The following is a 72089-nucleotide window of genomic DNA, read 5'->3' on the forward strand; positions in this document are numbered from 1 at the left end:
TTTGTTTTTGACCTAGGGAAAGTTAAAAAATGGGCCTCATTTTACTGTCGGCACACCTCTCAACTGTCATGGAAAAGTCCCAATTTTGACAGCTCAGCCCGCAGTCCTGGGTTTGTCCCGACTTTCTCTTTGATCTCCTGCACTAGACAGCCAGAAAAAAGATACAACTTTTTAAAATTTAATTGGCTTTTGGCAGAGAACCCAGAATACATGGCAGGTGCACTTAGATATTTTTGAAACAATTTAAGATAAGCAAAGAAGCAATTTACAACAATTTCAGATCAGCAGGTCTCTTGGAGAAACTGTGACTTGCAGCTTAAAGAGCAATTCACCTTCATTAGCAAAACTGTAATAGCACATACAAAAACATAGAAATGTGCTCAAACTTTCATAACTTGCCAAATTTTGTAAAGTGAACATGGTAATTGGGGGTGTGATCACAAATATAGGCGTGGCACATTTTCACCGTGCAGCAAATTTTTTTGTCCCTCTTTCTATTTCCAAAATGCCGGAAGGTCAGCTGACCCTTCTGCCGGGTTGGGTTGTACCTCAGTAATAATGTGTATTTGTTTTGGATGGCTAGAGACTTGAGGGCGCCTAAACTAGACATAGGGTTGGAATGAGTACTATTTACCAATGACAACATAAGGCCCCCCTGTAGGATATGAAGGTGCCGGTTTGGTTTTCGGAAGAGCTAACCTCAGTCTGAAATTTAGCCTCTGTGATGCCTTAAATTATTTGTTTGCTTTTACTTTCTCACTAGTTGTCCCTTGTTCCACTCTGATATGTCAGGATGTGCATATTTCGAAATAACCCCATTTTTTGACATTTTTTACTCATTTGTGATTTATTTTTTTATGCATTAAACATTTGATACCCATGTCAGCCTTTAGGGGTCAGTATACCTCTAATGGTGAAATATTTCATTCCAGAGCTGAAGGAAAACTGTGAATAGAGTCTGACTCAAGGTCCCAGATCAAGTGTAGCCCCTCTATCTCTCTAGCCTGTTCCTCCATAAAATCCAATACGCTCATTGTAACACCGGCTAACTTTCAGCCACATCTCTGCAGTTTATCGCTGAATCAATACGTATCTTCCCATTTTTGCCAGCGTGAGGGATTTAAATGAAGGTCACTCTTCCTTCAACGGGACAATTTAAATGTAATGATGACACATTGGATAATAATGAGACTCTACCTGTGCCTGGGGGGGGGATAAAGGAAACTTTCACCAGTTTGCTTTGTGCATTTGTTTGGCCATAATACAGTATTGTTCTCTGAAAGAGAGCAACATGATCTTAATACAGATTCATTGGGTGGGTTTATCAAGCAGGACACAGGGATTGGTATTAAAGTATACCTCCCAGTGGTCTTGATTTAGCCAGTATAGTTCAATATTATCACAGACCCCCAGATGGGCATGATTTACCTATTGTCTAAGCATAATGGTGCATGATAGTGTTTACACTATATAACTAAAAGTATCCAAACACTCAACAATGTTATGTGCTCAGTTGGATGGATGACTTGGAACCCCAACTGTGATCCAGGCCTGAAGCCCAACATCAGTGCCCAACCTCACTACTGCTCTTGTAGCTGAATGGAATAAACTTCCAGCAACAATGTTCCAACATCTAGGAGTTATTTATTGAAGTCCAATTTTTTCTCATTGGCCCTTTAAAGGGGAAAAACACAATTTTTTAGTGTTAAAAAACCTAGAATTTTTCAGGATTTATTATACCTCAAACGTGTTAAAAGTCAGAATAAAAAAGTACTCTAACTTAGACCTGCCGAATTCATGTAGAAGTCAAATATATCCTGATCTGCACTGGGTTTCGGGCAATAATCCGAAGAGTTTGTGGTTTTTGGGCGTCAACTACAAAAAAGTCACAGTTTTCTGTGACAAATCTGAAAAATTTGTACAATTCAATTATTTTAAACAATTTTATTGTGTTTTTTTCCTCCACACAAGACATTTTCTTTAAAATGTATTGATAAATAAGGGAAAATATCAGTGTGGATTTGGTTGGAGTAGTTTTCAAAAATCGGAGTTTGATAAATGACCCCTCTAGTTTTTAAAAACCTCAGGGCAGTTATAGCAGCAAGAGGGGGGGCACAACTGCATATTAATTCCCTTTGTTTGGGAAGATATTGGGGGGGCAGTTCCAATACTTTTGGTCGTATAGGGATTATTTATCAAAATCAGATTTTTTCTGATTTCTTAAGTAAAAAAAGTCTGACCAAACTAGAACCACGATTTGACTGTATTTATCAGTAAAAAAACTCGATAAAATCAATTTGGGAAAAAAACTTTGCAAAAAATACATGAATTTTTCAGGTTTTATGGTCCGGAAAACCCAATTTTTGAGGATTTTTGGACGAAACTCAGCGCAGACAATAATATCTTCAAATTTGAAATGGGGCCTTTGCCATTGATTTCTACAAGACCCCGACAGCTTAGAGATGGAGTATTTTTGGATTCTGACTTTTAGCAACCTAGGAGTATAATAAATCCCTAAAAATTCAGGGGGTTTTTTTCCACTAAAAATTTTATAGTAAAAAAAAATTGAATTTTTCGAGTTTTTGCCATTCGGATTTTAATAAATAACCCCCATATTGTATGATTAATAAATGAAATAATTAGAAACTTTTGACCATTCACTTTTGCATTTTCTTCTGTTATAGTAAGACTTGGACTTGACAACTAACTGGTAAAAAGGGTTAAATGATCAATATCTTTAATATTGTCCCAGGTTTCCCGTTATAAAAAATAACAGTTTGTCAACGATGGTATCCCTTTGAGAGTGACCTTGCTTAAATATAATATAACTGGGGATTAAGGAACATTTCTTTTTTCGCCAACAATATCTCTTTTTCCTGTGATCTGAAACAAATATATAAGCTTTGATATATTGTCATAGAAACAAATCCGGCAGTGTCAGGGACCAAATCCGACACGCTGTGCTAGAACACCGCGCTTTCACCTAATCTGAGGTGTCGGTACAGACTAGGTCATCTTTTTCATATAATCTTCACACTGAGCTTTCCGCCAGGTGCCAGAAAGGAATAATAAAAGTATGAAAATAAATATATTTTTTTTCTTGTACCTAGAATTTCCAAACTTTCATTCACAGTGGTGCATTTATAGTATGCATAAAATCCTTAGAAGACTTTTTCAAAGGTCTAAAGCATATTGCCCTTGTGTGAAAGCTTTTGTGTTGATCGAGAGGAGTGCTCCTTCCCTCTCTTATCAAAGAACTGCTGCTGCCGGCAAGGAATAAGGAAAATTCTGTTAAAATTAGGGCTTAGGAAGGAGCCTGTGAAGATTGGGACTAGTGAAACAGCTCCAAATATATTCTGTGAATGTATAATATGTCATATATTGGTCCTATTGATTAATGGTAAAAAAACCCAAAAACCTACATAACCCCCTTTGATTAGGATTTTGGGCTGTGGGATGGTGGGCAGGGAATGGGGGATTGAAAGACAAGACTATTATCCTATACATGTAACACTGATGGTTATATTTACTAGAGACGCACCGAATCCAGGATTCGGTTCGGGATTTGGCCTTTATCAGCAGGATTCAGATTTGGCAGAATCCTTGTGCTTGGCCGAACCAAATCGAATCTAATTTGCATATGTAAATTAGGGGTAGGGAGGGACATTTTTTGCAAATTAGGATTCGGTTCAGTTTTCGGCAGACTTTCTCACAAAGTATTCAGAGATTCAGCCGAATCCCAAAAAGTGCATTCGGTGCATTCCTAATATTCACACTGTTTTATGTAACACTAGTAATTTGACAACTTCCAGTAGAGCATGGGCTACATAAGACTCTTTTACTCCAATGGGTCTTTGTTGAAGTGTCTAATGTAACACTCACATGCAGTATTTGGTAGAACACATTATTAATTAGGCTCCAGTGGTTCTTTACCATGAACACTTGATCACTTTGGTCACTACACTTTGTAAATATCTTCTTTAATACCAATACCTCAATTTACTTCCTGAACTTCCACTTATTGTACTAGGTGGAGTCAGTGGAGTAACTAGATATTACGGGGGCCCCACAGCAAATAGTTTTTCAGGCCCCCGAAATGTCTAGATGTTGACCTATTTTACCAATTTTTATTGAAATTGCTTAGGAATTAGGGCCTCATAGGGCCCCTATACCTCCCTGGCAGCCGCGTCTGCTTCCTCTGTAGTTACGCCCCTGGGTGGACTTCAAAGAGCCAAGAGCCAAGAACAACGGGCTCCCTCCTGTTTTATAGATGTCAGGGATGAGGCAGAACACTGTGAAAATTTGTTAATCCAGGAGTTACATGTTGGAATAGTTCTTCATGCCACTTTATTTCCGGATGGTGTCAGGTCAGTTTAGTCATGACTCTTCTTCTACTAGATGCTTAGGAATGGTCAGGCTGTATTTATGCTGACTGATGTCAGATTGAGATTGACAGTTCCAGTTCCACCAGTGTCGGACTGGTGTGCCCAGGGCCCTTCGGGGGCCTCCACTCCATGGGTCCAGCATCCCAGCCACAGAAGCCCCCATACCCCTTATACCTCACTACTGCAACCGCCACCCAACTAATACCTCCTTTCCAAACCACTCTTCCCAATGCATACTTCCTCCCACTGCCATATATGACCTCTTCCTTGCTGCTGGCTGCCTGTAGCCACCACAATCTAATCTCCCTGCAAGGCAGGCAGCAAGTCTTGGGTTACAGGACCCAAAAGGGCTAGGACCTACCAGGTTTTCCTCCTGTGTCCTGCCAAGCCAATCTAATGCTGTGTTCTGCTGCATCTTGTGCAAGCTAGTATGAAACCTATGACTTAAATGTCACCAAGTATTTGGTTAAACCCCCATACCTAATGACAAGGTTACAGATATATGAAAATATTGTTAGATATTATGAGCCAATTAGAAATAGCCCCAATAATATCTAGGTCAGGAAATAAATCTTCACCCCAAACCCTAGCCCAGCTGACTTTCAAGTTGGGCTTCCAGGATGATTTTAGTTTAGACCCTCTCAGCCCCTGGTTCGGGAGTACTGGATAGAAAATCTGATTTTAATGTCTATTCTTTACAAAACTGAGCCTACATGAGAAAAAAACAGTGATTGAATTGTTCTCAGTCTTACCTTAGGAACAATGATAAGAGCATAACAGTAGGAAAATGTCATCATTAGTCGTAGATCTTGGCGGATATCTGAAATTCAGGCACATCTCCCTTATGGTGGATATAATGGAAAGTTAGAAGACTTTTCATAAGGGGCCAAGGAACGTCACATTTCATACGCATGGCTGGCAAAACTTATTAACATGTGGAAATTGCATTTGGGATATTGCTGGCACCCTGCCTGATTTAAAGATGTATAAGATTGGTGACATGCGAGCGGTGATTAAGCACATTAACCCATTTGCTTCCCGCATGGCGTATAACACAGATTAAAAGGGATGGCATCTGAGAGATCATTCTGCAAACAGTTACAACCAGTTGGGCCCCACTGAATTTGTCAAATTTTGATCTTGCGTCCCCATGAGTTCTTGTATGGTGTTGTAATCATTTTGTAAAATAGCAATTTAGAGACTACAATAATATATTTTTTTCTCTCCAAAAACAGCCTATTACTCATTTGCCGTAAAAAGCTTAAATGGTCTTGAGCACAAATCCCAAATAAAATGAAATATATTTTCTCCTGTCAGGGGCGTTACTACATAGGAAGCAGCCTGTGGCTGCAGAGGGGCCCAGGAGGTATTGAGGCCCCATGAGGCCCTAATTCAGATAAAATTTCAATAAATATTGGTTATACCGGTCAACCTTATGAAAAATAATTTGCTGTGGGGCCAAGTAATATCTAGTAATGACACTAGACATCTCCTGTGGTATATGTCTTTGCATTAAAATACACTCGATGGAGCTGGGAATTTTGATGTTAATTAGAACAGATTAAATGCAATCCTTTTGTAAGCTCTTGGGGCCCCTGAAGTAGGAAAATCATTATGAAGCTTCTCAGAAGAGGGCTGTCGCTGAACATTTCCCTCCAGGTTTTCGTAGTGGTTAGTGGCAAACCCATCCTGTGGTTTATATTGAATTATTGGGGCAGCTTCTAGTTACTTCATTTTTGTAGTTGGGGAAGGACAAGGTGCTCCAGAATAAATTGTAAATGACTCACGAGTAGTAAAAGTGGTCCGGGTGCTCCAGCCCCAGACCCCTAGCTTTAGGTTGCAGTTCAGAAAAGAAGAAAATAGGGCCAACCGGCACTCAACGGATCCACGGGACCAGAGGAATTAAATTAAAAGAATATTTTATGTATACAAAGTTAAGAGTATATATAAATCTGCATTTCCATCCACCCTACGCGTTTCGCGCCCATTTAGGGCGCTTAAGCTGGCCATAGACGCAAAGATCTGATCGTACGAATCCAGGATTCGTACGATTTTCGAACTGTGTGTGGAGAGTCCCGACTTGGGCTCTGATGTTCATCACAGGATAGGAGCATTTATACAGAAAACAACCAATCAAAAAAATCATAGAGAAAATAGTGCAAAAAACATTTCGCTTAACGTGTAGAGATATGCAGAGAGGAAATATAGTAGGAAAGATGTATAATATTGTAAAAACCAGCAATACATATGTATATGTATACACATATGCACATGCATACATATGTGTAAACACATCTCCATTCTATCAGAATTAGTATATGTTGTTGGATTGTAATGAATATAAAGAGAATGTAAACAGCTTTTCAAGAATAATATGTTACATCAAATTCGGAATTCATACGGCAGAGTATTCTAGTTTTAAGATTAAAGATCCAATACACTTCTCTTCGAGACCAAATTTTTCACTTCTCATGACCCCAAGATACCAAGAGGCCCGAAGTTGCCTCACGAGGAAACTTCGGGCGACTTCGGAATATGAAGCGCCACGTGTGCCATGTCGCAGGCGACTTTTCATTATAGCTGGCGCTCGACAGAGGGAAGGTGTTCGTGGAGATAATCACCGCAAAGATGAGGCGATTAGTCGCCAGGCGACTAAATCTCGCTGAATCGTCAGGCGTGCCCTTACCATAACAGTCAAGCCTTTTCAAAGTAGCTCCTGTCATTTCTCCTCTAGCCATAATAAGGGTCAAAATGGTTTGCTGGAGTCCAAGTGGATCTCTCAGTGGCCCTAGCAAGCCCAAGCAAAAACATTAGCCATTTTTTGTTTCCATCATAGGCCTACACAAGAGCTACTACACTTAGCACTGTCTACAGTGGCATAACTAGGGATGCACCGAATCCGCTTTTTTGGATTCGGCCGAACCCCCAAATCCTTCGCAAAAAAATTGGCCAAATACCGAACCCCAAATCCTTTGCATTTGCAAATTAGTTGTGGGAAGGGGAAAACATTTTTTCCTTTCTTGTTTTATGACAAAAAGTCATGTGATTTCCCTCCCTGCCCTTAATTTGCATATGCAAACTAGGCGTCAGATTCGGTTCGGCCAGGCAGAAGGATTCGGCCGAATCCGATCCTGGCTGAATCCCGAACCGAACCCTGGATTCGGTGCATCCCCAGGTGTAATTAATGGGGTGCAATTGCTCCCAGTCCCATACCCCTTTGGAGCTACATCAGTTATGCCATTGAATGTCTACATTGACCCTTAATGTCAGTTCTCTGGTGGGTCCTCTGTACTGGCCCAAAAAATCAGCAGGACTATAACAGTAATAATCCAGGTATCTAAAATTGTCCACAGAAACTTGCTATCTTAGATCTTTATAGGTCCTGTTTTGAGTGTCAGTGGCACTACACATGCTCAGTGAGCTCTGGGCAGCTGGTAAGAAGCTACGCTTAGGGCTCATTGCAAATCATCAAGCAGAACATAAGGTTTGTTTGCCAAAGAACCTCATGCTACAGGACTGATTATTAATCAATTCTGATGCATATTTAAAATATACGTAACGCTATAACCCAGAGCATGTGCTTTGAATCAGCAGAAAATAAGATGGGGAGCTACTGGGGCATCTTCTGTGGCACAGATCTTCCCTGCTAAAGGGCTGTGGTGCCTTGGACTGGTACAGAAGCCCAATATGCAGCATTTCTATCCTAGTTCTTTTGTTAAGCTTTACTTCTCCTTTAGGGCTAGTCCACACGGGGAGATAGCGACGCGTTTGCGGTCGCGGCGACAAAGCGCCGCGACAGTCGCCGCGACCGGCGCAGGCGACAGTTTTGTATGGGCGCCTATGTAAAAACGCCTGTGCTAACCACACGAGGCGATGCGCTTTTCAACAGTCGCCTGAAAAAGCCTGGCGAGGCATTTTCAGGCGACTGTTGAAAAGCGCATCGCCTCGTGTGGTTAGCACAGGCGCTTTGTCGCCGCGACCGCAAACGCGTCGCTATCTCCCCGTGTGGAATAGCCCTTAAGGACACTTTCAATTACGCAGTTCGGATCTGCAAATTGCTGTACATCATACAAATCAATTGTACCTTCATCTTCAGTTTTACTCGAAATAAGCCCATTTTAGAAATGAAGAACACCAACTCTAGGGAGAATTTTTTCTAGTCAGACTTTTTAAAGGTGAAAACACCACATTTTCTGAGAAAAAAAACTTGATTTGTTTGTGATTTATTAAAGTCCGATGGTGTTAAAAGTCAGAATAAAAAAGTACTCCAACTCAGACCTGCAGAGATCGTGTAGAAAGTCAATGGCAAACGTCCCGAAGATTCTGATTAGCGATGAGTTTCCGGAAAAGTTGCGGTATTCATGGGTCAAATTTGAAAAATTTGCCTTATTCAGGTGGCAAATTGGAAAAAGTTGTGGATTCAGATTTTTTTACAATCTTATCGAGTCTTTTCCAGCACAATCATTGTTTGGGGAACATATTATGATGAATAGGGGGAAAAGTCTGTGTGGATTTGGTCAGAGTGGCTTTCCAAAAATAGTGAGATAAATTTGGATTTTGATAAATAGCCCCCTAGATGTGCAGCATTGTAGAAACTACTTCAGAAAGCCGGCACTTTGATTATTTGCTGCAAGCAATAAAATAGAGATAATCGGGTTGCTATTGTGCAGGATATTCTGGCGCTGTTTCAACTTCAAACATCCCCGTCTCTTCTTAACATAACATTCTCAGTCAAGTGAGTCTCGCCATCCAGTGATTCAATTTTATTTCATTTTCCCAGAAGGATGCCGGCTCCAATATCAGTGCACAGTTCTATTAAACCAGTAATTGAGCATTTCAGAAACCAGATGTAGAAATATAGATAACACCGCTCCGGTTCTCTCTGTTCACTAATACAAATTTGCTTTGCTAGAGACAACAATTAACCTGCTATCATTTGCAGGGAATGGAAGAAACAACGGCCGGGAGAAAATGGGCAAAATCAAGAAACAGAAAAAAGGAACCCATAAGCACAGGAGTGTAAAATCCCTCTTTGTTTTGGATTGAACTGTTTTCATATAGAATGACGTCTCTTGCTTTTGGCAATGGTCTTTGTTTCTGCTGTAGTAAGACTTTTATACAAACCAGCAGGTAGCATTTATAGTTAGTACTAGGCATGTAGCAAGGAATTAATGTTAGGGGAGTTCTGGCTCATCATATGGGGATAGGGGGTGTAACTGATATTCTTATAAATGGATCAGTTGTCAAACTTGTGGCAAAAGCTCACAAAATAGGCAGAAACCAGAAACTGATGCATCTGGATCTGTGCCATCCTCATCTCTTGTACTATGGCAAAGGTATACTGTATGGTTCCAGCTCCCCTACCCATTGCTGAGTGTTCAGTAGAGTTGGGTGCTGGTCAGCTAAGGGTGCAAGCGACTCCACCTTTCTTAGCAGAAATTTCTTGCTGGTACGATAGAGGGTAGATCCATTCGAGGGCAGAAAAAGGAAAGGGAGATCAGGCTCAATCCAGCAACAATTTGGAGTCAGGCCATGAAAGTACAGCATTTCTTGTATTAAGAGTGGTTGGGTTGCACATGGATATCCCCTGGCACATCTACTAGCTTGCATGTCAATCAGATGCACAGGTTAGCCAATGTCAAGGGCAACAAGGTGCAGGCTTTACTTTGCATTTGTGCCAATAGACCAGGGATCCCCAACCTTTAGAACCCGTGAGCAACATTCAGAAGTACAAGGAGTTGGGGAGCAACACAAGCATGAAAAATGTTCTTTGGGTTCCAAATAAGTGCTGTGATTGGCCATTTCGTATGCCCTATGTGGATTGCCAGCCTACATTGAGGCTCTGTTTGGCAGTACACCTGGTTTTTATACAACCAAAACTTGTAAACCAAAACTTATTTAAAAATAAACACCTGCTTTGAGGCCAGTAGGAGCAACATCCAAGTGGTTGGAGAGCAACATGTTACTCACAATCTACTGGTTGGGGATCACTGCAATAGACTGTGCTGACATTAATCATTACAGCACCAGCCAGTCCAGGATAGAAGTGCAGTTCAGCAACCAAATGACATGCCAGGTAAATAAAATATTGTTGAATATATACATGTTTTAATGTGGCCACTCAGACATAATATGGTGCCTCTTCCAATCATTGGATCTCAATTAGGGACTTGTGCCTGCTACAGACACGTGCCATTCCCAACCGTAGCTGCTTGCAATCATGGTTTTTGTCGCAATGACCTTCACTGTGTGACACCATTATTGGGTCTCTTTATTTACATGGGAAATGACAGGTTTTAGGAAATGTGCCAGATCCCTGTCAGCTCCAGACAAAAGGGACATTTGAACTCCACGACAGAGATTCTCTTTTCATTCCATCTGCGTCCCCTGATTTCCATATGTTGGCAGCATTGTGCGTTGGGTCGCATGTCCTTTACCCTTCAATATTCACCAATCGTTCAGTCATCCTCCCAAGGCGGTCTCTTTTCAAGGGTATTAATCGGGATGGGTAATAGCACAGAGGAAGAGAGAACAGGACTCCATAAATGTCACCCTGTAAATGTCTCTCTGTAATTATCAATTTACTGGCTTTTCCTGCTCTCAAGGGGCAGCCACAAAGCAAGCCGCTCTCAGCACTAGCCATGCCATTTCATACCAGCGCTACGGTAAAATATCCTGTATAGTCTGTCACATAATACCATTTCTACATTAACTACTGTACAACAGAGGTGACTTGTAGTATAAATAATACTGTTCAGTAATAGGGATGTAGCGAACGTCGGAAAAAAAGTTCGCGAACATATTCGCGAACTTGCGCAAAAATGCGAGCGGTTCGCGAACGGTTCGCGAACCCCATAGACTTCAATGGGAAGGCGAACTTTAACATCTAGAAAAGACATTTCTGGCCAGAAAAATGATTTTAAAGTTGTTTAAAGGGTGCAACGACCTGGACAGTGGCATGCCAGAGGGGGATCAAGGGCAAAAATGTATCTGAAAAATCTGCCTGTGTGTGCTTGGAAGAGATAGTGTAGGGGGAGAGCTGTTAGTGATTTCAGGGACAGATGATAGTAAGTTTGCTGGCTAGTAATCTGCTTGATACTGCTCTGTATTGGAGGGACAGAAGTCTGCAGGGATTTGAGGGACATTTTAGCTTAGGTAGCTTTGCTGGCTAGTAATCTACTGTTCTCTTTAAACAACTGCCATACGTTGACCTTGTAGGCATTGTTTGCCCAGTTTTTTTGGACGCAGCCACTGAAGCACAGTTGCCAGAAAAAATATGCCATATAAATGCTGAAAATAGTCATTTTTCGCCATACGTTGACCTTGTAGACATTGTTTGCCCAGTTTTTTTGGACGCAGCCACTGAAGCACAGTTGCCAGAAAAAATATGCCATATAAATGCTGAAAATAGTAATTTTTCGCCATACGTTGACCTTGTAGACATTGTTTGCCCAGTTTTTTTGGTTGCAGCCACTGAAGCACAGTTGCCAGAAAAAATATGTCACGTAAATGCTGAAAATAGTCATTTTTTGCCATATACGTTGAGTCAACGTATGGCAAAAAATGACTATTTTCAGCATTTATATGGCATATTTTTTCTGGCCTCTGTGCTTCAGTGGCTGTGGCCAAAAAAACTGGGCAAACAATGCCTACAAGGTCAACGTCGTTGACCTTGTAGGCATTGTTTGCCCAGTTTTTTTGGCCACAGCCACTGAAGCACAGAGGCCAGAAAAAATATGCCATATAAATGCTGAAAATAGTCATTTTTTTGGTCGCAGCCACTGAAGCACAGTTGCCAGAAAAATTATGCCATATAAATGCTGAAAATATAAATTTTTTTGGTTGCAGCCACTGAAGCACAGAGGCCAGAAAAATTATGCCATATAAATGCAGAAAATATGCATTTTTTGGTCGCAGCCACTGAAGCACAGTTGACAGAAAAATTATGCCATATAAATGCTGAAAATATAAATTTTTTTGGTTGCAGCCACTGAAGCACAGAGGCCAGAAAAATTATGCCATATAAATGCAGAAAATATGCATTTTTTTGGTTGCAGCCACTGAAGCACAGAGGCCAGAAAAAATTAAACCAGTAGGGTTTGCACCCTAGTTTGTAACGGTGGCGGAGGGAGGAGGAGGACGCTAAAGGACAGCTGTGTGTGGAGTCATGAGGCTTGAAGAGAAGGACAGCTGCATAGAAGTCAGAACAAGTCTTCCGGCGTGCAGTAACCCTCCGAGATCCACCCCTCATTCATTTTAATAAAGGTCAGGTAATCGACACTTTTGTGACCTAGGCGAGTTCTCTTCTCAGTTACAATCCCTCCTGCTGCACTGAAGGTCCTTTCTGAGAGCACACTTGAGGCTGGGCAAGACAAGAGGTTCATGGCAAATTGTGACAGCTCTGGCCACAGATCAAGCCTGCGCACCCAGTAGTCCAGGGGTTCATCGCTCCTCAGAGTGTCGATATCTGCAGTTAATGCCAGGTAGTCCGCTACCTGCCGGTCGAGGCGTTCTTTGAGGGTGGATCCAGAAGGGTTGTGGCGCTGCCTTGGACAGAAAAACATTTGCATGTCTGACGTTACAGACTGGCCAAAGGGCTTTGTCCTTGCAGGTGTGCTCGTGGCAGGATTACTGGCACCTCTGCCCCTGGAATGTTGATGAGTTCCTGAAGTGACATCACCCTTAAAAGCATTGTACAACATGTTTTGCAGGCTGGTTTGTAAATGCCGCATCTTTTCGGACTTGTGGTATGTTGGTAACATTTCTGACACTTTATGCTTGTACCGAGGGTCTAGTAGCGTTGCGACCCAGTACAGGTCCTTCTCCTTAAGCCTCTTGATACGGGGGTCCTTCAACAGGCATGACAGCATGAAAGACCCCATTCTCACAAGGTTGGATGCAGAGCTATCCATCTCCGCTTCCTCATTATCAAGGACTGCATCATCCACGGTCTCCTCCCCCCAGCCACGTACAAGACCAGGGGTCCCCAAAAGGTCACCACTAGCCCCCTGGGAAGCCTGCTCCTGTTGGTCCTCCTCCTCCTCCTCCACAAAGCCACCTTCCTCCTCTGACTCCACTTCTGGCACCTCTCCCTGCGTTGCAGCAGGTGCCTGGGTTCGTTCTGGTGATTCCGACCAGAAATCGTGCGCTTCCAGCTCCTCGTCACGCTGGTCTACAGCCTCATCTGTCACTCGTCGCACGGCACGCTCCAGGAAGAAAGCGAAGGGTATTAGGTCGCTGATGGTGCCTTCGGTGCGACTGACCATATTTGTCACCTCTTCAAAAGGTCGCATGAGCCTGCAGGCATCGCGCATAAGCACCCAGTAACGGGGGAAAAAAATCCCCAGCTGTGCAGATCCAGTCCTACCACCCAGTTCAAAAAGGTACTCGTTGACGGCCCTTTGTTGTTGCAGCAGACGTTCCAACATAAGGAGCGTTGAATTCCAGCGAGTCTGGCTGTCAGAAATCAAACGCCTGACTGGCATGTTGTAGCGCTGCTGAATGTCAGCAAGGCGTGCCATGGCTGTGTAGGAACGTCTGAAATGGGCCGACACCTTTCTGGACTGGGTGAGAACGTCCTGGAATCCTGGGTACTTGGAGACAAAACGTTGGACTATTAAATTTAACACATGTGCCATGCAGGGCACATGTGTTAAATTGCCTAGTCTCAACGCTGCCAACAGATTGCTTCCATTGTCACACACCACTTTTCCGATCTGCAGTTGGTGTGGGGTCAGCCACCGATCGGCCTGTGACTGCAGAGATGACAGGAGTACAGATCCGGTATGGTTTTTGCTTTCCAGGCACGTCATCCCCAAGACAGCGTGACAACGGCGTACCTGGCACGTCGAATAGCCTAGGGGGAGCTGGGGTGCACAGGTGTGGAGGAGGAGAAGGAGGACCCAGCAGCAGAGTAAGAAGAAGAAGAAGACGAGGTAGAGAGCGATGGAGGAGTAGAGGTGGTGGCAGAACCGCGTGCAATCCGTGGCGGTGACACCAACTCCACTGTTGTTGTTGAGCTACCCATTCCCTGCTTCCCAGCCATACCAAGTTCACCCAGTGGGCAGTGTAGGTGACATACCTGCCCTGACCATGCTTGGAGGACCATGCGTCAGTAGTCATATGGACCTTTGGCCCAACACTAAGTGACAGAGATGCGGTAACTTGGCTCTGCACATGTTGGTACAGGTGTGGTATTCCCTTTTTAGAAAAAAAATTGCGGCTGGGTACCTTCCACTGCGGTGTCCCAATTGCTACAAATTTGCGGAAGGCCTCAGAGTCCACCAGCTGGTATGGTAAAAGCTGGCGGGCTAAGAGTGCAGACAAGCCAGCTGTCAGACGCCGGGCAAGGGGGTGACAGTCAGACATTGGCTTCTTACGCTCAAACATGGCCTTCACAGAAACTTGGCTGGTGGCAGATGACTGGGAATGGGAACAGGTGGTCAAGGTGGAAGGCGGAGTGGAGGGTGGTTCAGACGGGTCAAGGAGAGCAGAGGTAGAGCAGTAAGATGCTGGACCAGAAGGAGTGTGGCTTTTAGTTTGCCTGTTGCCTTTGAGGTGTTGCTCCCAAAGTGCTTTGTGCTTGCCGCTCATGTGCCTTCGCATAGAAGTTGTACCTATGTGGCTGTTGGGCTTACCAAGGCTCAGTTTCTGACTGCACTCATTGCAAATTACAATGCTTTTGTCAGAGGCACACACATTAAAAAAATCCCACACTGCTGACTTTTTGGAAGTGTGCGATCTGGCGGTAACAGTAGAAGTTGGCGGAGTTGGCGGTATTGGCGGCAATGGCGGGTGCGTTGGCCGGCTGAACACAGGTGCCGATACATGTTGTTGCCCTACTGATCCCTGCGGGCTGTCCTCCCTGCTTCTTCTAAGTCTTATTCTCCTACTGCCTCTCTGACTCTCCGTCTCTCCATCTGAACTACCCTCCTCTTGCTCTCTTCTACTAGGCACCCACAAAACATCAATCTCCTCATCATCATTCTCCTCAGATGCATCAATTTCTTCTGACACATCACAGAAGGAAGCAGCAGCGGGGACCTCCTCCTCATCACTCATTATGTCCATCTCTATCGTGTTCTCTGCCAGAATTAAATCTGGTGTAAGGTCCTCATCTCCTTCATCTTCTTCTGGCAATAATGGTTGCGCATTACTCAGTTCAAGAAACTCATTGGAAAATAACTCCTCTGACCCCAGTGAAGAAGGGGCACCGGTGGTGGAGGAAGTGTTACGTGGGGTGGCCATAGCAGTGGAGGATGAGGAGGATGTTGTGGTAAAGTTAGAAACGGTAGAGGATGGGGTGTGCTGTGTAAGCCAGTCAACTACCTCTTCAGCATTTTGGGAGTTCAGGGTCATTGGCTTTTTAAAACTGGGCAATTTGCTAGGGCCACAGGATTGCATAGCAGCACGGCCCCTAGCACGGCCTCTGCGTGGCGGCCTGCCTTTGCCTGGCATTATTTTTAAAAAACAACAACAACAACAAAAACTCAGTTGGTTTTTCTGGAAACGATAATACACACAGCTAGATGGCGGGTTGAAGAAAACACTGTGCAAATAATGCCTACAAAGTCAACGTATACACTACTACAGCGGTGGATACGGATTACGTAAAATATATGAATGCTGCTTGAAAAAAGTAACTCAAGTGGTTTTTCTAGAGACGATAATATTATCAATATTTAGACAAAATGTGAACAAGGTCACACAGCTCGATGGCGGGTTGAAGAAAACAGTGTGCAAATAATGCCTACAAGGTCAACGTATACACTACTACAGCGGTGGATACGGATTACGTAAAATATATGAATGCTGCTTGAAAAAAAGTAACTCAAGTGGTTTTTCTAGAGACGATAATATTATCAATATTTAGACAAAATGTGAACAAGGTCACACAGCTCGATGGCGGGTTGAAGAAAACAGTGTGCAAATAATGCCTACAAGGTCAACGTATACACTACTACAGCGGTGGATACGGATTACGTAAAATATATGAATGCTGCTTGAAAAAAAGTAACTCAAGTGGTTTTTCTAGAGACGATAATATTATCAATATTTAGACAAAACGTGAACAAGCTCACACAGCTCGATGGCGGGTTGAAGAAAACAGTGTGCAAATAATGCCTACAAGGCCAACGTATACACTACTACAGCGGTGGATACGGATTACGTAAAATATATGAATGCTGCTTGAAAAAAGTGACTCCGGTGTTTTTTCTGGAGACGGTAATATTATGGATATTTAGACAGAATGGGAACAAGGTCACACAGCTCGATGGCGGGTTGAAGAAAACAGTGTGCAAATAATGCCTACAAGGCCAACGTATACACTACTACAGCGGTGGATACGGATTACGTAAAATATATGAATGCTGCTTGAAAAAAGTGACTCCGGTGTTTTTTCTGGAGACGGTAATATTATGGATATTTAGACAGAATGGGAACAAGGTCACACAGCTCGATGGCGGGTTGAAGAAAACAGTGTGCAAATAATGCCTACAAGGCCAACGTATACACTACTACAGCGGTGGATACGGATTACGTAAAATATATGAATGCTGCTTGAAAAAAGTGACTCCGGTGTTTTTTCTGGAGACGGTAATATTATGGATATTTAGACAGAATGGGAACAAGGTCACACAGCTCGATGGCGGGTTGAAGAAAACAGTGTGCAAATAATGCCTACAAGGCCAACGTATACACTACTACAGCGGTGGATACGGATTACGTAAAATATATGAATGCTGCTTGAAAAAAGTGACTCCGGTGTTTTTTCTGGAGACGGTAATATTATGGATATTTAGACAGAATGGGAACAAGGTCACACAGCTCGATGGCGGGTTGAAGAAAACAGTGTGCAAATAATGCCTACAAGGCCAACGTATACACTACTACAGCGGTGGATACGGATTACGTAAAATATATGAATGCTGCTTGAAAAAAGTGACTCCGGTGTTTTTTCTGGAGACGGTAATATTATGGATATTTAGACAGAATGGGAACAAGGTCACACAGCTCGATGGCGGGTTGAAGAAAACAGTGTGCAAATAATGCCTACAAGGCCAACGTATACACTACTACAGCGGTGGATACGGATTACGTAAAATATATGAATGCTGCTTGAAAAAAGTGACTCCGGTGTTTTTTCTGGAGACGGTAATATTATGGATATTTAGACAGAATGGGAACAAGGTCACACAGCTCGATGGCGGGTTGAAGAAAACAGTGTGCAAATAATGCCTACAAGGCCAACGTATACACTACTACAGCGGTGGATACGGATTACGTAAAATATATTATGGCTGCTTGAAAAAAGTGACTCCGGTGTTTTTTCTGGAGACGGTAATATTATGGATATTTAGACAGAATGGGAACAAGGTCACACAGCTCGATGGCGGGTTGAAGAAAACAGTGTGCAAATAATGCCTACAAGGCCAACGTATACACTACTACAGCGGTGGATACGGATTACGTAAAATATATTATGGCTGCTTGAAAAAAGTGACTCCGGTGTTTTTTCTGGAGACGGTAATATTATGGATATTTAGACAGAATGGGAACAAGGTCACACAGCTCGATGGCGGGTTGAAGAAAACAGTGTGCAAATAATGCCTACAAGGCCAACGTATACACTACTACAGCGGTGGATACGGATTACGTAAAATATGTGAATGCTGCTTGAAAAAAGTGACTCCGGTGTTTTTTCTGGAGACGGTAATATTATGGATATTTAGACAGAATGGGAACAAGGTCACACAGCTCGATGGCGGGTTGAAGAAAACAGTGTGCAAATAATGCCTACAAGGCCAACGTATACACTACTACAGCGGTGGATACGGATTACGTAAAATATATGAATGCTGCTTGAAAAAAGTGACTCCGGTGTTTTTTCTGGAGACGGTAATATTATGGATATTTAGACAGAATGGGAACAAGGTCACACAGCTCGATGGCGGGTTGAAGAAAACAGTGTGCAAATAATGCCTACAGGGCAAATAATGCCTAAAAGGTCAACTTATACACTACTACAGCGGTAGTAAAATAAAAAAAAGTAAAATAAAAAAAAAATGAATATTAAAAAAAAAAATTAAAGTTGGTGCTGCTGAACTACTAGGAGCAGCAGATTAGCACACCAGTCCCACTCCCCAACACTGCTAGACTAATAGCACTGGGCTCTTATAGTAGTAGTAGTAGTAGTAGTAGTAAAACAACAAAAAATAAATAAAAGCAGTCCTTACAAGGACTACTGTTATTGCAGCAGTCAGCAGATGAGATCAGAAGCAGGACAGCTGCCCACTGCAGCTACATACAGAGCACTGCAGTAGAAGGTAGATTACTAGCCAGCAAAGCTACCTAAGCTAAAATGTCCCTCAAACCCCTGCAGACTTCTGTCCCTCCAATAACAGAGCAGTATCAAAACGATTACTAGCCAGCAAACTTTCAACTGTCCCTGAAATCACTAACAGGCAGCAGCTCTCTCCCTACACTATCTCTTCAGCACACACAGGCAGAGTGAAAAAACGCTGCAGGGCTTCGGTTTTTATAGGGAAGGGGAGTGGTCCAGGGGAGAGCTTCCTGATTGGCTGCCATGTACCTGCTGGTCTGGGGTGAGAGGGCAAAAAAAAGCGCCAACAATGACGAACCCAAAATGGCGAACGTCGCGCGACGTTCGCGAACTTCCGGCGAGCGCGAACACCCGATGTTCGCGCGAACAAGTTCGCCGGCGAACAGTTCGCGACATCTCTATTCAGTAAGCTGTGACCTAGTATAACTGAGTGATATCACAGAGAAGCGTTTATAGGGATACGTTTTCCAAGCTATTCATGGCATCTGTATTATACTGTAATTGCAAACTGTATACAGATAGGGGATCCTTTACCCAGAAACCCGTTATCCAGAAATTACGGAATGCCCATCTCTCATAGACTCCATTTTATCCAAATAATCCAAATTTGTAAAAATTATTTCCTTTTTCTCTGTAATCAGAGTAATAAACAGTCGCTTGTACTTGATTCCAACTAAGATATAATTAATCCTTATTGGAAGCAGAACCAGCCTATTGGGTTTATTTAATGTTTACATGATTTTCTAGTAGACTTAAGGTATGAAGATCCAAATTACGGAAAGGTTCGTTATCCAGAAAACCCCAGGTCCCAAGTATTCTGGATAACAGGCCCCATACCTGTGTGTGTGTGTGTATATGTGTATATATCTATATCTATCTATCTATCTATCTATCTATCTATCTATCTATCTATCTATCTATCTATCTATCTATCTATCTATCTAGAAATAAAAGAGTCCTCTGCACTCAACCCAGTATCAATATATTTAAGACAGAGACATTTTGTGCATACTGCTACTGAAAAATGCCTTACCCTTTAAACAAAACAGGGATTGTTTGTCCATATATTGCAATATATTTAAGCTGGCCAACTACGTCAAAGTCATCCCATATCTGGCCAGTCCTACGCTCAACTTTCATCTGATTTATTAAGAATTCAATTGCTTCATTATACATTTTGCAATATATAGACAAACAATCCCTATTTTGTTTAAAGGGTAAGGCATTTTTCAGTAGCAGTATGCACAAAATGTCTGTCTTAAATATATTGATAATGGGTTGAGTGCAGAGGACTCTTGTATTTGTCTATATGTATTTTGAGGTCTCAGCCTCATTGCACCCCCGCCTAATGGTTTTAAAAATTAGTGGTGAACACAACTTTCCCTTGTTTGTTATATATATATATATAACACTATGTAATGTATTTAACACCAAAAGCTATATAACAGATATATATGCTATTTTTTCACACCTGTATAAATATCTCATAGTGCTATTACTCCTACATGCAAGGCCTCATATCCTAGACTTAAATAAGCTATTACCTATACAGTAAGTGATTTTACTATTTTTTACTATAAGCTTATTTTAAATAGTATGCTAATAAATCTTGGAATTATTGCCCTGCACATTAGAGATAGCTATTGCAACCTGACCAGCCTATGACACTATTTCCTTCACCTTGGGTCCCTGTATGTTGCAGGACTACAATTCCCAGCATCCTTCATCAGTATCCCCAGGATAAAATAAACAGAGCACTATGCTTATATATATATATATATATATAAATATATATATATATATATATATATATATATATATATATGTTAATACAGGTATGGGACCTGTTTTCCAGAATACTTTGAGTTCCTGGATAATGGATCTTTCCGTAATTTGGATCTCCATACGTTAAGTCTACTAAATAATAATTTAAACATGAAATAAACCCAGTAGGCTTGCTTTTGCTCCTTTGTGAATGATATATTCATCCAAATCCAGTACAAGGTACTGTTTCTTTTATTATTACAAAGAAAAATATAAATTTTTAATTCACTGGAGTCTATGGGAGATGGCCTTCCCATAATTCAGAGCTTTTTGGATAATGGGTTAACAGTTAATGGATCCCATACCTGTAAATAGCCCCAACATACTCATCAGTGTTATACAGAGGTTGTTTAACATTCACTCCCAGGCAAACACATAACTATGTGAAGACTGCCAGATCTTTAACTCATTAAATACACCTCATTGAGGGCTGCAAAGATTTCAACACTGCCCTGTTCCTTCCATCATTCACAGCAACCCTCAACGACTTTTTCCTAATATGGAGTAATGCCATCACCCCAAGCAGGTATGAGAATAACCTCCCTGTACCTCTTCACACAGTAAACGCATGTTGCATTCTGGCTGCTCTGAAACCAGTGCAGTGTGCAGGTGTATCCCAGTGAATTGCTAATTACACTGAATGTGTTTGGTTTTTGGAAGGTTAAACCTGCCTTTTTGGAAAGTATACAAAATACTCTCAGCTCTCGCCTTGTTTCTCTGTAACCCCCGACACGATCACATTTAACGGTACAATGCCGTCACCTAATTGTAATGACAATGTTACTTCTTTCCTTCTTTTGGGTGTAATTTCACTTTAACATGTCAGGGACAGGAACAGTCATCTATAAGAAGCAGGTACACCTGGCCTTGTCTCTGATGGAACCTCTCCAGGATGATGCTGAGAAGGGGAACGTGTAACACCAACCCTCTGCCCATGCAGCTTTATGTTAAAGGTAATTATTTACAGATTGTTACTTTTTAACTCTTGAAACATTTCCAGACTCCTTTACTCAACTGCTCACAGGGCAATGGTCTGTGTCAGGCACCCTCATACTTTATACGCCTTGCAATCATTGAGTTGCACATTACAGATTCAAATTGATCTTTTTGCCTAAAGATTCTGCGGTGTCCTCCTGTCAGGCCCAGCACATACAGCAACAGACGTGAGAAAAGCAATAAACTAATTAGGGTCATCGATTGATATGAAAATATCTGCACTAATTGCAGGAGCAAGCTTGCCAGTGGGTCGGCTTACTCCCATTCAACAGCCGTTGTGACTAGTGATGGGCGAATCTGTAGTGATTTGCGAAACGCATTGAAGTCAACAGGCTCCTTAATTCAGAGCTTTCTGAATAACTGGTTTCCAGATAACAGATTCCCTACCGGTAATTTAAAACCATGCAGGGTAACAAAGCGTACAGGGATAATTATCTTCTCAAAAATTCTTTGCTTGTATTTATCTAGTGCCACTGCAGTAAAACTGTTTCTATATAAGAAGAAATAAGAAGAGGTCAGTGTGTGTACTGTGCTGAGACTCGCAGGTGACACTGCAAAGGGTTAAAATCTGCTGAATTCCAATTACTTTCTCTGTTGATGGGCTACATCTCTTCATCTATATTTTATCCCCTGTCCATGCTAATTTAGAAATAGAAAACTTAGTAACTGAAAATCTGTGTGATTAACAGAAGAAGATTTAATTAGAAACACTGGGCGGAGATGTAGTGATTATAAAATGTATCATTTAATCTCCTCCATGTAACATGTTGTTAATTAAATTTCACTATCATTCATTTTATTCCTGCCAAATCGTTTCTGCTCTTGCTAAGGAGGAATTGATCAATTAACCTATGACGATCTATTAACATATACCTGTATCTCACTTCTGTGAAAGGTGTTATTTGCAGTCTCTACCTTGCCTAAGCAACCATTGTCTCTATGGCTTGCTGGTCTCCTGTTTTGTTCTAATCTTATTACAAAAGAGATCCCATAAAGCTTTGGCAGCATAGGTATTCTCCTGTACTAAGCACAATTCAGCAGGAACAGCCCCCTAAGTTTGCTCATAGCCATTACAGAGAGATCTCATAAAACTATGGCAGCATAGGAATTCCTCAGTACTAAGCACAATTCAGCAGGAACTGCCCCCTAAGTTTGCTCATAGCCATTACAGAGAGATCCCATAAAACTATGGCAGCATAGGTATTTCCCCTGTACTAAGCACAATTCAGCAGGAACAGCCCCCTTAGGTTTGCTCATAGCCTGTTGTGATACAAATGTGACATGGCAGCAGGCACGGACTGGCAATCTGTGGGTTCTGGCAAATGCCAGAGGGGCTGCTATAAGGTCCCATAGAAAGTCAGTATTTAGTGGGCTGTTAGGGCCTCTATGTGGGATGATTGGGCCTCTGTGTACCTGAAATGCCAGGGCCTATTTTAATTCTCAGTCCGGAGCAGGCCATGTATGAATGTGATCAAGTGTATCAAATATGCCTCCTTAGTGTGTCTCTCTCTCTCTCTCTCTCTCTCTCTCTCTCTCTCTCTCTCTCTCTCTCTCTCTCTCTCTCTCCCCCCCCCCCCCCCCATGGGCCTGTGAAAAAGTGATTGCCCCCCTTATTAAAAAATAACTTAACTGTGGTTTATCACACCTGAGTTCAATTTCAAAGGTTATAAAGCCATTATCCACAAATGGCAAAAACATGGAACAGTGGTGAACCTTCCCAGGAGTGGCCGACCAAAATGACCCCAAGAGCGCAGAGACAACTCATCCGAGAGGCCACAAAAGACCCCAGGACAACATCTAAAGAACTGCAGGCCTCAATTAAGGTCAGTGTTCACGACTCCACCATAAGAAAGAGACTGGGCAAAAACGGCCTGCATGGCATATTTCCAAGGCGCAAACCACTTTTAAGCAAAAAGAACATTAAGGCTCGTCTCAATTTTGCTAAAAAACATCTCAATGATTGCCAAGACTTTTGGGAAAATACCTTGTGGACCGACGAGACAAAAGTAACACAGCATTTCAGAAAAAGAACATCATACCAACAGTAAAATATGGTGGTGGTAGTGTGATGGTCTGGGGTTGTTTTGCTGCTTCAGGACCTGGAAGACTTGCTGTGATAGATGGAACCATGAATTCTAGTCTACCAAAAAATCCTGAAGGAGAATGTCCGGCCATCTGTTCGTCAACTCAAGCTGAAGCGATCTTGGGTGCTGCAGCAGGACAATGACCCAAAACACACCAGCAAATCCACCTCTGAATGGCTGAAGAAAAACAAAATGAAGACTTTGGAGTGGCCTAGTCAAAGTCCTGACCTGAATCCTATTGAGATGTTGTGGCATGACCTTAAAAAGGCAGTTCATGCTAGAAAACCCTCAAATAAAGCTTTAGATTAGATATAAGAGCCCCCTATATGCATGAATCCAAACATAATCTCCTCATGTAAACTCACCCCTTGCTGCACCTCTAGACCCGAATCCAACTCCTCACAATGAATAATGTAAAATCAACCTATAAAAAATGTAATTTCAGCACATTCCTATGCTCTGTTCATTTGGAGAATGGGTAATTGTCCGTACAACAGCATGTTATATTTGTTCAATGTTTCTTGCTTGTAATAGCCAGATAAATTTACATTGGCATTGAGTATTGAAGAGCAAGCAAGGGGAACCCAGGCACCCAAGTTATAAACTCTTTATTCCCATTACAGCACTTGTATATTCAGTGAAACGATACAGGCAGGCTTGTCTGGCTTTTAAAGGCAAAGTTAACTCTGTGGCGGATCCCGGGGGCCAAGGCATAGCTTTTGGGGTCTGTAGTGTATAAGTTCCCCCTTCCCAGCAGGCTGGGTTGGTGTACTGGGCCTCCCCAATGAAAAGCCACGGACTAAACTCTCCATTTTCCCGATGAATAGTCTTCATACTTGTGCTAGCAGTGTTTTTAGTATTGTTGTGGACTGGTTATAAGCAAAGGTAGGCGGCTGTTCCTGCTAAACTATGCTTAGTACAGGGAATACATATACATATGTTTTATGTTATATCTCTGTACAGGCTATGAGCAAACTTAGAGGGCTGTTCCTGCTCTTAGTACGTTTTTTTTTATAGTATCTATATCTAACTGTAAACCTGTGGGAATTGATTTGGAATTGTCAGTCCCCCCCCACCCCCAATTTTCTCTCTCTGTCCAGCCATTCTGTTTGCTGACCATTCCAGTATTTCATGAAATGCCCCAACAAAAAGCCATGCCCAACTCCAGTGCTTGCTGCTAGCATATTAAGAAATGGCAAATTAAAGCGAGAAATTAGGGCCGAAATAAGAGGGCCCCTTCTAATAAATGTGTCAAGTCTTTTGTACTATAGACATTGTAATTAGATTGTGAGCTCTACAAACTAGGGCCCAAGTGTGGCTGGGGGATTCTGTGAATAGATATATAATTTTTAGGAGAGCCTACATGTGTTTTCAGTGCAATCTCTTAACAGCGAATGAGTAGGACAGGGCTTTGCCGTGAGCTCCTCGCTGAGATTGCATAGGTGGGAATAAATTTCAGATGCCGTGCAGTAGGTTAAATGCAACTATCTCATTCCAGCCGCTGGCTCTTCTCATTATTGCTCTGGTGTAATTGTCAACCCTTTAACCCCGTGACTGCAGGCGTGTGAAATCCCACTTCTAATTAGCAGGCAGCTGCTTAAATAGTGCTTTCTTTTCATTTTACAGAATTGGCTTGAAAAGCCTTGGACTTGTACCATGTGTGGGTCACAATATTTATTTTCTCCCTATTTTATTGTTATTGTAGCAAAAAACAGGGCCTGGTCTCGTTCTATCCATGGGATCAGGCTGCTCTGAGTAATTCTCTGAGGTGTGAGATTCACCCCTTTGCTGCCATCATTTATCTGGAAAGTGCTGGATACCAGTCTCCGCTTTGTCACTAAAGTTAGAAGTGTGACAGTATAGCTGCTGGCTGTGTTATATGCTGATAATTAGCACCTTAATGTATATAAAATCATTTATACATCTCCATACTCTGTCGCCCCCTCCACTGATTCACTTTCACAGTTCATTCAAAGAGCTATGTCGGCTAAGGAACCCCTATCCCCCCAGGATGTGTCCCCACCAGAGACAAATTGTGGCAAAAATTCATACAGTGGGTTTTATGCCATGCTTGTATTGAACTGGCCATAGATACAAAGTTGTACAAAAGGAAGGTATGTATGATATTCGGACCGTGTGATTCGTTCCAACGTTTTTGTGCCATGACGATTGATCGTTTAGATCAGACAGGTTAGAAAGTTTTTGTCCAATAACAATAAGATCTCTGCATGTATTGCATGTCTGACCATATCAATGAGCGACTGCCACTTCTATCTGTCGGACATAACCTTCGTACTATTGCTGCCTGTCAATTCATGGCCAGAACATCATCTGATGTATTTAATCTGAATGGTTTGTAGGTCAGAAGATTGCAACGGATAGATTTTCGGACAAAAAGATAAATCTGCACATCTATGGCCAGTTTTGACACTAACTGTATACAGAAGAGACCCCCAACTGTTTTTTTTTTTTTTTTACCCGTGAGTCAAATTCAAATCTTAAAGAAGTTGCAGAGCAATATTCTTGGGGTGCCAAATAAGGGCTGTGATTGGCCTACAGGAGGCTGTTTTTTGGCAGTACACCTGTTTTTAATTCAACTAAAACTTGCCTTCAAGCCTGGAATTCTAAAATAAGCACCTGCTTTGAGGCCACTGGGGCAACATCCAAGGGGTTTGTGAGCACATGTTGCTTGTGAGCCACTTGTTGGAGATCACGGGTATAAAGGGTTGGACTGGACTGACCGGACACCGGGAAAATACCCAATGGGCCCCAGCCTTCTTAGGCCCTGGCCCTTAATGTCACAAGGGGACTCTAAAGATCAGTGGCATAACTAGAGGTTACTGTGTCCTATAGCAAATAAAATGTAGGGCCCCAAACAATCGGTGTGTTGACTTACTTAACTTAACTTGGCTAAAGTGCTCATTAATTAGGGCTTTACTGCCCCCCTAAACTCATGGGCCCCCTTCAACTCCTCTGTAGTTACACCCCTGCTTAAAGGCCAGGGTCCCAGTGGGCCCCAGAAACCCAGTCCAACACTGACTGTATAGAAAGAAACATTTTCTAGGTTTTATAGCTCTTTAGCTGCTTTACTGAAAATCCTGCAAAAACATCATCTTTTATATTCTTTCCAACTTGAATTTTTCTTTTATCCCTGCCAAAGTATGTGCCTGGGATCCCACCATGCATATAGAATTCTTTTTATAAAAAGCCTTTTTTTCTTATCCTGAGCACATTCCTCTTGGCAGAACGCAGAATGGATGTGAGTCGAAGATGCATGTTTCACTTTAATGGTACATCTTAACAGCTTCATTTTCCTCTTCCTTGGGCTTACACTGAGAGACGGACACAATTGAAGCGAATGATCGTATAAAAGCCTTTGGTGCTTGTTTCGAGGCAAACGTGCTACACTTTGCCTGGAGAGCGTCTGCGTCACCACTTTAGAAAAGTTCTAGGGTACCGCATTGTATTTCTGGAGGGGCTGGGACTGTATTGCAGACCCTTTCAGTTCTTAAAGGAGGACTACATTTTGTAAACCAAAAAAGTGGCACAGGTATAAAGGTCCAATATACAGCAATGTCATTTGCTATAGTTGCCTATTTTGTTTACTAACCTATTTTTTAATCACGTCTGGGCAGCTCTGTGTATTTATGGCAGAATATATATACAGGTATGGGACCTGTTATCCAGAATGCTCAGGACCTAGGGTTTTCTGTAAAATTTGGATCTTCATAGGTTACGGCTACTAGAATATTATGTAGACATTAAATAAACCCACACGCATGTTCTATAGAATGCATCAGCAAATCTTTCCTGCTGTGTATTGGCTATATAGGTGTGGGATCAGGCACGCTTCAGGGGCTGCTGCCGGCCGAGGCAGCAGCCCCAATGCTGCCCCCCCTGCTCCGCTCTTCTAACTTCCAGCGTTGGAGCGGGTGGAGGAGGGACCGCATCGCTAGTGCAGTGAGCGATATTGTGCTCGCTGCACTAGAAGAGCCGAATTTCTGTTTTAAAAAACGGAAATTCGTCTCTTAGTTACCAGAGGCAGCTTTTTGCCGACCCTTGGTAACTGGCCGCTCCGTGCTGCCTGAGGCAAGATTCTCACCTTGCCTCATGGCCGGAGCGGCCCTGTGTGGGATCTGTTATCCAGAATGCTCGGGACCTTTAGAAAATGAAATAAACCCAATAGACTGGGGTTGCCTCCAATAAGGATGAATTATATCTTAGTTGGAATCAAGTACGAGCTGCTGTTTTATTATAACAGTGAAAAAGTAAATCAGTTTTAAAAACTTGTGTTATTTGATTATAATGGAGTCTATGGGAGATGACCTTTCTGTAATTCAGAGCTTTCTAGATAAGGGATCCCATACCTATGAATCTGTATTATAACTATAGTAAAAAGGCAGCGCAGCACCCAGACCCATGTTTGATGGAAAAAAGCCTCAGGGACCGGTAACTAGGGACAGGGGCATTTCTGCCATGAGGCAAAGTGAGTACCTTGCCTCAGGCATCATCTCTCCAGAAATTACAAGGGGCGGCAAAAAGCTGCTCCATGTAACTTTAAGGGCCGAATTTCCGTTTTTATAACCGGAAATTCGGCTTTTCTAGCGCAGATAGCGCAATTTCGCTCTCTGTACTAGCGATGCAGAATTTTAGACGCTGCATCAGGCGGCAAAACAGCCTAGAGCGCGCCTGACTAGGGGTCAGTTGAACATTAGACGCTGCATCAGGCGGCAAAACAGCCTAGAGCGCGCCTGACTAGGGGTCAGTTGAACAAGTGATGTTTAAAAAAATAATTTATTTATCTTGTACGAATAAGGTGGACTTGGCATTCACAAAACCTAAATTGAGGTACAGGCATGGGACCTGTTATCCAGAATGCTCAGGACCTGGGGTCTTCCAGATAACAGATCTTTCTATAACTTGGATCTTCATACCTTCAAGTCTACTAGAAAATCATGTAAACATTAAATAAACCCAATAGGCTGGTTTTGCTTCCAATAAGGAATAATTATATCTTAGCACAAGCTCCTGTTTTATTATTACACAGAAAAAAGAATTATACTTTTTTTAAAATTTGGATTACATGGATAAAATGGAAATGGCCTTTCTGTAATTTGGAGCTTTCTGGATAATGAGTTTCCAGATAATGGCCCCTATACCTGTACTGGATATTCAGTACTTTATACCGCAGTGAGTGTGCAGAGAAAGCTTTGCGTGTTTCTCTAACAAACCTGTGATATAAATCACTAGCAACAATACACTTGCGATTGAGACCGTTTATCTTGATTTGAAACAATGGCAATTTATTGCAAAGCTGATGTCAGGGGGCACAAACGACAAGACTAATGGAGTCTATTGTATCTTGGGCATATTGTACAGACCAGTAGCTGAAAGCCGAATCGGATTTATGCAGCATTTTGGTGGGCAGAACCTGGACAAGGAAACATTATTGTCTCTGAGAGTTTGCAATCTAACCGAAAGCTCCAAGAATAAAAGCATCAAGGTAGGCAATTTAGTTTTCACGCTCGCTGTTGAACTGTGCGGAGACCTCGCTGTCTCCCAGGAGACATCAGAAATAAGTGGAAAATCTTTAGTAACCTATTTTGGGCGCATAAGTGAAATGACACGTGTGTAGTATGCTAGTCAGCATTTTATTGCATCCCCTCAGGGCAGGGGTGTCCAAACTTTTAACAACGAGGGCCAGATTTGATGAGGTGAAAATGTGTGGGGGCCGACCAGTTTAGCCTGACATTCTTTGACTCGAACCATTAAGTTTATTTTCATGAAGCTGCTGGATCCAGGCAAAATTAAATGTGAAGCTACTATGATATGTTAGTGCCCTACTGCACTGATCTCCTTCTTTCCCCATAGCCAGCAGGCCCGGACTGGCAATCTATGGGTTCTGCAAATACCAGAGGGGCTGCTATATGGTTCCATAGAAAGTTACCAAATAGTGGGCTGGTAGGGGGCTATTTGGGCTGGTAGGGGGATGTTTGGGCCTCTGTATACTTGGAATGGCATGGCCTATTTTGACTCCCAGTCCAGGCCTGATAGCCAGCCCCCACCCACTCTCTGTAATCTTGTAATTTTTTATTCAACTGTTCATTCTCTCTCCGTTACACACTCACCTTCTGTAACTCCCCCTCCCTCTCAGAAACCAGGCATGAAAAAAAAGCTACACTACTAAAAAACCCTTTCTATCCCCTGGCTCAAACCCCCCCCCCCTCGATAGTTTTACAACTCTAGTCTCTGTTACTCACAAGCTCCTCTCCTTCTGGAGCTGCCAGCTCCCCCCTCCCTCTCAGAAACTAAAGGTGGACTGGACTCCTTGACTGTGACTTACTTCCCTGCTGCCGCACATTCATTTCTATGTGATCAGAGACACTTGTTAGATAAGCAGGATCAAGCTGCAGCAGCACATTTTCAACACTTCTCACGTGTCTCAGTGATCACATAGAAATGAATGTGCAGCAGCAGCAGGGAAGTAAGTCACAGTCAAGGAGTCCACCTTTAGTTTCTGAGAGGGAGGGGGGAGTGACAGAAGTTTAGCGTGTAACGGAGAGAGAACGGAGAGCTTTAAAAACTCACGGAGGCTGGCTGCTGCAGTGGGAATGGGGAGAAGGTGGAATCCCAGTCGGCAGCAGTATTCTCAAGTGCAGCAGGTGCGCGTGTGACCTGCTGCGACGTTCTGCTCCTCTTCCGGCTCCCTCTCTGGTACTGCAGCCGACTTCCTCTTCACCGCTGGCCACTTCCACTGCACCGACTGGGGAGGGGGGTGGTGTGAAATGCTGCGGCCTGCGGGCCAATTAAAAATGAGTCGCGGGCCGCAGTTGGCCCGCGGGCCGTAGTTTGGACACCCCTGCCTCAGGGCCTGGTAACTTGTGACTATTTGGCACAGAGAAACTTTGTTATCGAGATCAACGGAATTATTACAGTTTGGAAACTGCTCAATTTCAGTGATTATTTTCTCCGCATGGCACATTCCCCAGTCCTTGGCATTTTTACAACAGCACCCTTAACTCATACCCCCCAACTGTCCCATTTTTAGAGGGACAGTCCATCTTTTGACAGCTCAACCTGCAGTCCCTCATTTGTACTGGAAAGTCCAGTTTTTCTCTGCACTAAACAGCTAGAAAAAGAAACACACTTAATTGGCTTTTTGTATCAATTTCTAGATAAGGAAATAAGTAAATGTAACAATATAAGGTAACAGGTCCCTTGGGAAATGACTCACAGCTTAAAGGGCAATTCAACTTCATTAGCGAAACTAATAACTGAAAAAAACACACAAATATCTTCAAACTTTCATAATCTGTCAAATTTTGTAAAATGAACATGATAATAAGGGGGTGTGGCAACAAAAATGTCACCGCGCTACGCACGCCAACTCCCCCCTCTTTTTATTTCCAAAATGTCGGGAGGTATGCTTAACTTATTTATTTCTACTAGGCCAAGGGTTGCCACCTTTTTCCCCCCAGCTGGCCAGTGACATTGGGGGCGTGGTGGGGGTGGACCTGATCAGTGATTGGCTGATCACCGTGTCATTCACCTCAATGTCCTGTCCAAATTTCCTAATTTTGGAAATCCGGACAGGATTTTTTTCACCCAGGCAGCTCTTCCGGGTGATATCCGCACAGGTGGCAACCCTGACTAGGCCACTAATTTAGTCAAACAATTATTCTTTAACAAGTTTCCCACTCAAGATTTTGTTTTATAGACTTACAAGAACGTTTCTCTTGCTCGCCATTTGTATGCACATGTTCTTTAGAATGCCTTGGCAAATCTTGTCTGCTGTGGATTGGATATATAGGTGTGGGACCTGTTATCCAGAACGGCAGCGGGCCTATGGGCACCCACTATGTAAATCCGGCCCTGGTTCTACTAAAAAGTTGTTTAAACATTTAGGGTTTTTTTTTTTATCAAAATCTGAAATTTCTGATAATTTTCTGAAAAATAATCCGACCAAATCCACACAGGTTTTCTCCTCTTATTTATAAATACATTTTCCTGAAAAATTCCCGTGCTTTTTTTTTTTTTTTTTTTTTGGATTATAGCAGAAAACTACGAAATCTATGGATTATTGCCTAAAACCCAACACAGATCAGGATATCTTCTGGACTTCTACCATTGTTTTCTACATGAACTCGTCAGGTCTGAGTTGGAGTACTTTTTTATTCTGACTTCTGACTTTCCACGAAAAAATGTTTTTTTCACCAATAAGGTAAATTCAGACTTTGATAAATAACCCCATAAATAAATCCAATAGGCTGGTTCTGCTTCCAATAAGTATTAAAATAGATCTTAAGTTTGGATCAAGTACAAGGTAATTTTTTATTATTTCATAGAAAAAGAGAATTGTTTAAAAATTTGGATTATTTGGATAAAATTTAGTCTATGGGAGATGGCCTTTCCATAATTAGGAGGTTTCTGGGTAATGGATCCCATATTTGTACTGTATATTATCCCCTTAAATGTGTCACTTTTATATCTTTATGATGCAGTCCTTAGTTTGTAGCTGAGACGCACCGTAAAGGAGAACTAAACCCCCCTTATGTGAAAAGCTCCATCCACTACACTCCATAGTGTCCCCTCAGGGGCGTAACTACAGAGGAAGCAGACCCTGCAGCTGCAGAGGGGCCCATGAGGTACAGGGGGGCCCACGAGATCTAATTAATGAGCTATTTCAATATATATTGGTAAGACAAGACAACCTCTGCATATTTTGGAGGCCCTAAAACTAAATTTGCTGTGGGGCCCAGTATTAACACCTAGTTATGCCACTGTGCCTTCTTCCTCCCCACATAGTGCAGTAGTGAAAAATGTGTCCCTTTTTGTGAATCCAACGTATCTGTGCAGAGTAGCGCAGCAGAAGGCTGCCATCTTCCGCATTGATGTTTTATTTCATGAAGGGGCCGCCGACCTTGAGCTATTTGGAGCATGCACAGTTGGAGCCAGTCTGGTGCCAACTGTGCATGTGCTGGGAATGGCTGAAGAGGAAAAAAGAGGATTCAAAGAAAACTGAAGATGCTGAATATGGTGCCCTTGAGCTCCAAAGTGCTACTCTGCATAGAAACGAGTAAGGAACTCTGCAGAGTTAATCAGCTGTAAAGATAAAACTATCTCACTGTGATAAGATGTAAACCTCCTCTAGAGTATGAGATGGAATCTAGCACTCCATTCCTCCCCATAATTGTAGCTTGGCACGTTGCTTAGCTGGGGGATTTCTAAAAAAAACACCTCATTCACCCACTGCTGAAAATGATTAAAACAACACCTTTTGTGAAGTGACATATTGGAAAGGAATTAATCAGAAGATGTTAACACAAGGAAAGGTGATTTTAAGGGCCGACCAAATGTCATGTGGAGGTTATAAATTATTTTATGCATTTCGGAGATCTGCTTGTTCCGCTCAGAACAAACAATTGCCTGGCTAGAGGGCAGCAAGGGCCACGAATACATTCATCACATGACAATACTTGATTTTCTTGTTCCAGTTTAACTTTTGACTCTGCATATACTCTACCTGGCCATGCAGATCTACTTGAAATTATTTTTATAACCTTCGATAAACAGTGTAGTGTTTCTTTTTGTAAACAACCTGCTAGGAACGGCATTAAATAAATATCCCGGCCCCTGCCTGTCCAACACCTTATTTGCAAATCAAGGATATTCATAAGAAATTGGCTTCTGGATAGGTCTGGTAAGGGCAGCCCTAGGCCAGCCACCCATTCATGCACTGGGACCAGGGCCGCGTATGAAAATTTGAAAAGAATAATCTCAATCTTAGCCATTAACCTGTTCCTGCTCCTGGCTATTCTGTGATCAGGCTGTGAATTAGATATTCACTCTAATAAGTCGTCCGAATACTGCACAAGCTCTGCCTCTGCTGTCAGTGGCACTGTACCCCAAGTGTAATCAAAGGCACTAAGTTTGCCAGGTGCATTTACCCATAACAACCAATAAGATGTTTGCCTTTAAACAGATGACTAGTAAATGCTTCCTGATGATTGGTTGCTATCGGTTACTGTGTGCCTTTTATTAAATAACCCTTTATGACTTTAATCAGGCCGTTTAAGGTGAGAAAGTGTTAAAGCAGAACTAAAGGATAAAGGTTACATTCTGTAATGGCTTACACTAGGAGTTAAGCTGGCCATAGACGTAAAGATCCGATCGTACGAATCAACGTACGATCGGACTTTCCTATCTCCCGACCCTCCACTAACCATTCAGATCAAAGTCTTTACCATTTCGATCAAATAAGAACAGATCACCCAATGTTCTGCCCCTGACAGCAATCGTACGATACTTATGTCTGACAACACTAGTGACAGTCTCCCTCTGAAAATCGTACGATCGGCAATACACGCAGAGATATTATTGGCAGGCGACAGAAATTTCGTAACCTGTCCGATCGACCAAACGACCGATCTCCGACGGACGAAAAATGTCGGGACTCTCCACACATGGTCCGAAAATCGTACGTGGTTATGGAGACTCGAGATATAGAACAGGAATACAATAATGATAACAATTGGAGTGTCTTATTTACATTTTACCAGAGTGAAAGTAAAAATAAAAGTAAAGTAACAAAAACAAGTTCTAAATCTAACAACCTGACAACACTCAGTGAATATTAAGCACCAGTGATACAATAATTCTGTAAGGAATGTGAAAAAAAAATGGACAAATAGGTTTTAGCCACTACAGGAAAGACTATTTCTTGAGCCAGTCGAGGATTCGAAATTTTAAGTTAGAATCTGTTTGATCCCAAAATATTGACCAAGTTTCTGTAAATATACATATGTGACGATCGGATCTTTGCGTCTATGGCCAGCTTAAGAGATAAGCGGAGGGTAGTTATGAGAACAACCAAAAGCTCCACAAAGCAGAAGGGCTTGTATGGTGTCACCTACCAGAGTAATGGCAGCTGATAGACCCTGGGATAGAGAAATACAAATAGTATTTCCTTGCACTCTTGGGACTGGAAACCTGTTGGTATTAGTACTAGTGCTGGCTTGAATTAACGCTCTACTGCACTACTGCATAATAAAATTGCAAGGGCTTGCCCTGCTACTACAATTCCTGTGTGCCGGTGAAATTCTTCTTACCCTTGTTGTGAGGCTGCCGATTCCTCTATCACTGGGCACCAGGATAAGAACCTTTGGGAGTGTGTGGTGTGCGGCTTCTCCATATTCTATTGAATTAACGCTCTGCACGTGCCTAATAACATTAGGGACTAACTAGTTTGAATACTGTTAGGTAATTGTATTGCACCAAATTGAAATAATTCGGGGAGATTGTCGCCCGGTGACTAATCGTTTCTTCTTCGGGCAACTAATCTCCCCGAAAAGCCTTCCTCCTGGCTAGAATCAAAATCGTCGCCGGGATGGCACTCTGAGTACTACGTTTTCTGAAGACGCTTGAAGTGCAACGAAGCACTCAGAGTGCCATTCTGCCGGCAATTTAGATTCTAGCTGGCGGGAAAGCATTTTGGGGAGATTAATCGCCCGAAGAAGAGGCGATTAGTCACCGGGCGAATAAATCTCCCCAAATCTTTGCGTCTGTCTCTGCCCTAAAGGGTTGTGGTTACCTTGGGCTGATACAGAAGCCCAAAATGAAAGGTGTAGCTTGTCTATACTAATTCTTTTTTTAAACTTTCGATCTCCTGTAAACAAAGCTTACATTGTCTCCCCAGTAGGTTAACTGGTCTGCCTTACAGTCCACTGAGCTGAACAATCTCAAGCTTGTCCATTAACCTACTCCAGCTCCAGGCGTTTCTGGGGAACTTCATCAGGCTGTAAATTAAATATGCTCTCTAATAAGTTCTCCAAGTACTCTGTGAGCTCTACATTTGCTATCAACCACAACGTCTGTTCTGAGCCGTAACACCTTCCCTCTCTACGGACACGTTGTACTGAATGCAAAAAGTCTTAGTTAACCGTGCAATGATTTTGTAGTTGCCTAATTATGTATGAGCCTGAGAGATTTATGCATGTGAACCTGACTGACCACGACTGCTGTAGCTGAATATTGCATGCCAGTACTGAGTTCCTTACAACAGCAGGAGCATAAGAGTGAAGGGAACCAATGAAGCATTTAAATGCTCTCTGCTATGCAGCTCCTGGAAGAAGTAATGTTCTGTTTCATAGCATTTTTTGGGCTTTCCTCAAATAGATTTTGAATAAAGCTCTAGAGAGTGGGGCTGTAATTTCCAACAATCTGCTTGTAATTCTAAGGCGTGATAATGTAACCAAAATTCACCATTTAATACAGCTGACATCATTTCAACCCTGGATGAAAGTTTGTTTATCACCGGATAGTCAAAAAACTAGAAAAGCATCAAAGGGCCAATATGCCCTCCTTTTAACATGAGTTCAATTAATATGGCTTAGGTGGGAAACACATGGGGCCCATCCTTTGTATTGATAAAGAGGTTAAGAGATGCATGGTGAAAATGGGGTTGAGAAGAGAACCCTTGCCATAATGTGTTTTTTTGTGTTTTTTTTAGGGTGCTGTAGTCCCATGCGATTACATCACACTGATAGTTGGACTACAAGTGAACCCTGATCCCAAGTTCACACTGCAAGTCTCTGTATCAAGAGTAGATTGGACTGTGATCAGTGGAGCAGAGGTAGGTAGCATCATGGCATAAGAATGAGGAAGCTGAACTACAAGTTTAAACCACGGCCAGAACTTTGGCAAGAAAATATCGCAAGGACGGGCAGAAATCTAGAGGAAGAATAAGCAATAGCAAGGCATTAGAATGTGATCTATAGGCAGGCTCTGTACCTTTTTAGAAGGTTATGAGCATATTGGGGTTTGTGGCCCCCACGTTATTTTTACATTTTTTTTTTCATTCCTTTAATCACTCCATAAACAAGTGCAGTGTTTTTCCAATTGTGTGTCTGAGTCTTCATCTGGTATGATGATACTGTATGTAGTCCTGGAGCTGGGGTTCTTGTTAGGAGCAGGGGTATATCTACAGAGGAAGCAGACCCTGCATCTGCAGGGGAGCCCAGGAGGTATAGGGGCCCCATGAGGCCCAATTTTTAAAAAATATTAGTAAAACAGGTCAACCTTTAGCTTTGGTAGTGTGAAAAATAATTTGTAATATCTGGTTACTCCACTGGTTAGGAACAACCAGGTAGTTAATTTCTAGGCATCTGCTTTACTCCCGAGCCCAAATGCTGAAAACAAGGAACTTAATGGAGGAATAATAATAGAATTCCAGAGAGATCTGCATATAAAATATTGAACTCTAGCACATTACCAAGGAAGGCAGAGCTCAGATGCCTTATGAATAAGTAATAGATTCCACAGTAACTCTATGCTCGCCATTGCCCCACATTCCCTCTGCTTGGTCTAAGCATTATTATATGTTTGGGGTTTTCCAGAAAGCAAAAGAACCATTTATAGAAAAAAATTCCAAGACTACTTCTCAGGTTGTTGCTCTGCAATGTAATTAGTTTCTCCCAGCTCTTGTAATCTGTCACATTAAATCTGTTCGCTCATTTGTCTCCCAACAGTAACTTGTCCATTTTACACTCCTTGCACTCGGCTTGAGGAATGCGGCTTGGCACCGAACTACGCCTGTTTAAAATTTCATAGACTTTCATTAATGAAGGCCTGTTAGTAAAAGCGTCTGCTCAACCACCTCCTTCCCCAGTGCACTGTTATTTAACTTTTTAGTGAGTGTGTCCAGGGTGATTACATTAATGGTGCATACATAATATTACTAATGATCCCTACTGACACGACTCTATGGCAAATATCAACATCGAAATCAGCACTTTATTACTTCCTTCTCAATCCTTTGTAGGTGAGAAGGGAATTATAGGTCATGTACAAGCTGCCGAGTGACATGAAAAAGCTGGTGTGTGTTTGTAATTAAACAGAATTGGGTTTAGTACAGAGGAATACATATGTTGGTACAGTTATATTTATGACTCGTTTAGACAGTGTATATAGGCGAAGGCTGATTTATGTGTTCAGAAGGTTATTAAAACACATTTTCTACTTATTCCTTAATCAATCAGGTCCAGTTCCACTTGTAATACCCCAGGACACACATCAGGATAAATACAGGGCCAATTCCATGTATAATACCCCAGGACACACAGCGAATCCCCTTTGTATTATACCCCAAAACCCATGCAGGATAAATACAGTGCCAATTCTATGTATAATTCTACCAAAAGCACGGCAGGATAGATACAGCGTTAATTCCAAGTATAACACCCCAGAACCCACAGCAGGATAAATACAGTGGCAATTCCATATATAATACCAAAACCCACGGCAGGATAAATACAGGGCCAATGCCATGTATAATACCCATAACCCACGGCAGGATAAATACAGTGCCAATTCTATGGATAATACCCCAGAACACCCGTCAGGATAAATACAGGGCCAATTCCATGGATAATACCTCCGAACACATGTCAAGATAAATACAATGCCAATTCCATTGATATTACCCCAGAACACATGTCAATATAAATACAGGGCCAATTCCATGTATAATACCCAGAACACACGGCAGGATAAATACAGTGCCAATTCCATGTACAATACCCAGAATCCACAGCAGGATAAATACAGTGAAAATTCTATATATAATACCCAAAAATGCAAGGCAGGATAAATACAGTGCCAATTCCATGTATAATATCCCAGAACACATGTCAAGATAAATACAGACCCAAGTCCATGTATAATACCCAGTACACATGGCAGGTTAAATACAGTGCCAATCCCATGTATAATACCCAGAACCCACGGCAGGATAAATACAGTGCCAATTCCATGTATAATACCCAGAACCCACGGAAGGATAAATACAGTGCCAATTCCACGTATAATACCCAGAACCCATGACAGGAAAAATACAGTGCCAATTCCATGTATAATACGGAGAGCCCATGGCAGGATAAATACAGTGCCAATTCTATGTATAATTCTACCAAAAACACGGCAGGATAGATGCATCGTAAATTCCAAGTATAACACCCCAGAACCCACAGCAGGATAAATACAGTACCATTTCCATATATAATACCCATAACCCACGGCAGGATAAATACAGTGCCAATTCTATGGATAATACCCCAGAACACCCGTCAGGATAAATACAGGGCCAATTCCATGGATAATACCTCCGAACACATGTCAGGATAAATACAATGCCAATTCCATTGATATTACCCCAGAACACATGTCAAGATAAATACAGTGCCAATTCCATGTATAACACCCCAGAACACACGACAGGATAAATACAGTACCAATTCCATATATAATACCCATAACCCACGACAGGATAAATACAGTGCCAATTCTAAGGATAATACCCCAGAACACCCGTCAGGATAAATACAGGGCCAATTCCATGGATAATACCTCCGAACACATGTCAGGATAAATACAATGCCAATTCCATTGATATTACCCCAGAACACATGTCAAGATAAATACAGTGCCAATTCCATGTATAATACCGAGAGCCCATGGCAGGATAAATACAGTGCCAATTCCATATATAATACCCCAGAACACACGACAGGATAAGTACAGTGCCAATTCCATGTATAACACCCCAGAACCCACGGCAGGATAAATACAGTGCCAATTCCATATATAATACCCAGAACCCATGGCAGGATAAATACAGTGCCAATTCCATGTATAATACCCCAGAACACACTGAAAGATAAATACAGTGCCAATTCCATGTAGATTACCCCAGAACAAACAACGGGATAAATACAGTGCCAATTCCATGTATATTACCCCAGAACACAAGGCAAGTTAAACGGAGTGCATATATAATAGCCTTCAGAATGCATGGCAGGATAAATGCAGTTTCAATTTCACATATAACACTGTCAACCTGTTTGCTGTAGGACATGTATTGCTGTTAGTTTGGGGAGGCTAAGCCTCTCTGATCCTTCATAAAAATCCCCCCTTGCTACAATGTATGTCTAACCCCCCCCCCCTTGTAATGGTGTTCTAACACAATAGGAGGACTATACACTGAGCAAAGAAAGTTGGTGACCAGCCATCCTGAGATAGTGATAGTTCATATATGAGTTACATGACCATCCTATGATCCAAACTCATCTCTTAGCAGGAGCGAATTGCTTTTTTACAAATGCTTATGAATTTATTGTCTTATAACAGAAATCAGCCCAGCAGATGTATATCTTATCTGTAGCATGTCGGCTAATTCAGAATGTCAGAAAGCAAGGTCCTCGACTTAAGTAACTCAATAAATTCTCCTTGTAGCTCTGTAATTACATGTACCTTGCAATAATCAGCCAGGTCTCTGTTCCCCTCTTTCAAGAAGTGTTTTTATTGTCGGTTCAATTAGCTTAAATGAAGGAGGACCTGCTCAGTTACAGACTGCGCAAATTATGCTTGATTGCTATAATTAAAGTGGTGCAGAATAGTACATATTGTGATATAAGGTAATTGCATGCAAATAACCCACAAAGCATTAGGGCAAACTATCTTCTACTGTTTCTGCTTCTTTTTATTCTACCTCCTCTAATTGGAAAATGTAAAAATGGTATTAACCCAATGCTGCTTATAGCCGGCTTTGCTGCAGAAAAACCTTGAAAATGGTTATGTCATTGCTCGTAGAACCAATAGAAATGTATAGAATCACAGGGTGGACATTCTGTTCCTAAACATAGGCACATTTCTCCCTACTATACCTGCTATCCCACATCCAAACTCGCTTCCAAGAGACTATTATCCCACTGTTACTATAGGCACCATCTCACCCTACTATACCTGCTATCCTACAGCCACACTCCCTTCCCAGAGACTATTATCCCACTGTTACTATAGGCACCATCTCTCCCTACTATACTTGCTATCCCACATCCAAACTCCCTTCCCAGAGACTGTTATCCCACTGTTACTATAGGCACCATCTCACCTTACTATACCTGCTATCCCTCAGACACACTCCCTTCCCAGAGACTATTATCCCACTGTTACTATAGGCACCATCTCTCCCTACTATACCTGCTATCCCATAGCCACAGTCCCTTCCCAGAGATTATTATCCCACTGTTACTATAGGCACCATCTCTCCCTACTATACCTGCTATCCCACAGCCACACTCCCTTCCCAGAGACTATTACCCCACTGTTACTATAGGCACCATCTCTCCCTACTATACCTGCTATCCTACAGTCACACTCCCTTCCCAGAGACTATTATCCCACTGTTACTATAGGCACCATCTCTCCCTACTATACCTGCTATCCCACAGACACACCCCCTTCCCAGGAACTATTATCCCACTGTTACTATAGGCACCATCTCTCCCCACTATACTTGCTATCCCACAGCCACACTCCCTCCCACTGCTATACTGCATATACATTCTCTTACCAGACACTATATCCCCCTCCCCCGCTACTAAAGGCACAATTTCAACTTATAAACTATTATCAACTAGTACAAAGGGCACCAGTTATTAACAAGACCCTTATGAAAAATGGGTTGGTGTGTATTTATTGAAATCCCAAACCTTGAATTGTTCAGTTCTATAGTTCATAGGATATTGCCCAGTTTCTATTTAGTTATTTCAGCACTTTGTAGACTCTTTTTTTTTTTTTTTTTTTGCAAAATAAGACTCTCCTTACAAAAACTAGATACACGTACTTAAGCTTATTTTTCTTTTGTATTCAATTTGTAGAACTTTCCTGGGTAGTATTAATTTTTGCACTTGGTTTATAAAAAAAGCCAGTGCATCCTGCAGTGCATTCCAGTTGCCTAATGATATATAGAGACATTTGAACCACAGGATATCTTTATGATACCTTAGGTAGTAGTAGAAATTATTGATGATGAGGTTAGGAGACATGGTGTCCACTATTTCACCTTCTAAATATAAAGTACCTCCTACATAATGGTGGTTATTTCATTGTAAAGGATAGTTATCATAATAGATATCTTTGTATGATGGGATTGTTAGACACCAGTGTGGCACCTTGTGCAGCACATTTGTATGGGGCCCAATACTGCTTTATTATAGGCTCTTTGTAGTTTGCATGTGTTCTGCTGTAGGAGGAGTCAAGCAGGAACATTAGACCCAAAATGATCACGATCATCAGCAAATATTGTCAGATTGAGTGCATACAGAATTCAGTTGAATTTAGTTATGGAATCATTTCTTTGTAGGCAATGACATCCCCAAAGCTACATAAATTCAGGTGCTAAGGGAACTTTGACTTTGGACCAGCCAGTCATTGTCTATAGATCAAAACTTACTGGTCTGTCCTTGTGATCATCACAGGGTGATGGAAGGGAAAATTTCAAGACCTGAACATCCATCAGCTTTGGTTACAAGATCTGCTGGAAGAGCGATGGTCTTTAAAAGACTTTACTCCAGTGCAGTGATATTTCCTTCCCTAAAGGTCTATGACTTAACTGTGAGCAGGCCTCTCTGTGGTACAAACAAGGCTTGCAAATCATCGATGGGATTAGGTGTCGCAAAGGAGAATGATTAACAGTTAAAGAAAATTATTTTCAGAGGCAGGCCAGCTGGTAACAGCAGGAGAAACAGAGACGGGTTTATAATATATGGTCTTTCTTATATGCCATTGCCATCACTTATGTCACAACGCTACAAGAGTATGGTTTCCACCGAGTCCTTATTATTTTTTTACCAAACTCGGTTATAGTCAGTGATTTCCCAAGGCAACAGTCAATGACATATTTGAAATGACACATGGGTATTTATTTGATTGGCATTATGCGTGTTCAGCTCTGTGGTGTGGCACTTCTCAAAATAGTTTACAGGGTTTGTGCTAATTTTCTGTACAAAACGCATGTCACTGGCCTGTGTTATTTCAGCAGGTCTGTCTGTCCAATGGACTGTTGTTTTGCTTCTCCCTTGTTTAACATTTATGGGTCATAGCCGTATGAGCACCCTAAACCCCTCTCGAATACTCCTTATTGACTCATCTTTCTTTCTTAAAACATTGTTTTGTTTTTTTTTTAATTTTTTTTAGGTAAACCTAAGCTGACTTTTTTTTTTTTTTTTTAAAGAATATTAAAAGGTTATTAATATAAAAATATATAACCGCATCCTAAGCTCAGAAAGGCTTGACTGGACCAGTCATGGTAGTGCTGGAACCAATGCAATTAAGATTTAACACCTCTCTAGCATTGGCTTACATGAGTGACAAACCTAATTTTCTACATGATTTGCAATGACCCCAAAGCTTTGCTTTTCAACAGCTGCCTGCCCAGAACACACTGAGCATGTGCAGTGCCACTGACAAAATCCAAGATGGGAAGGTTGTATGCCAATTTTGAAGACCAGGATCATTACTTTTATAGAGACCTTGATCCTTTAGGCTGGTGCAAGTTTAGTTTATAAAATTATATTTGTAGCCATATTTGTTTTATACAGCAACCTATTTCTCTGTCTCTGGTTAGAGTACAGCTCATAGCATCCCAACAGAAAGTGAATAGGCTTAATGTCATGTTTTAGACAAGAGCAACATCTGTGGAAGTATCACATAGCCCAAAAGAAGAGACCATTCATTAGGCAGATACTTCACATATTGTACAGTGTTTGAATTGATGTCAGATAAATATAGACCAGGAATGACAAGGTAAGACCTGTTTATATAATTCCAGGCTTGTCATGGCTATTTTATATAAACTGGGTTTGTACACTTGGGGATTTGCTATAGTTCTCGAAAGGATGTTGAAAACTGAAAAACAAATATAGTAATTAAATTAGTATTTCTAATGTGTCAAAGTCTTTGTTGGGCTTTTTCTCTTTGCTGTCACAATCAAGCTAAGCCGTGATAGATAATATAATGCCAGGCAAGAGCAATATGAACATAACTTCTATGTCTAATTATTCTTTCTGTATATTTTGAGAAGAAAGAATGATCATTAATAACAAACTGCCGGTGAGAGAACCTTAATATGGAGCTTGTATTAATTAAGGCACAACCTGTGCCATAAGGAACGGGACCTTTCTGACCAAGAAAATACAATGGGTTCCTCCGTTAAGTGCAGGTTGTAATAAGGCCACTTTCTGTTTGCTTTTAGTTTGCGGTTTTTAATTGTTTGGACCCAAATGAGGTATGTGGATAGCTGGGTAGGACACTGGGGAAAAGAAATGGTGGTCCCCCATCAGCCCAGACCCACTCCCTACAGGAAGCCTTTGCAGCGGTTTCCAACCACCCTTCCTGTGCCCTGATGTGGCCACAAGCAGAAGTAGGTAGGCATTAGGGAGGCCTAAGGAGGGTTGCGGCTTGGGAAGGGGGTTCCTAAGGGCCTCCCAGTCCAACACTGGTGCCTAGTAATAGAGAGGATACTTTTTTTCTGAAGGATTTTTACTATGACTCAAAAGAATTATAGTTACATAACCACAAAGAAATGTCTTTGTAAACTTCTTTGGTCAAATTTGTTTATTTTTTGCTTCAAAAAAAAAAAGTCTAGGCTACCATGAAAAGTGACTCTTATTTCAGGCCCTGATAAAATATTTATTCCACACTGAATGCGGATGGAAAATAATGAAATAAAAGTGTTGTCATCGTTCTACATCCGGCATTTACTGTAACAGATTCCTGGAGAGAGCTCATCATAAATGATATATAGTTTTCATTTATTGCCGGATCTAATTATTCCGTGTGCCTCTCTACATGTGATTCAGTAAGACTAAAAATAATAGGATGGGGGGAAATGAGAGAAGCCAAATATGGCATGCCAATTGTGCTATATTAACCTTTAAAAAGAGAGAGGAAATATGGGGCTTATATGTTCCATGTACTTGTATTCCTTAACTGTAGTCCGGCAAAAGCAATCCTATAAACTCATCTAATGCCTTCTTATATATAGGAACCTTGTTATGTTTTGGGTAGCCAAGGATGAGTAGAGTATAACTGTTTTATTAGCAGGCTCTCATGCAACCATTACACAACAGTAAACTGGCAAGCAACCAAGCACAGGGATTGGATCCTTTACGTACCTGACCAGTTTCAGGGCAGGTGCAACAAGCGGATCTTTTGCAAAGTATTTCAAGAAAATATCCTTTGGTAGTAAAGGTATGGGATCCGTTATCCAGAAATCAGTTATCCAGAAAGCTCCGAATTACAGAAAGGCAGTCTCCCATAGACTCCATTATAATCAAATAATCCAAAATGTTAAAATGAATTTCCTTTGTCTCTGTAATAATAAAACAGTACCTTGCACTTGATCCCAACTAAGATATAATTAATCCTCATTGGAAGCAAAACCAGCCTATTGGGTTTATTTAATGTTTACATGATCTTCTAATAGACTTAAGGTATGAAGATCAAAATTACGGAAAGATACGTTATCCGGAAAACCACAGGTCCCAAGCATTCTGGATAACAGGTCCCATACCTGTATAGAAACAGCTGAACCTGTATCAAGCATCAGGTTAATGGAGTGTCCCTTGTCAGCAGAAGCAGTACTGACACTGACAGTGCATATAAACTTGTCTGGAATAAATGTACCAGCTTTATCCACACTTAATACTGTAACATTTGTCGTAGTGACTTCATGAACATCTTTAGCAGAACGACGGCAGATCTTAGCAAAATGTCCTACTTTTGTGCATTTGCGGCACCGTTTAGCTTTTGCAGGACATGTAACATGATTTGCAGTGTGTTGTGTTGAACCACAGCGAAAGCAGTATTTTTTTTTTTATTTGTTTTTGCTGTACGGTTTTGCAGTGTAGGTGAATCCCTTTCCTTAGCACTGTATTTTGCTTGTGACTGTGCAATCTATACACAATCTATACATTCCTAGCAGTTCCCTGACTGAGAGTTTTAGCCTCTGTCACTGCTGTTTCAATTTGGCTAGCAACTGTAATAGCCTTTGCAAGGGTTAAATCCTGCTCTAGGAGCAGTCTCTCTCTAATGCGAGGTGAGTTTGTTTTTTCCACTATTTGGTCCCTTACCATTTCATCTGTTAGATTCCCAAACTCACAGGTAACAACCAGCTCTCTCAAAGCTGCTACAAATTGTTCTGTGGATTCGCTATTACGTTGTCCAAGTTGGCAGAATTTATATCTTTCAGCAACCACATTTACTCTTGGCACGAAAAAGTTCTTTATAGCAGTAAGAGCAGTTTCATAAGTGTCATCAGGTAATGGTAATGTATAGAATATACGCTGTCCCTCTGCTCCCAGGCAGTGAATAAGTAAAGCACGCTTTCTAGCAGCAGAAATCTCCCCTTGGTCAGCAGCAATAATGTAACTTTCAAACATACGGATCCCAGCAGTAAAATGTATGGTAGGCTCACCAGGGTTTGGAAGAAAGGTGCAGGCTGCTGCAGAGGTAGAAGATCCATCTCGTCCTCAATCTGTTATGTTTTGGGTAGCCGAGGATGAGTAGAGTATTACAGTGCTTTATTAGCAGGCTCTCATGCAGCTATTACACAACAGTAACTTTCACTTTTAAGCTGTCGAGAAGTATGCACAGTATGTCTGGTCACAGTGACATCTACAGGCCATTTGTATAAACACCACAAAACTTTTATATAATTGAGGCCTTATCAAGGTTTCTTGGCCCCACCATGATATGTTTTAACCCCCCCTATGGGGTAGATCACCTCATATACATATGTCTGAATTTAAAGGCCCCAGTGAACCACAAAACAGCCTCTTGTGGTGCTCAATTTGTGATTAAAGAGGGCAAAGTTATACTGTGATGATACCCATTAAAAAATACAGATGGAGTAAAGGCGACATCTGGTTCATCTTCATTATCAGACCATTTTCCATTGATGTGAATTTGTTCCATGGCGTGTTCTAGAGATGAGACAAAGCGGACTCTATTGGCCAGTGTTGCTCATAGTAGGTGATGTAATTTTGATGTGCTTAGTAAAACTCAACTAGATATTTAGGGGATTATAGGATAATGTTAATTTTGGAAGGGATCCTCCTTTTTCTTTCCAGCTTGGTTTGTCGGCAGCCTCGAGACAATTACATATAATAGAAAGAAGTGCTGGCTAAGAAGGGGTGAGTCTCTGCAATATGTTTATGATTATGCCCAAGAGTCTATGCAGTACATGAATGGTAGTGAAGAATAATTAACAATTGGTAAACAAAAAGGAAATAAAAGAGGCACTAGCTCTTAATACAGCTATCCCGGGGAGGCATTTAGAAGGCTTGTTTTGACTGGTTATGAACTTCATGATCCATGATCTCAATCATTAACTTTTAGCCAAAAAAGTAGTGTTTTCTGTCCAGGGTTAAATAAATCTGCAATGAGTTGTGAAATGAAATGTAACCCTCTCTCTCTGGACTAACCATCGAAAGGCAACTTTTCCCTTCTATTTATGGGCCTTAAGGGAAGGTGTCCCAGAAATAGCCTAATGCTACTAGGCAAAGAAATTGGGTATTAAAACCAAAAATGATGATATCCATGTCCAAACCATACTGGTAGATTGCACAAGAGGGTAAGGATCAGGTATGCAAACCCTATAATAACAAATAGTGGTCAGAAGATGCAGGAGCAGTATCCAAAGAACATTTTTGCAGAAGGTGTATATATTATGGTTTCATATATCCAACTGTTAAATTTGTTTATGGGAAGGTAGTGGCTGCTCACACTCCCTGTGACTAAATGAAGGTACACATTGAATTAGGTCTGATATTTTCAAGTTTCCCTTCAAGACTTGGAGGGGAAATGGCTGCTCTAAAGAAAGTTTATGCAGCTGCTAATGTATGTATTTTATGTTTTAGGGCTGCTGGTTGTGGGTACTTTATAAAGGCATAGTATACCACAATTTCATTCCATACTTAAGTTAATTTCCCATAAAATACTTGCAATCTGTTGCATCAAAACTTTGGTCTAATGCTCTTTTTTCCCTTTCTTTTTTTTCAATTTATAAAAGAATGACACTTGGACTGAGCAGTAGACCCTTTTGGCAAAGCAGATTCAATTTTTATAAGAGTTGGCAGTTATCCGAAGTGAGACACGCTTGCAATATGACGGCTCTACAGGCTGTCTTAATAAAGAGAAACCAATCGTGTAATGACAAAATGTCATCTTTATTCATTCTCCTGCCGTCTATTAGATTTCTTATGGATTGAAACATTCGAATAATCTAGGCATAGCTGATCTGTGACTTGGGGAGCTCATACATTAATTTAACACTGGGGATCAATAAATGCAGCTTGCATGAGATGAAGCTAATTGAGGTGGATGAATTAATGCCAATATCCTACAACAAAAACCTAGAATATGAGCATGACTTTACAGAAATCCCTCATAACTGGAAATTTGAGGGCATTCTCTCTGTGTCACAATTTTGCTGCACACCGGTTTTGAAGAGAAAATGTGGAGGCAGAAATTATAATTGGACTTCTGTCTACTAGCTTTGGTTGTGTTGAGTCATTTCCATTCCTGACCTATCTTCTGGTTTAGTTACTTTCTTTCATACTGTAATGTTCCTCACTTAAGGTTATTAGTTTTGGGTTGAAAAGTGTTTTTTTTTTTTCATGCTGCAATTAAAGTTGAGGTGTGCATAGGGTGCATGCTATGGCCTTCCAACCTTGTTTCCTCGATGATGAGGGATCTCACATACTTCGTAGAGGTTTAGGTGCTGCCTTTCGAAAAATCAAATCAGAGGTATTGTCTGGCCTGAGGTATAATTGCCCACCTGTCCCATAGCCTTAAAGTTCGTTGTAGAGAAGTCATGATGAGTGAAATTTTTCGCCAGGTTTCGCTGCTAAAAAGACACCCTTGTCCTGGATACAAATGTTACAGCTCTAAGGGCAGGACTGTATTTAATACAGAGGGGGGTTGTGGGAGCTCTACCTAATGCTAAGTAAAAATATATTGAAGTATAAGAGAAGTGCTACTGACTAGGCCAAATTGGTCAGTGCACATTCCCTGGGCCCCTGTCCAAATAATTCAGTATATATGCAAGTGCATGTGCTCACAAAGACAGGGATTTTTTAGTTACAGAGTTATGATCATAAAGTTGATAAGCCACCATACCACGTCAAGGTGAACCCCACATGGTGGTCCCTAACTTGTTTACCTCTGGTCATAGTATCAAGGATCTTGTGCCTCTCTGCATAGTAGCATTAGTTGAAGTAAAAGTCTGCTGAACCTTGGTTTCAGAGTGATTGCCCAAACCAACGCCCATTTTTTTTTTTTAAAAAGTGTAATATAAAAATCTCTCTGCCCTTCCCACCTCTATAAGGCACTTTGCACCCTCTGCCGTTCGACTTCCCTAGGCTGCTCCTCATAAATTCAGTGTTGCTGAAAGCAGCCAGTGCTCTATTCCTTGGGGGAGCTAAGCAATGTGTCTGGCTAATGCGTCACCCATTAGGCAGTTTGGCCTCATTTGAAAGAGACTGTGGCTTGCCCCCTGTTATTTGCACTCTGTCCTGTGAGTGGTAAATTACTTCTAAGCTCTTTTGGCATCTAAAATGACATGTTCTTTACATATTACTTATATCATGCAAAGAATTCTCCAGTTGTGGAGTGAATATCCTTGTCTCCGTTGGTGCATTAAGATTCTAATGAGTCAATGTTGGCTCTGGAACTTGACCTTTTTCCAACTGGATTTAATAGCAAAAGTGAGGTTGTCTGGTCAAGGCCATAAAACAAAACATATTTTTAGTTTTGGTGCAATATTTCAATGCATTCTCAGGCCCAATTCTTGGTGTGTTTTTTTCCACTTTCCATAGATTCATTCTTAAATACCAAAGTATATTTTTTTGTTAGAACATAGTGCAAGATCTGTATTTCTTTTCATTCCCATGCGAGTAGAGTAAGTGCGTCCTCATTTCAGTTTCCAAATGGGGTCAGCATTGTAGAGCGGTATGAAAAATGTATTCTTAGTAGAATGTTGCCTATGGTTACCATTTACTCTCCACAATCAATCTTCCTTCCCCACCTTCACTTTGGAATCACAGCTTAAATCACTGGAGTACATGACTGAAAATGGCAAAAAAAGATGCCCTGATCCCAGAACAAGTGATTTCTCATAACCCTCCATTTGGTATATCCATAGTATTATTGTTCAGGCAGCCAACCTACATATTATCATCTTTTGCCAATTTTTTTAAATCTTTTTGCATGTGCGGTGTGATGCTGGCAGCCATGAAATGATTTTAACTCCACTCCACCAGCCCTTTGTATGAATGTATAAGTATATTTGGTGCCCTCAAGACTCATTGAGAACAGAGCAGATGGAGCTGTCAGCTCAGCTTATACCTAACCTTTGAAAAGGCAGCCAAGCGCACTGCAGAGCAGGATTGAAGCTTTTTAGAGCATGCTGCTGAAAGCCTCATCTTGCAGTCACGTGGGAGAAATAACACAAATTAGCATTAACAAATGCATAAAAATGTAGTGGAGGTGGAAAAAAAAAAGCTGAGCCAGTGGTTCACTCTTACTTTCCAGTTAATGTGAATGGAGAGGGGTGGGCAGAGGGATGCAGCTTAATGTGCCATTAAACAAAATCACTCTGAAGCCCTCCCCACTCAAAGACCAAGGGAGACCTGCTGGGCCACTGTCACTAGTTCCAGAACACATCACTGCAAATTGATGGAATGCCGTGCAGCATTTATTAGGGAGCAGCGTGCGATGAAGACATTAAATAGACCTAATTTGTGTCTCCAAACTAATGGTCTAGCCTGCCATTTCAGCCTTGCGTAAGCAACTATTGCTTCTCCTGTTGGCTGGCCCTAGCTTTCCTTATCACCTTCTATAAGCCTCCTATTGTATAATATCCCATCAAGAAGCCAGAAGGGACCCATTTCCAGTTCCTGCAAGGGGCATATTGGTACAGGCAGATATTAGACCACAGAACATTGTGACATATAGTAAGAGGAAGCAAATGTAAGTTCTTGTTTTAGATGTTTTTGTTACATGCTCAGAGAGAAAGCCCATCTACCTCGGAAATTTTCTTGTTTTTTTTTCAGTTGAGACATGTTTTTCAGGTGCAATTTCCTGAACAGACTCATAGAAAAACTACCCTGGAGGCATACTTAACATAGGCAGGAGCTCATTACTCTTAACCTGACCTTCAAACTCTCATATCCTGGTGTTACATAATTCTTTCACTCTCAGGACTATATCTTCTTAAAAGGGCAAAATCCAGGTGGTGGAGAGACATACCTGAACTAGACCATGAGGTGTGAAGGAATGTTGGTCCCCGATATTAGTCTTAGTCTTAAGGTGGCCATAGATGCATCGATAATATTGTACAAAACAAATTTTAGTATATTTGGTGGGAAACTTGGATATTGGTCAGCTCGTTGATCAGGCTGGCCAGAAAATTTTGATTGGGAGCCTTTGAACGCACCCCTACATTGGCCATTGTTAGTGCTAAATCATCAGATACAGGTAGAATTCTATTGTTTCTACCTGTATATCTGATGATTCAGAACTACATGTGTACATTAAAACAAACATTCTTTCCAGGAAAGATCATAATTGTAACGCCACCTTTAGTAATGGACAGGTATAGGCAAATTTCCTGAATATGGCATATTGATTGGCAAAGCTCTATGTCGATGCACCAGATCAATTGCCGAAATGCAGGTGTGAGGTTGGCTCCCCTTTTGACATATTTTGGGAGTACCCAGTGATCCAAAGATTCTGGGATAGAGTACTATGCTACTCAGAGGGAAAACTGCTCCACACTAAATGTCTGATCCCTAGTCCCCAGTCTTTGTTCACTTTGAATAACCAGTACTGTGGTCGTTTCAATTACTCTATTATGCTAGAGAGACTATATTAATGTATTGGAAGATTGCCCTGAGAAGCTTGATGCCAAATGGGGCTCGTAAGCACACAACAAGAGGTCTACTGACTCACCTCTACTACTCTACCTTCTGTCTATGTCTTGTTTGTATTTGAGTGTGTGCCCTTGACATGTACTGTATACCTAGAATAATGTTTGACAATGCTCTTGGTCACACCACTACAAACAAATGGATTTTTGAATGATCAGGTCAGTGTCCTACTGGCCCACTGGGATACCAGGAAAACTCCCAGTGGGCCCTCCTGTTTCTAAACATTTGGCCTATTTCATGGCCATTCCCTATTTCTAGGCTAAAAAAAAAAAAAAAAAAAAAAAAGAGGCTAAATAAATGGAATAATTATAGTATCAAAAGAAAAGAGACTAGGAGAATATTGGTTGAGCAAAGAGAGGAAGAAAAATAGTACTGAGTGGGCCCCAAGATTTTTTGGTGTGCCCCTGGTCTAAGATTTTTTGGTGTCCCAGTCCAACATTGGATCAGGTATGTAATGGAATCCCCAATACAATTAGGATTTAGTATGTGCTGGTTTTAGTTATTCCCACTGGGCCTCCTAATCTGATCATCCTCTTGCAGACTCAATTAAGGCCAAGGTATTTAATGTTTCCCCATGATCTTGCTGATCTCCATGGCGGTTTTTAAGGTCCATGACCAGAAAATGTAGCCCTTGGTAAATAGATTTGGCTCCTGTTATCAGATTCTTAAATAAAACTCCTGGGGTTAGCCATACTCTTAATATTGCTTGGTAGAAGAAGAATGAACTGGATATAACAGAACTTCCAACTTTGCAGCATTACGTAGAAAATAATCCACCAACTCTACCTCTGATTTATGGCACCACAAAGTCATTACTTTCTAACAGCAGGACAGCAAGCATCAGCAATTGTTGGTCAGCTGTGTAATCCAGTTTCTAGAGGCTGCTGTACTATATTGGCTAAATTCAGATAGTTGCCGGCCCTACAGGTATAATTACTTATCAACTTGAGTAAAAACCCCCAAAGCTTTTTCTCAGTAAAGTCAATTTAGACAATTGGTTCAAATAGTATGTTCAAATGGAAAAGTACCACACATAGAAAAGCGGGAGCAAAAGACTGCGTTTAAATAGCCAGCATGTTTTAAATGAATATTTCAGACCTAAAGACATTTTTTGACATGATGTTGAATTGCTTCAATTAGTTCCTCCGCCTCCTTTCCATCGACATAATAAGCATGTTTATCATAATGGCTTTTTCATCTAACTCATGGTGAGAAAGCAGGCAGTAATGCATCATGGGAGCACACTACTGCATCTTTCTATTGGATATAAATGACTCTGTAATTGCTATTGATCACAGAAGGACTCTATGGCACAATCAGATTACCTGGAGAGCTGCCGAAGGCTTCGGATGCTTGCTTCTATGCGTCATTTATATTCAAGATATTTACCTTTATACCAGCTGGTAATAGATGGGAGAATGAAAAGAGGCTAAAGGTTTTCTTTTTCATTTTGATTTAATATGATTATTTTGACCCCTTCTTGTTTCCTTTCTTGATCTTTATTTGCTCTTTATGTCACATTTTTCCTCTCCAGCCCCCATATGCTTTGCTCCCTTCTGTTGATGCTTTCTTTTTCCTTTTGCAGATTAAGATTAAGCAAATAATGTATTCATTTGCATTCATATTCATTTGAAATTAAATTTCTGTCTGGTAACCCATAAATGCAATAGAGAAAGCAATAATGTCAAAAGCTGCTTCTTCCACCCAAATCACTTTATTGTCCTCATCTAAAATTGCAGATGCTTAAACATTTGCATTATCAGCAGAGTCATAATTTCTTATTCTAAACCACACTAAGTCCTATTTTGTTATGTTTAAAGCAAATCTTGTATCTGTTATTGTCATCAGTTTGTTACATTGATCTGTATAATTTTTTAAGTAGCCAAGACTCATTTGTAGAACCATAAGAATGCAGCTGGATGTGGCCCCTGGTCAAGGGTGTTGAGAACCAAAGCTCAGCTATAAAGCTCAAAGTATTAAGCTAGAAATGCTACCAGCCCAGTCCACTGCGGCCCTTTAGCAGTGAAGTCTGACGATGCTCCCAGCAGCATCCTAGGTTCTTCTTGGCAAAATTCAAAGCTAATTGATCTAGTCTGCTAGTAGGTACCTTGCTTAGGAACAAACTCATAGTAGATAGATGTGCAGTGTCAGGCAAAAGATGGTGAGCTGCTGTAGACAGCCTTGAAGTAGAGATCATTTCTGTTGAAGGACAGCAGAACCTTAGGGCAACTACCATGACTTGATTATAAAATACAACACTTATAGCCAGATTCTGCTTTAGGTTGTTGTAGTTTATATTCTGCTTTAGGTTGTAGTTTATTGAGGTTTCTGCTTTAATGGAAAGGTGGAGTGTTTTAGTCTACTTACTCTTAAAATGCTAAACCCAAACATAGTAACATAGTAAGTAAGGTTGAAAAAAGACACACGTCCATCAAGTTCAAACCTTTTTTTTTTTTTTTTTTTTTTTTTTTTATATCTGCCTAACTGCCAGTTGATCCAGAGAAAGGCAAAAAAAACCCATCTGAAGCCTCACCAATTTGCCTCAGAGGGGGAAAAAATTCCTTCCTGACTCCAAAATGGCAATCGGACTAGTCCCTGGATCAACTTCTACTATGAGCTATCTTCCATAACCCTGTATTCCCTCACTTGCTAAAAAGCTATCCAACCCCTTCTAAAAGCTATCTAATGTATCAGCCTGTACAACTGATTCAGGGATAGAATTCCACATCTTCACAGCTCTCACTGTAAAAAAACCCTTCCGAATATTTATGCGGAATCTCTTTTCTTCTAATCGGAATGGGTGACCTCGTGTCAGCTGGAAAGACCTACTGGTAAATAAAGCATTAGAGAGATTATTATATGATCCCCTTATATATTTATACACAGTTATCACATCACCCCTTAAGCGCCTCTTCTCCAGCGTGAACATCCCCAATTTGGCCAGTCTTTCCTCATAGCTAAGATTTTCCATACCTTTTACCAGCTTAGTTGCCCTTTTCTGTACCCTCTCTAATACAATAATGTCCTGTTTGAATGATGGAGACCAAAACTGTATGGCATATTCAAGATGGGGCCTTAAAGTGCTCTATACAGGGGAAGAATGACCCCCTCCTCCGTGACTCTATGCCCCTTTTAATAAAGTTCAAGACCTTATTTGCCCTTGATGCTGCTGACTGGCATTGCTTGCTACAGCCAAGTTTATCATCTACAAGGACTCCAAGGTCCTTTTCCATTATGGATTTGCCTAGTGCAGTCCCATTAAGGGTATAAGTGGCTTGGATATTTTTACATCCCTGGTGCATGACTTTACATTTATCAACATTGAATCTCATTTGCCACTTAGCTGCCCAGATTGCCAGTTTGTCAAGATCATGTTGCAAGGATGCCACATCCTGGATGGAATTAATTGGGCTGGATAGTTTTTTGTCATCTGCAAACACTGATACATTACTTACAACACCCTCCTCTAAGTCTTTAATGAACAAGTTAAATAAAAGTGATAAAATCCTGAGTCAACCACTGGCTAGATTGAGCTGAGCCATTAGTACAGCTATAAAGTGAGCTTGGGAACTCCGACTCCTCTATTGTATACAAAACCTAAAAAATAGAGCTGGCACATTCTGTCACCCCAAAAAAATAACTAAATTAAAGGAAAACTATACCCCCCAAACAATGTAGATCTCTATTAAAAGATATTGAGTAAAACAGCTCGTGTAAAACCCTGCTTCATGTAAATGAACCATTATCATCATAATATACTTTTTTAGTAGTATGTGCCATTGGGTAATCATAAATAGAAAATTGCCATTTTAAAAAATAAGGGCCGCCCCCTGAGATCGTAAGATTCACTGTGTACACATACAAACCACATGTAAGGTCACATGAGCCAATTAACAGACAGAGTTCTGCCTTTTGCTTCCTCACTTCTTCCTGTTACAGTTAGTATTGTAGTATTTCTGGTCAGGTGATCTCTGAGGCAGCACAGATAGAGTCACGAAATGGTGGTTCAAGGCAAGAGATGTAAAAGGGCAATATTTATGTAAATATATATTCCAGTTTGGTAAGATACTTTAATATGTCATTCAATTTGATATAACCAATCTGTTGCTTAAGTATTCATTTTGGGGGTATAGTTTTCCTTTAAGTAAAGTCCAGGAGTCCCAAAATCATTATGAAATAGTACAAAAAGCTTTATTTACATCTTGTATAAAAAATAAAAGCCTGACGCGTTTCGTGTCCCCACAGGACACAATCATAGGCTAACTGATAATTGATACATACACAATATTTAAAGGAGAAAGGGCCAATAGAAAATCACATGGGCGGAATCACAATTAATTACAAATGAGTGTAGGTTACTGCCCCTAGTGGCTTATTATATAAAATGCATTTAAAGTACAAGTAGTTGTTTAATATAAATGTACTGGTATTCTTTATACAAAAAAAGTATAGCAATATATTTCTAAGTAAGTATGTATAATACAAAAAATAGAAAATATTAAATGTAAATATATGAAAAAATATATAAATGTATAAAAGCAAACAGGGGTGTTTCATATTATAAAGTTAGATAAAGCAAGAGATATCAAAATCATAATTTAGACCCAATGGTTGTCTAGTTCCTAGGTGAAAAATCCACTTTGCTTCTTTTCTCAAAAGGTCAGAAGTAACATTACCTCCACGGATATTAGGTGTTACTTTATCAATAGCAACTACACTTAAGTACGACACATCTCTATTGTTACACTCAGCAAAGTGTTTTGCTACTGGGGTTACACAGTTTTCTTTGGTGATGCTAGAAACATGTTCCCTAATTCTATCTTTCAGTTTTCGACCAGTCTGGCCCACATATTGTTTCTGACATTTGTTACATGTTAATAAATATATCACATTTCTTGTGTTACTATTAATGTAATGTTGTATTGTGCATTTCTTATTTTTAGTAGAGGAAGTAAAGTCTAGTGTTTTCTTCAAATATTTCATGTAATACACCTATTAGCCCCACATTTAAAACAACTTCTGGTTTGTAACCAAGTGTTGTGATATTCTTCAAATCGAATGAGACTAGGGGTCAATTTATTACCTATTGTTTCAGTACATCTAGGAATGTATTTTTTTCCTTTTTTAAGGATTTCCTTTAGTATAGGATCAGTTTCTAGAATAACTAAATTTTTCTTTATGATATTTTTTATTTGATTGAATTGTGGACTATAAGTTAATACACATGACAAAGCTTCAGAGTGATCTTTTTTTTTTATTATTATTTGCTCTTATTGTTTTTGAGTCGATTTCAACTCTATCAGTCTTTATACTATATCTTTTGAAGAGGTCTTTTCTATTAACTCTAGCAGCTTTTTTTAAAGCCCTATCCAATAGACTTTTTTCATAGCCACGTTGTAATAATTCTAGATAAAGACCATGTGATTTATCAAAAAAGTCATTATCTTTTTTACAAATGCGACGTATAAGCAAAAATTGGCTGTATGCTATATTATCTGTTATATGTTTAGGGTGGCATGAATGGGTATTTAAGATCATATTAACTGAGCATGGTTTTCTATACATTGTAGTGACAACCAAGTTGTCTTCTATACAAAGAGTAACATCCAAAAAATTTATCGAGGAGGTGTTCAATTCATTGGTGAATCTAAGGTTATAATCATTATGATTAAGTTCAAAGAGGAAATTATCAAACAATTGTTGTGTGCCTTACCATATTATTAGAATGTCATCAATGAAACGGCTATAGTATTGTATGTATTGAGAATATTGATTATCATCTTGAAAAATATGTAATTCTTCCCACCATCCTAGAAATAAATTTGCATAGGACAGTGCGAATTTTGCACCCATGGCTGTTCCACAACATTGTAAATAATATTCATCATTGAAAAGGAAAAAGTTATGTGTAAGTAGAAAGTGAATTGCTTGTAAAAGAAAAGAAATAAAATTAGTGTCATATGTGCTGTATTGATTCAAATGATATTCCATTGCTCTCAGGCCTAGATTATGTGGAATACAAAGAAACTACATCAATAGATGCCCATTTATAAGTGGTATCCAAATGGAAAGTGTTAAGAGCATGTAAAAGATGACCACTATCTTTCAAATAGCTAGGTAATCTAAAAACTAAAGGTTGTAAAAAAATGGTCTATAAATTCTCACCTAAAGAGCCAATCCCTGCTATAATAGGGCGGACAACTGGTGGTCTAGAAGGTTTGTGTGTTTTTGGGAGATAGTGAAAGATGGCCGTTGTATCATCTATTGTATTTTAACGCATTGGATATTAAGGTTTCCAATTCTTTTTTAAAATTTTCAGTAGGATTCTTATCCAGTTTCTTATATGAAGAGGAATCAGACAATTGTCGATTAGCTTCAACTAAATAGTCTTGTCTGTTTAGGATGACTATTTGCCCCCCTGTATCAGCTTGTCGAATAACAATAGTCTGATCTTTTTTAAGATTATTTAGTGCTTGTTTTTCGGCAAATGTAATGTTATTACTATGTGATAAATAATTAGTACTATAAACTTTGGTATATAAATTTATAAGATCACTCTCTATGTTCTTCTGAAAATTATTTATCAGATTGTCTCTCAGATGAACTGGGTAAAAGTTGGGCCTGAACTTGTTATGGACAGGACCAGACCCAACTCTCCCCAATTCCAAGTCAGTTTCTCTTTGTAATATTTCCAAATGTGTAATCGTTTTTAACTCCTTAAAATTTGAAAAAATGGACTGTTTCAACTCAGGATTAAATTCAGTTTTCTGCTCTATGGTTTCATCTATGTGTGTGTTGAAAAAATGTTTTTTAAATAGAATTTTTCGAACATACCATTTGCAGGCACGTTTCAGGGGCTGCTGCCACCTGAGGCAGCAGCCCCAATGCCGCCCCTCCTCCTGCTCCGCTCTTCTAACTACCAGCGTCGGAGCGGGTGGAGGAGGGGCCGCATCGCTAGTGCAGTGAGCGCTATTGCACTCGCTGCGCTAGAAGAGCCGAATTTCCGTTTTAAAAAATGGAAATTCGGCTCTTAAAGTTACCAGAGGCGGCTTTTTGCCGCCCCTGGTAACTGGCCGCTCCGTGCCGCCTGAGGCAAGATTCTCACCTTGCCTCATGGCCGGAGCGGCCCTGACCATTTGATATCTATTACTGTATCAAACACATCAAAATTTATGGTAGGACAAAAAGTAAGACCTTTTTCAAGAATATTATTTTCTTCCAAGGTTAAGACTCTATCAGAGAGGTTTAGAACTTTTTCTTCCTGTCCCTCTGTGGATATTTTGATGTTCTCATCCTTTCGTCTTCCTCTCCTGAGTCGCTTGAAAGAAAAATCCTCTTGTTTTTCCACTTTGTTTTTGTCCATATTCGTTTTTTGAAGAAGAATGGAATGGACCAGACAGAGTTTCACGACCTGAGAAAACTTCTTGTGCATATACATGTCTGTTTCCCTGAGGAGACAAAGGAGAGCAGGAGCAGGCACCAGTATCTAATTCTTCAAAAGTATCATAATCAGTGCCTGAAAAACTAACATGTTTCTCTTTCGGGGGTTTTCAATATTGATTTTTGAGACATAAATTTATTCTGACTAGTTCTATACACATTTCTCTGTCACCCAATCTAGACCAATTATAGACTTTATTCAACTCATAATCAATTTTGTCACGTTTAAATTTGTTTGTTTTAATATCCATCAACTCCTTTTCCATTTTATCCACCTTTTTATTTAGATTATCCATGTACTTAAGGTATTCAGATTGTTCTTTTGACACTAAATATTAATTTTTTACCTTAGAAATATCATCCTTCAGTGAATCATATATTTGCCGTTTCTTAGCCGTCAACAGCGCCATTAAACGTAAAGAACAATCAGACAAAATTTTGTATATACTGAAGAAAAGAACTGATTTAACACATTTGCCTTTTCTGTATCTGTTACAACCATACTGGTACCATTATTTAATGGAGCAACACTCTCAACCTGCATCTTTTTACTATTAATATATTTAAAAAACTTTTTAGGGTTAGTTTTCACCTCCATCGCAATTAACTCTTCATTTCCTTTCTTTGCCTTCCGGATTGCTGATTTACAACATTTATTACAGTGTTTATATTCATTAAATGCAGCTTCTGTCCCAACAGATTTGTAGTTTTTAAATGCCTTTCTCTTCTTCCCTATTAACTTCTTTACTTCTGTATTAAGCCACATAGGATGATTCTTAGAGCTTCTACATTTACTTCTTAAGGGAACAAATTGAGAACAGTAATGATTTAATATCATTTTAAATGACAACCATTTCTGTTCTGTGTTTTTAGCTGAAAACTTAATGCCCCAATCAATGCTCTGTAGGGCAGCCCTCAAGGCACTAAAATTAGCTTTTCCAAAATTCATGTTTTTTGTTACCCCAGTATATATTTGTTTTTTGCACCAGACATTAAATGATATAACATTATGGTCACTATTACCCAGGGGTTCAATGACTTGCACATTTGCTATAAGTTCTGGTTCATTTGAGATCACTAAATCCAGAATAGCATTTTTTTCTGCTTCCCTTCCTTCACTTAAAGTAGTGTTGAGAAACCAATGGCTTCTTGGTCCTATAAGAACATTCAGGATATTGTATTGGACGATGACCTTCTAATCACATCATGATTTTAATACAATTTTGGCCATTGTTCACATTGTAGGTAACAAAGCCGGTTAGTTATTGCCAGAGCAATCAGATCTGCCCATGTGTATCAGAATAGTTGTAAATGTTACCCCTGGGGCCCTATCAGTGCCCCCCCGCCCGGGGCAAATCCCGCTCGTCCTGTCTTTTCAAACTGATTTGCTCTGTGGACGGGTGGGGAGAGGCCAGGAAGGAAGCAGCTATATGGCCAAGTCTGACCCTGTGCCCTATAGCCCCATATTGAGACTTCGAGCTACAAAGGAGCTTATACGCCATTCCGGTTACTGGTCATGAAAAAGACATAAATATGAAGTCTGGAATCAAACAGATACGGAAAAATGTATTAATGAACTTAGGAATCCATACAGAAGTACTGTGTCATAAACCAACAATTTAATTTGTTTTGCTGCATAATTTAATATTTAGTTCCTTCTGTTTTATTGAAACTGATATTTTCAACTTTTTCAAAAATGTTTTCCCCAAGAAATTAGGATCTAAATATCACCATACATGATTTATTTCTGCTTTGTACCATACCTTGTATTTAAATGAATGGAGCTGGATGTTTTTTTCCCCTGCACAGTTCTGTTGCCTGAAGGTGCTTATAAATGAGAGAGCTAAATTTGGTCTCATCCCAGTTGCAGTTCTCAATCATCTTTGCCAAAAGAAAAAACTAGAACATACGCAAGCGGTGTGCTGAGGCTCAGCCAGAAAGGTATTGGAAAGAAGCCATTGCTAAATTAGGCCCATGATAAAAAGTGCAGCCATAGACTAGAATGATTTGTCTTTGTGCCATAAACATTACTGCCCAAGGTCATCTACTGTCCTCAGCACAGCCAGAGACCATCATGTTAATTATCTATAACAATAACTGTTCAATTTCAGATTTGTTCTTTTCACCTCTTTTCTTTAGTTGTATTTAAAGAGTTGCAAAAAAAGACCTAAATTAATGGATTGGAAATGGGTTAGTTGGCTGGAATATTTGGTTAGTTGGCTGGAAAATGGTACAATACAGACAAATCTATTACTAAGAAATATGCATTGAAATTCCATTGCGACTAATACTTTGTTTTTATATTTTACGACCTACAACATGTCAAGTGTATTCCACAGTTGCAGGACAAGCCGTTTGAATGTTTTCCAATGTGGCCACTCAAAGTAATACATAAAAGCGAACGTATGAGTCATGAGCCATAGTCTACCCATTATACTCCGTTTCAGGGGTAAAGAGGACAATCAACATTAATATGGATTGGATCCACTAATAGCAATTATGAACTTGGGCAGTGATAAGCATGGAGTCTAAAACAGAAGACAGGACATTCTAAAGAAACATGTTGTCAGGAGTCCTATTGACCCACTGTGGGCCAAACTAATGATCACTGTAAAATTGGGAGGGAGGCACAGTTCATGTGTTCTTTGGCTATGCCAAAGCACCGCTCACACATATATAGGGTTTATGAGCAGATCAAATTCTCTGTCCAAGTTAACTAATACGACCACCTTGCTACCTATAAGACCTAGAATAGAACTATGCCATGTGAAACACATGTATGTATCCTGTCAGCCGACTCTGTTTTCTTAGAACCAATAGCATGTAATGTTTCTTTGTTCATAAAGGAACAAACATTCCTCCTATTTTACCCTCCAAATATGTGGCAAAGCAAACCTAGGAGCCCTGGGTCATAAAACAATACAAAAGGACTATAGGCCTTCAAGACAAAAATATGAGATCTAAAGAGGATCACATTCCCCTACAGGCCATAGAACCTTTAACGGACTACAAACCAAGGTTGGACATCATATGGCCTTTAGCTAATGCTTATAACATTAGACTTTCAAAACACGTTGGTAGGTCAAGTAGAACAACGGCTGTGGGGCGTTAAAATAGACAGCCCTGCTATAAAACCTTTAGAAGGATTAAGGCACTGTCTGTCTGCTCTGCTTGTTTCTTTGCCTCTGGCCACGTACTTGGAATGGAATTAAGCAAGATATAAAATAGCTTGTTATAAGGAAAGGAGAAGGATGAGCTAGATGTTCCAGTAAATCAGTCAGTAATTGCTACCCAGAGGGTTTCTATGAAGCCATCCAGGCGATCGCGTCAGAGCGATGTCACCTGATAATGTTACTGCGGAGACCTTGTTGCACTCACTCACTCACTATCAAAATATTTGTAGCAGAAATACATGCAAAATATTCCGAGCCTTTGCTTTTCCTTTGGCTAAAGTGCAAAGTGATCCTATATTAAGGTTGATTTCATCATTAAATTATATTCTATTGTGGTTGAGCAGAATTACATTTCTGTCTGGTTGTTATGGTCCATGTCACCTGTAGGTCTATAGATGTACTTTATTTGGTATTATCATATGTGGTCTGGGGAGGCTTATTAAAGACATTAACCTCCCCAAGCCATCTTCTGGCGTTCAAACCAATGACTGCCTGCTACGGCCAGTGACAATAGCAGCCAAATTTTAGTTGAGATTCCAGACTGTGAAGCTGCACAGTCATTTGTTAATTCAAAATCTGCAATGAAAGGGATACTGTCCTATTCCAGATCAGGGCTGGAACTAGGGGTTGGCAGAAGAAGCATGTGTCTAGAGCGCAATGATGGTCAGGCACAGACACATCTCTCTTGCCTGCCTATCCTAATGTCCAATTTCTGTAACATCGGCATCAATAACAAGCAGGGTGCAATGTGGGGTAGGGGTGACTTGCAGTTGGGGCGAGAACGTGATTGCATCAGTGGTGGGGTGATAAGCAATGACTCTGCACCTTAAGCTGGCCATAGACTTGCAGATGTTGGCCTATTGTCGTATGAAAGATCATACGGCCTGACCTGCCACTAACCATTCAGATTAAATAAAGTAGTAAAAGAACATGGCCATGACAGCAATCACAAAGGTAATGTCCGACAAATACTAGTAACCATCACCCATTGATATGGTCAGATACATGCAGAGAATTTATCGTTGGCCAATAGAAATCTGGCTATAGAAATATGGCTGGCTATAGACTTTTGGGCCATATTTGTTCCGGGTTTTCATAGGAATGTGACTGTATGCTTTTAAAAAGGTCACCTGGCTCTAAATTAATGGGACCCTCAAGCTTGATGTCTCTCTTTGGGCACCACAGGATGTAGAGGTGCCACAGACGGACACAAGTAATAACAGCCTGGGGTATCTAAACCCCATTAAGAGACACCTGCAGTAGTTCATCTTTATAAGCCTACCTGCAGCACATTGTCTTGTATCAACTAGGAAGCAGCCTCGTGTGAATAACATTAATGTTGGACACAACGCTGAGCAGCTGTCTTAATAGGTAGCAAAGAAAGAGTTTTCCATTTGAAACGTGCGCGGGAATACAAAACAGAAGCATGCGTTTTAAAGGTGAAAAACTGTCAGCCTAATTAATAAGCCTGACAGATTTAAATTTTACATACAATCCCCTAAAATACAAAGCATGCACAAAGTTTTCTTTGCAAAAAAAAAAATACAAATCAATCTCCTAAGCTTTCAATGTCTCTAAAAATAAACAACAAATACCCCCCTACCCTGATCCCTTAGGGGGTTTCCCTGTGCAAATCCCCAAAAATAAATCTCTGTAGACTGAAACTTTTAGCCTAAATTAAAAAAAAATAAATCTCGTTTTGAGAATAGAATTTCTTGACAGCGTTATACCAGATTTATATAGCCCAAAGTAAGTATGGATTTGTGTGTGATGCACGGATTCATTAAATCGTTCCTTAAAAAAGCCTGTTATTTCAGGAACATTTTTGAATTGCAGAATACCATTCCATGCAGACCCAGACTAAGCAAAGACATTTCACCCCGCAGAGGCGCAAATCAGAATTTGGATATTATTGCTGGCTGTAATCTTACTTGTTCAAGAGGGAACGTGACATGCCACTGTAGCAGCTTCGCATTGCCTCTTTCCTCCTCATTAGGGGTCACCCGCTGACAGCACTAGTCCCAGAGCAGGTAGAATAAAGACACGGAGGCACTGGGATTATGGAAAGAGAGAGCAATGAAGGAAGAGAGGCTCTCAACAAAAAGAAAAGGGAAGAACGCCAAAGATAAAATTAAGGCAGGAATATTCATCTTGTCTGGGATTGCAGTTTATCTACCATAAGGTATATACTTCTCTTTCTGGCCCCTGTCTAATTAGTTCTGTGACACAGAATTACATAATTGTTTCTAGCTAATCCTTGTCATCATATTCTCTCTGATAATAAATTCTTATGAGCACTGGCCCTAGAGCCCTCACCAGCAGAAGATGAGCAGTTGAGAAGGGGATGATTGGTTCTTGACAATACAAGTACACATTTAGTTGGCATCTGTGTAGATTCTTAGAAGAAACTGTTAGTTCCTATCTGTATAGTCTCATGTTGATCAGTCTTTGGCATAACCCAAAATGGCCTTGGGTGACATTATATTTCAACTGGTCTATCCCTTACGTGTGGGCCAATTTAAACAGCTGAAAGAGTGACATCTTCAAAAGAATCACAAATCCCTACCCATATCATTTCATAGGATTGGCCTTTCATTCCATTCAGTCTCCGACACAGGTCTGCAAAGCACCCAAAACAAGTCCTTTTGACTCGATATGATAAAATAAGATCTGATTTGGCAGCTGAGGTGCTTTTGCATCATATTGGATTGCAATGGCAAGAGTGGAAGAAAGGAGCCCAACTGTAGCACCAGACCACTTGGATATTAGGACAGAGGGCTCATGTGAAGCGCAGGCAGTAGATAAGTGGAAATCCAGATAGAGATTGCAGTCAATAGAAGGGCACAAACTCAAACCAGTAGAGGAACAGAAGGAGAAGAAGGACAAGACCATAGTCAATAGAAGGACACAAACTCAAATCAGTAGAGGAACAGAAGAACAAGAAGGTGCAGAAAGACAACACCATAGTTAATACAAGGAAAAGAACTCAAATCGGTAGATGAACCAAAGGACAAGAAGAAAGACAGGACCATAGTCAATAGAAGGACAATAACTCAAATAAGCAGAGGAACCTGAAGAAAAAAAAGTAGAATAAGGACAAGACCATATTTAATAGAGGAACTGAATCACCGCCAACAAGAAATGTATTAAAGAAGGAGGAATCTGGTACCATAATGTCTTGTATGGGTGAATTTTCCTGTTCCTACATAAATACTGGATTCAATTAACTTCTTGATGTTGGCTTATACTGAAATCCGCCTTTCAATCTTGTGACTTTGTATGGCATGTTATTCCAAGCCGTACATAATTAGACTTAACTATCCAAATAGGAAGGCAACCAACCGATAACCCCTAATCTTGATAATAAAAGCCAGGAAGGTGGCAAACCGATCACAGGAACTGCGTTTACATCTATTAGATAGGGATGTAGCGAACGTCGGAAAAAAAGTTCGCGAACATATTCGCGAACTTGCGCAAAAATGCGAGCGGTTCGCGAACGGTTCGCGAACCCCATAGACTTCAATGGGAAGGCGAACTTTAACATCTAGAAAAGACATTTCTGGCCAGAAAAATGATTTTAAAGTTGTTTAAAGGGTGCAACGACCTGGACAGTGGCATGCCAGAGGGGGATCAAGGGCAAAAATGTATCTGAAAAATCTGCCTGTGTGTGCTTGGAAGAGATAGTGTAGGGGGAGAGCTGTTAGTGATTTCAGGGACAGATGATAGTAAGTTTGCTGGCTAGTAATCTGCTTGATACTGCTCTGTATTGGAGGGACAGAAGTCTGCAGGGATTTGAGGGACATTTTAGCTTAGGTAGCTTTGCTGGCTAGTAATCTACTGTTCTCTTTAAACAACTGCCATACGTTGACCTTGTAGGCATTGTTTGCCCAGTTTTTTTGGACGCAGCCACTGAAGCACAGTTGCCATAAAAAATATGCCATATAAATGCTGAAAATAGTAATTTTTCGCCATACGTTGACCTTGTAGACATTGTTTGCCCAGTTTTTTTGGTTGCAGCCACTGAAGCACAGTTGCCAGAAAAAATATGCCATATAAATGCTGAAAATAGTCATTTTTTGCCATACGTTGACCTTGTAGGCATTGTTTGCCCAGTTTTTTTGGTCGCAGCCACTGAAGCACAGTTGCCAGAAAAAATATGCCATATAAATGCTGAAAATAGTAATTTTTTGCCATATACGTTGAGTCAACGTATGGCAAAAAATGACTATTTTCAGCATTTATATGGCATATTTTTTCTGGCCTCTGTGCTTCAGTGGCTGCGGCCAAAAAAACTGGGCAAACAATGCCTACAAGGTCAACGTCGTTGACCTTGTAGGCATTGTTTGCCCAGTTTTTTTGGCCGCAGCCACTGAAGCACAGAGGCCAGAAAAAATATGCCATATAAATGCTGAAAATAGTCATTTTTTTGGTCGCAGCCACTGAAGCACAGTTGCCAGAAAAATTATGCCATATAAATGCTGAAAATATGCATTTTTTTGGTTGCAGCCACTGAAGCACAGAGGCCAGAAAAATTATGCCATATAAATGCTTAAAATATGCATTTTTTTGGTTGCAGCCACTGAAGCACAGAGGCCAGAAAAATTATGCCATATAAATGCTGAAAATATGCATTTTTTTGGTCGCAGCCACTGAAGCACAGTTGCCAGAAAAATTATGCCATATAAATGCTGAAAATATGCATTTTTTTGGTTGCAGCCACTGAAGCACAGAGGCCAGAAAAATTATGCCATATAAATGCTGAAAATATAAATTTTTTTGGTTGCAGCCACTGAAGCACAGAGGCCAGAAAAATTATGCCATATAAATGCAGAAAATATGCATTTTTTTGGTCGCAGCCACTGAAGCACAGTTGCCAGAAAAATTATGCCATATAAATGCTGAAAATATAAATTTTTTTGGTTGCAGCCACTGAAGCACAGAGGCCAGAAAAATTATGCCATATAAATGCTGAAAATATGCATTTTTTTGGACGCAGCCACTGAAGCACAGTTGCCAGAAAAAATATGCCATATAAATGCTGAAAATAGTCATTTTTTGCCATACGTTGACCTTGTAGACATTGTTTGCCCAGTTTTTTTTGGTTGCAGCCACTGAAGCACAGAGGCCAGAAAAAATTAAACCAGTAGGGTTTGCACCCTAGTTTGTAACGGTGGCGGAGGGAGGAGGAGGACGCTAAAGGACAGCTGTGTGTGGAGTCATGAGGCTTGAAGAGAAGGACAGCTGCATAGAAGTCAGAACAAGTCTTCCGGCGTGCAGTAACCCTCCGAGATCCACCCCTCATTCATTTTAATAAAGGTCAGGTAATCGACACTTTTGTGACCTAGGCGAGTTCTCTTCTCAGTTACAATCCCTCCTGCTGCACTGAAGGTCCTTTCTGAGAGCACACTTGAGGCTGGGCAAGACAAGAGGTTCATGGCAAATTGTGACAGCTCTGGCCACAGATCAAGCCTGCGCACCCAGTAGTCCAGGGGTTCATCGCTCCTCAGAGTGTCGATATCTGCAGTTAATGCCAGGTAGTCCGCTACCTGCCGGTCGAGGCGTTCTTTGAGGGTGGATCCAGAAGGGTTGTGGCGCTGCCTTGGACAGAAAAACATTTGCATGTCTGACGTTACAGACTGGCCAAAGGGCTTTGTCCTTGCAGGTGTGCTCGTGGCAGGATTACTGGCACCTCTGCCCCTGGAATGTTGATGAGTTCCTGAAGTGACATCACCCTTAAAAGCATTGTACAACATGTTTTGCAGGCTGGTTTGTAAATGCCGCATCTTTTCGGACTTGTGGTATGTTGGTAACATTTCTGACACTTTATGCTTGTACCGAGGGTCTAGTAGCGTTGCGACCCAGTACAGGTCCTTCTCCTTAAGCCTCTTGATACGGGGGTCCTTCAACAGGCATGACAGCATGAAAGACCCCATTCTCACAAGGTTGGATGCAGAGCTATCCATCTCCGCTTCCTCATTATCAAGGACTGCATCATCCACGGTCTCCTCCCCCCAGCCACGTACAAGACCAGGGGTCCCCAAAAGGTCACCACTAGCCCCCTGGGAAGCCTGCTCCTGTTGGTCCTCCTCCTCCTCCTCCACAAAGCCACCTTCCTCCTCTGACTCCACTTCTGGCACCTCTCCCTGCGTTGCAGCAGGTGCCTGGGTTCGTTCTGGTGATTCCGACCAGAAATCGTGCGCTTCCAGCTCCTCGTCACGCTGGTCTACAGCCTCATCTGTCACTCGTCGCACGGCACGCTCCAGGAAGAAAGCGAAGGGTATTAGGTCGCTGATGGTGCCTTCGGTGCGACTGACCATATTTGTCACCTCTTCAAAAGGTCGCATGAGCCTGCAGGCATCGCGCATAAGCACCCAGTAACGGGGGAAAAAAATCCCCAGCTGTTCAGATCCAGTCCTACCACCCAGTTCAAAAAGGTACTCGTTGACGGCCCTTTGTTGTTGCAGCAGACGTTCCAACATAAGGAGCGTTGAATTCCAGCGAGTCTGGCTGTCAGAAATCAAACGCCTGACTGGCATGTTGTAGCGCTGCTGAATGTCAGCAAGGCGTGCCATGGCTGTGTAGGAACGTCTGAAATGGGCCGACACCTTTCTGGACTGGGTGAGAACGTCCTGGAATCCTGGGTACTTGGAGACAAAACGTTGGACTATTAAATTTAACACATGTGCCATGCAGGGCACATGTGTTAAATTGCCTAGTCTCAACGCTGCCGAACAGATTGCTTCCATTGTCACACACCACTTTTCCGATCTGCAGTTGGTGTGGGGTCAGCCACCGATCGGCCTGTGACTGCAGAGATGACAGGAGTACAGATCCGGTATGGTTTTTGCTTTCCAGGCACGTCATCCCCAAGACAGCGTGACAACGGCGTACCTGGCACGTCGAATAGCCTAGGGGGAGCTGGGGGTGCACAGGTGTGGAGGAGGAGAAGGAGGACCCAGCAGCAGAGTAAGAAGAAGAAGAAGACGAGGTAGAGAGCGATGGAGGAGTAGAGGTGGTGGCAGAACCGCGTGCAATCCGTGGCGGTGACACCAACTCCACTGTTGTTGTTGAGCTACCCATTCCCTGCTTCCCAGCCATTACCAAGTTCACCCAGTGGGCAGTGTAGGTGACATACCTGCCCTGACCATGCTTGGAGGACCATGCGTCAGTAGTCATATGGACCTTTGGCCCAACACTAAGTGACAGAGATGCGGTAACTTGGCTCTGCACATGTTGGTACAGGTGTGGTATTCCCTTTTTAGAAAAAAAATTGCGGCTGGGTACCTTCCACTGCGGTGTCCCAATTGCTACAAATTTGCGGAAGGCCTCAGAGTCCACCAGCTGGTATGGTAAAAGCTGGCGGGCTAAGAGTGCAGACAAGCCAGCTGTCAGACGCCGGGCAAGGGGGTGACAGTCAGACATTGGCTTCTTACGCTCAAACATGGCCTTCACAGAAACTTGGCTGGTGGCAGATGACTGGGAATGGGAACAGGTGGTCAAGGTGGAAGGCGGAGTGGAGGGTGGTTCAGACGGGTCAAGGAGAGCAGAGGTAGAGCAGTAAGATGCTGGACCAGAAGGAGTGTGGCTTTTAGTTTGCCTGTTGCCTTTGAGGTGTTGCTCCCAAAGTGCTTTGTGCTTGCCGCTCATGTGCCTTCGCATAGAAGTTGTACCTATGTGGCTGTTGGGCTTACCAAGGCTCAGTTTCTGACTGCACTCATTGCAAATTACAATGCTTTTGTCAGAGGCACACACATTAAAAAAATCCCACACTGCTGACTTTTTGGAAGTGTGCGATCTGGCGGTAACAGTAGAAGTTGGCGGCATTGGCGGCAATGGCGGGTGCGTTGGCCGGCTGAACACAGGTGCCGATACATGTTGTTGCCCTACTGATCCCTGCGGGCTGTCCTCCCTGCTTCTTCTAAGTCTTATTCTCCTACTGCCTCTCTGACTCTCCGTCTCTCCATCTGAACTACCCTCCTCTTGCTCTCTTCTACTAGGCACCCACAAAACATCAATCTCCTCATCATAATTCTCCTCAGATGCATCAATTTCTTCTGACACATCACAGAAGGAAGCAGCAGCGGGGACCTCCTCCTCATCACTCATTATGTCCATCTCTATCGTGTTCTCTGCCAGAATTAAATCTGGTGTAAGGTCCTCATCTCCTTCATCTTCTTCTGGCAATAATGGTTGCGCATTACTCAGTTCAAGAAACTCATGGGAAAATAACTCCTCTGACCCCAGTGAAGAAGGGGCACCGGTGGTGGAGGAAGTGTTACGTGGGGTGGCCATAGCAGTGGAGGATGAGGAGGATGTTGTGGTAAAGTTAGAAACGGTAGAGGATGGGGTGTGCTGTGTAAGCCAGTCAACTACCTCTTCAGCATTTTGGGAGTTCAGGGTCATTGGCTTTTTAAAACTGGGCAATTTGCTAGGGCCACAGGATTGCATAGCAGCACGGCCCCTAGCACGGCCTCTGCGTGGCGGCCTGCCTTTGCCTGGCATTATTTTTAAAAAAACAACAACAACAACAAAAACTCAGTTGGTTTTTCTGGAAACGATAATACACACAGCTAGATGGCGGGTTGAAGAAAACAGTGTGCAAATAATGCCTACAAGGTCAACGTATACACTACTACAGCGGTGGATACGGATTACGTAAAATATATGAATGCTGCTTGAAAAAAAGTAACTCAAGTGGTTTTTCTAGAGACGATAATGTTATCAATATTTAGACAAATGTGAACAAGCTCACACAGCTAGATGGCGGGTTGAAGAAAACAGTGTGCAAATAATGCCTACAAGGTCAACGTATACACTACTACAGCGGTGGATACGGATTACGTAAAATATATGAATGCTGCTTGAAAAAAAGTAACTCAAGTGGTTTTTCTAGAGACGATAATATTATCAATATTTAGACAAAATGTGAACAAGCTCACACAGCTAGATGGCGGGTTGAAGAAAACAGTGTGCAAATAATGCCTACAAGGTCAACGTATACACTACTACAGCGGTGGATACGGATTACGTAAAATATATGAATGCTGCTTGAAAAAAAGTAACTCAAGTGGTTTTTCTAGAGACGATAATATTATCAATATTTAGACAAAATGTGAACAAGCTCACACAGCTAGATGGCGGGTTGAAGAAAACAGTGTGCAAATAATGCCTACAAGGTCAACGTATACACTACTACAGCGGTGGATACGGATTACGTAAAATATATGAATGCTGCTTGAAAAAAAGTAACTCAAGTGGTTTTTCTAGAGACGATAATATTATCAATATTTAGACAAAATGTGAACAAGCTCACACAGCTAGATGGCGGGTTGAAGAAAACAGTGTGCAAATAATGCCTACAAGGTCAACGTATACACTACTACAGCGGTGGATACGGATTACGTAAAATATATGAATGCTGCTTGAAAAAAAGTAACTCAAGTGGTTTTTCTAGAGATGATAATATTATCAATATTTAGACAAAATGTGAACAAGCTCACACAGCTAGATGGCGGGTTGAAGAAAACAGTGTGCAAATAATGCCTACAAGGTCAACGTATACACTACTACAGCGGTGGATACGGATTACGTAAAATATATGAATGCTGCTTGAAAAAAAGCAACTCAAGTGGTTTTTCTAGAGACGATAATATTATCAATATTTAGACAAAATGTGAACAAGCTCACACAGCTAGATGGCGGGTTGAAGAAAACAGTGTGCAAATAATGCCTACAAGGTCAACGTATACACTACTACAGCGGTGGATACGGATTACGTAAAATATATTATGGCTGCTTGAAAAAAGTCACTCCGGTGTTTTTTCTGGAGACGGTAATATTATGGATATTTAGACAGAATGTGAACAAGGTCACACAGCTAGATGGCGGGTTGAAGAAAACAGTGTGCAAATAATGCCTACAAGGTCAACGTATACACTACTACAGCGGTGGATACGGATTACGTAAAATATATTATGGCTGCTTGAAAAAAGTCACTCCGGTGTTTTTTCTGGAGA

At 41.2% G+C, this 72089-nt stretch overlaps 1 long non-coding RNA gene across 2 annotated transcripts; it reads left to right on the top strand.

Moving 5' to 3' along the window:
• Positions 1 to 20915: 20915 nt before the first annotated feature.
• On the top strand, positions 20916 to 36526 carry LOC108699913. Of its 2 annotated transcripts, none has more exons than XR_005963864.1 (4): positions 20916 to 21079; positions 21380 to 21506; positions 29013 to 29136; positions 36142 to 36526. It is a non-coding gene; the product is annotated as an uncharacterized LOC108699913 (long non-coding RNA). The 2 variants fall into 2 exon arrangements; XR_001932893.2 differs by lacking the exon at positions 36142 to 36526 and adding an exon at positions 31688 to 31781.
• Positions 36527 to 72089: the final 35563 nt, after the last annotated feature.

Source organism: Xenopus laevis, chromosome 8S (genome assembly GCF_017654675.1).
Source record: "Xenopus laevis strain J_2021 chromosome 8S, Xenopus_laevis_v10.1, whole genome shotgun sequence".
Lineage (NCBI taxonomy): Eukaryota > Metazoa > Chordata > Amphibia > Anura > Pipidae > Xenopus > Xenopus laevis.